The sequence below is a fragment of the Arachis hypogaea genome, chromosome 6 (genome assembly GCF_003086295.3).
Source record: "Arachis hypogaea cultivar Tifrunner chromosome 6, arahy.Tifrunner.gnm2.J5K5, whole genome shotgun sequence".
NCBI classification, from domain to species: Eukaryota; Viridiplantae; Streptophyta; class Magnoliopsida; order Fabales; family Fabaceae; genus Arachis; species Arachis hypogaea.
In genome coordinates this window covers 95,658,577-95,730,665 of record NC_092041.1, presented here as the reverse complement: position 1 = coordinate 95,730,665, position 72,089 = coordinate 95,658,577, and the positions used below count along the sequence as shown (strand labels likewise).

At 36.5% G+C, this 72,089-nt stretch overlaps 2 protein-coding genes and 1 non-coding gene across 3 annotated transcripts; 1 reads left to right on the top strand and 2 right to left on the bottom strand.

Annotated features, from left to right (window-relative positions):
* Positions 1-29,575: 29,575 nt before the first annotated feature.
* On the bottom strand, positions 29,576-29,683 carry LOC112699914 (small nucleolar RNA R71). Its single transcript, XR_003152845.1, has one exon. It is a non-coding gene; the product is annotated as a small nucleolar RNA R71 (small nucleolar RNA).
* A 20,970-nt stretch (positions 29,684-50,653) lies between these two features.
* Positions 50,654-52,834, bottom strand: LOC112805769 (zinc finger BED domain-containing protein RICESLEEPER 2-like). Its single transcript, XM_072198261.1, has 2 exons — positions 50,866-52,834; positions 50,654-50,721 (listed from the first exon to the last, which is right to left on the bottom strand). Exons 1-2 carry the CDS (start codon positions 52,832-52,834, stop codon positions 50,654-50,656), a joined length of 2,037 nt encoding a protein of 678 aa, XP_072054362.1.
* Positions 52,835-58,426: 5,592 nt separating this feature from the next.
* On the top strand, positions 58,427-59,092 carry LOC112805768 (uric acid degradation bifunctional protein TTL-like). The gene is made up of 3 exons (XM_072198259.1): positions 58,427-58,753; positions 58,849-58,956; positions 59,039-59,092. Exons 1-3 carry the CDS (start codon positions 58,427-58,429, stop codon positions 59,090-59,092), a joined length of 489 nt encoding a protein of 162 aa, XP_072054360.1.
* The last annotated feature ends 12,997 nt before the right edge of the window (positions 59,093-72,089 follow it).

The window sequence follows — 72,089 nt, the reverse complement described above, 5'->3', positions numbered from 1 at the left end:
AGAATAGCAAATGAATTGCCTGATGTATTTTTTGATACAAAGAGGATAACCAAGTTGTATATACCAGCGAAAAATACCTCAATTCAAATTGATGTCCCAGTTGGACAAATTGCCACCGAAGCAAATACACGCCAGAAGCGTGGCAGGCCTGTCGGTTCCAAAGACAAAAATCCTCGAAAAAAAAGAGGTAAATACGATTCCTGTTGAAAAAGACATAGTAGAGACACCTGCAGTTGTCCAAAATTATTATATAATTTTAACGCCAGAAGACGTTCAGGTACCTGAAAATTGTGAAAATGACGAGATCTCGATAATTATGTCTTTACAGGAGAGAAATGGGACCGAAATAAGACAATTGTCAATGAGATATTTGCATATAATGTGGCATTAAATATCATGCATGAAAGTAAGGATCTTGAGCCAAGATCAGTCGAAGAATGTCGACAAAGAAATGATTGGCCAAAATGGGAAGCAGCCATAAAGGCTGAATTAGACTCACTTGCAAAACGCGAAGTGTTTGGACTTGTAGTCCATACACCTGAAGATGTAAAACCTGTTGGATACCGATGGGTATTTGTGAGAAAACAAAATGAGAAAAATGAAGTTGTGCACTACAAAGCCCGACTTGTAGCACAAGGTTTTTCACAAAGACCTGGTATAGATTATGAAGAAACGTATTCTCCTGTAGTGGATGCGATAACATTGCGTTATTTAGTCAGTTTATCTGCATATCATAAACTACAAATGCATTTAATGGATGTGGTAACAGCCTATTTATATGGCTCATTAGATCGGGATATCTATATGAAAGTCCCTAAAGGACTAAAAATATCTAAACCATCCAATGAATATTCGCAAGGGTTATACTCAGTCAAATTGCAAAGATCTTTATATGGTCTAAAGCAATATGGATGAATGTGGTATAATCGTCTTACTGAGTATCTGGCCAAAAACGGATTCAAGAATGATGATATATGCCCATGTGTTTTCATAAAGAAATATGTATATGGGTTCATTATAATTGCTATGTACATTGATGATTTAAATATCATTGGGACTCCTGAAGAGATTCCAACAATTATAAAAACTCTAAAGAAGAGTTTGAGATGAAAGATCTTGGAAAGACTAAATTTTGTCTCGGCCTGCAGATCGAGCATACAAAAAATAGGATCTTTATTCATCAAGCGACATATACAGAAAAGATCTTGAAGAGATTTTATATGGATAAGTCACATCCATTAAGTACCCCAATGATCGTAAGATCTTTGGATGTGGAGAATGATCAATTCTGTCCTAAGGAAGAAAATGAAGATATCCTTGGTCCTGAAGTACTATATCTTAGTGCCATTGGAGCGCTAATGTATCTTGCTAATAATACACGACCCGATATATCATTTGCTGTGAACTTACTAGCAAGTTATAGTTCCTCTCCAACCAGAAGACATTGGAGCAGAATCAAGCAAATCTTTCGATATTTTCATAGAACGGTTGATATGGGATTATTTTATCCCTATGGATCCAAGTCACAATTAGTTGGCTATGCAGATATCGGATACTTGTCTGATCCACACAAAGGAAAATCTCAAATAGGATACTTGTTCACATATGGTGGTACAGCTATATCATGGAGGTCCACAAAACAGACGATAGCAGCAACCTCATCTAATCATGCTGAAATACTAGCGATACATGAAGCAAGTCGCGAGTGTTTTTGTCTCAGGAGTTTGATCCAATATATCATGTCATCATGTGGACTGATTGATCATAAGATAACTCTAACTGTCCTGTTTGAAGACAATACAGCATGCATTGCTCAAGTTAAGGGTGGATACATCAAAGGTGATAGGACAAAACATATTTCTCCCAAATTCTTCTTCACTTATAATCTTCAAAATCAAGGGACAATTGATGTCCAACAGATCCGCTCAAGTGACAATCTGGCATATTTATTTACAAAATCACTCCCAAAATCCTCCTTTGAAAGATTGGTACATAAGATTGGGATGCGCCGATTTCAAGACATTAAATGATGTCGACAAGAGGGGGAGACTGTACTCTTTTTTCCTTGGTCAGGTTTTTTTCCCATTGGGTTTTTCTTGACAAGGTTTTTAATGAGGCAGTTCCTATCACAAAGGATTTTGTACTCTTTTTTCTCCACTAAGGTTTTTTTTCCCACTGGATTTTTCTTTAGTAAGGTTTTAATAAGGCATAATCCTAAATGGGTATCCAAGGGAAAGTTTTGTGATAAGAATGGGACGTGGATGCCCATTCCTATGTGGAGCTTACTTTTTCAAGGAAGGATAATCTTAAATGTATGTTAAAATTAGACTCTCCCATACATGTAGGGCTGGTAATGGGTAGGGTAGGGTAGGGTTTGGACCCTACCCTAACCCTACTCGCGGGTTGAAAATTTTATTAAAACTCTACCCTACCCTACCCGCGGGTTGAGAATCTCTCAACCCTAACCCTACCCACACCCTAAAATTCTAAACCCTACCCTACCCTACACTACCCGCAGAAATATCAAATTTTTTCAAAGTAAATATAAAATTCAATTATTTCGAATTTTATACGTATTAATAACATAAAAAATAAAAAACTAATGCTTTAAATTACTTAATTAACTAACTAGTTTTGTGGTTGCTCACTTATTATAAGTCATTACATAAGAGAGGTTGTGGGTTCAACTCTCACTTCCTTCACTATATAAAGAAATTTTTATAAAATATGTGTTATATATGAGGTGCGGATAGGGTAGGGTAGAGTACACCCTAAACCCGTACCCTACCCTACCCGCTGCGGGTAGGGTAGCCTACCCTACCCGAACGGCTTGGACCGGATTGGGTACCCGTGGGTAGGGTATAAATTGCCAACCCTACATACATGTATAAATAGAGGTCTATTGCCTCCGAGAGAAACATAAACAAAAAATAATAATCTTTTTCTTTACGGAGCAATATTTCTCTCACTCTAATATACATATCTCTCTCTTTATAAATATATACATATCTTACAACATATAATATTAATAAATTATTATAGTAAAATAAAAGCATATTTATTATTCTATTTTATATTTATTTCTCTTCCTTATTTATTTATTTCACAATATTTAATATAAAAGTTGTAGAGTTTGAGTTTTTTTTCTAACAATTCTAAGTTTGCTCCATTCTAATCACTATAACTCTTTGTGAGTCTTTTCCTTAAATGATGCCCTTTATTTTAAACTGAAAACTCAAACAAAATTTGTTAGGACACTAGTTAGATATCAAACCAATTATGCTCAAATTAAAAGCAAAATCAATTTAACTTGTTAATTATCAAAATTGAAAGAGAGAATTCAAAACCAACTGAAATTGCATGAAAAGTTAGAAAAATTAATTAAAATTCAAGTGACCGTATATATTTTTTAGTCAATAAATTGAGTTCTATCAACTCCTTTACACTTAAACTATTACATGTCCTCATGTAATAATATCCAAAAGATATGAAAAATTAAGGAGAAAAGTTATACCTAAACCATCCATATCCTTATACAATTTAAAAACTTAGTTTTAGAATTTTGACAATACTCAAAACTTAAATATATATAATTGAGAAATATTTAATACTACATATAATTTAAAACTAATTGAATTGTTATTGGTCAACATGGGAGTTACTGAAAAATTAGTGTATCACTTTCAAATATATAAGTTAAAACTTTCTTCCTATTCATCTATGGAAAATACTTTTCTTAATTGGTCTTTCTCTTAAGATTTACCATATAAAACTCTTTACATGCATATATAGTCATGAAGACTTTTAACAAGGTTGAAACGTGGCCAAGGTGAGGGTGTGGCCAAGGTCATATATACTTTCTCTTATGTGTGTCTAAGTCTAAACTTAACTAACTCACAATCACAATTTATCCTATTCTAAATCATATGGTTTAACAATTGTTTAAATTTTTTTTCCTTCTTTTTTCTTTCTTTAGAAGAATGTTTAAGAGGTTTAAGAGTTTTATGTATATAAAATATTACATAAAATAAAATTTATAAAATTTATTATGTGAATACTTGTTAAGATTAAAATAATGATCATTATTAAATCGATAATAAAAATTTCAGTTACAAAAAAAAAAAAAATGAATGATAACTAAAACTTAGTTATAATTCATCATGGACAATTAAACCGAATTATAATAATTTTAAATAACGGATGAGTTACTTATAATGATTATTTATATTACTACTTTTTTTAAAATAAGCTTGTGCATGCCACCGACTAATAATGATTATTTACTAATTTGATATTTGATAATGTCTCTTTCAAATACATAACCATGTTCAAATTAACCGTTTCAATAATATATTATTAAAAATAAAAAAAATTATATATATGTTATTTTTTATTGGTTATGTAATTATATATATATTCTCATTTTAGTCTCTAAAATTTTTAATATTAATCAAAATAATCTCTAATTTTTGAAAATGACCAAACCATTTTTTGAATTCACAAATCGTAAATCTCCTTCGTCCTTAATTCAAATGTTGTTAACACAATATTGACATAAAGAGTTAAAGCGTGACATACATCTCCAATAGGAAGATAACATGACTATTATTTGAGTATGATTAAATAGGTGTCTCAAATTAATTACTTCGACTCATTTTAGTCTCTCTACCAGTATAAAATCAATTAACCAAAATGAGTTTAAATAATCAATTTAGAACATCTATTTAATTATACTAAAATCTTAGTCACACCATCTTACTGTTACAGATACCATGTTGACAATACAATATTAGCACTGTGTTAACATCAATTGAATTATAGATAGAAGAGATTTACAATTTGTAAATTCAGAGATCAATTTGGTCATTTCCAAAAATTAAGAACTGTTTTGATAAATGCTAAAAATTTCACGGATCAAACTCAGCATTAGCTCGTTTATATTTAAAATTGCAAGTTTAATAATAGCCCACAATGCATGGGATAAAATTAAAATTTATCATTTATCATTTTTTGAATTAAATTAATATATTTAATATATTAATTACATAAATAATAACTTCTTAGCATATCTTCTATAAATATTGGAAAAGTATAGGTAACCAACAATATTTTTGAATAATGTGTGAACAATGTGAATTAATAGGGTTAAAAGAGTAAATAATTTATATAATTTACACGAAACTAATTGATGACTTCACTCCTCTATATTATACACTCCTAATCTATCATAGTCTCTACTTTCTCCTTTTTTTTTTCTTTTCTATGATCCTCTGTTCCTTCAACTAATTAACCTACCTATCTAAAGAATACAAAGGCAAACAAAGCATATATTTTTCTCAACATCTCAATAAAAGACCTAGAACCAAGAAACTCAAACCAACTCATCAAGAAGCTAGGAAAAAACAAATTCAGAGTAATCGATGAAAATGAAGCAACTAGAAGATATGGAGAGTGAACCAATAGCAAATAAGACACGGAGAGCATAAATATTATGATAAGCACGACGAGTAGGTGGATGGTGGAGGAATAAATAGAAGCTATAGTTGGAGGAAGGTGAACAGATATATGAAGAGGACTAATGATAACCGGAGATTATTGGCGAGAATAGAGAAGGAGTTACATTTAGTCTTTGTTGACAACTTGCTAGATAACATTTTGAAGGGCTAATTACAAAAAGAGTTTGGAAAGAGTGGTGGTGTGATGTGGACATATATATCTGGAGGAAGGTAAGAAAAGGAATGATTGGTCCAATTGCATTCATTAGGTTCAACTCTGAGAGGGGAGCCACTGGAGTTAGCCAAAGTTTAGATGGTGTGTTAATTAGAGGTAGAAGAATTCAGATTCCAAGAGCGAGATTTGAAAGGCAGATGAAGACTGAACAGATGAGCAATGGACAAGCCAATGAGCGTGCAGGGAACATAAAAAGATGGAGACTAGTGAGTTTTAATCAAAGTCATTTCAGAAGAAATGAAAGAAAGAACTTCGAATATAGGAAGATATATTAAAGTAAAGGCAGAACCGCATCAGTGAATATAATATTACAGAGGAGGGAAGGTTAGGCTGGATTAATCAGAGACATAGAAAAGATGCAATAGCGAAGAAGGATGATGCAAATAAATAAGAGGTGGTGGCAGAGGTGTCGGAGACCCAAAAAGAGAGACAAGAAAGGAATGTAATACGGAAATGTTTCGAACCAATCAAGTTTGCATTAATGAAGAAAGCCATCAAGGATAGATAGAGAGGACCTAGAACAATTAAGTGTAGGGACCTTGGTTTGTTTAAAGCTTACTAATGCTAGAATCAGTTGAAAATAGGAATGAGTTAAATGATCTGATATTGTTGAGTATTTTTGATGAACTTCGACCTCAATTGGATTTATGTGGAGTCATTTCAAACGGGTGTGGATAGAAATGATGGGGGTTCCAATACATATATGGTGAAGGAGACGTTTAAGAGGATTTGTAAGTCTTGGGGGAAGACAATTATGCTGGATAATATTTACAGAAGGCAGTCGCTCCGTTAGTTCAACAAGGATATAGTGAAAATGGATGAAGCGGTCCATGAATGGGTTATAGTGAAAAGTTTGAGATTTTTGCAAGAAAATTTGGAAGAGATATATACAATGTACAAGCGCGTCCAATGAATGAAGTGAAGATGTAGAGGATATGAGCTTTTACTAAAGGGATCTGCGAAAAAATAAGAAAATGCCAAGAACGGAAAAAATAGCGCCCTTGGAAAAAATGATGTCGTCTCAGGTTAACAGTTCGGAAGAAGCCCTACAAACTGTTATAGAAGTGATAAAGTGTAAAAGAATCGTCACAGGGGATCCGATACTAAATGAATTAATTGCTAAACGGTGGGAATTGAATAAAAGTGTTAGGGAGAGTGCATGGGGTAGTTACGTTAGAGAAGCAGGGCAGTGTTTGAAAATTGAGTTGAAAGATAACGACTTTTCGAATAAAAGGATGTTTTTTTTTTTTGGACATGCGAATAAAAGGATGTTGAATGATAGGGATGAGTGTTATAAGCGAAAGTGGGCTTCCAATTACTTTGGCCCAAAAAAAAGTAGTTCAATGTAGGGAATATATGGAGAAGGAGACTTTGGGCCAAAAGGATAACAATATGTGAAGTAGGGGTGCACAGACCTGGCCCGGCCCGAAGGTCCGGTCCGGTCTCTAATATTTTATGGGCTATTTTGGTGTGATTTCATTGGGTTTAGGGTTGGGTAAGGGTCTCAAAAATAGACCCGGTCATTATTTCAGGTCGGGTTCGGGCCATAACTCGGGTCACCCGAAGTCGGCCCGGTGGCCCGGTCATCATACACAATTAATATTTTGTGTTATTAGTAATGGATCATAACTATTCTTATGTGGAATTTAAGTATTGTAAACCTCAAATGTTTTATGTTTAGAATGTATAAGACTTTAGATTAATGCATAATATTATGGAAAGTAGTACTGGTGATGGAAACATGAATGAGAAAACACAAAAACAAAGGAAGGCAGATGAGGCATTAAACATGATGAAAGTATGCAGAGATGTAGGTATATTTTTAAGAAGAAGAAGAAAAAGAAGACGAAGAGAATCTAATCCTAAAGACTCTAGAGGCTGAAGGCATCTCAATAAGAGAGGAGAGCATAATGCAAAATAAGAAGTCTAAAGGGGGAGGCAACAAGACGGTGAAGAGAAGTGGCGAGCATATTCTTAGATTAGGTGTAAAAATTTACCATTAATGAAATAGTATTTTGGGATGTTATGGGGCTAGATGGGAAGGAAAAGTTGGAAATGGTTAAGAAAATTATTAGATTAGGTTGAATTTTATAGGTTTGTTGAAACTAAGAAAGATAGTGTGGATTGAGGTCTGGTTAGGAAGATATTGGGGTACAATAATCTAAATTGGGCGGGTGTAAAATCATAAAATAATGTTGGTGAGATATTAGATGTTTCAGGGAGTGAATTGTTATAAAATGATTTTTGAAAAAAGTTCGATTGGATTGTTATATAAGGATTTTTGAAAGAAGTCTGATTGAATTATACAATTTGCACTCTCTATGGACCACATAATAGAGATGAGAAGTGGAGATTCTAAAAAGAGGTAACAAAGGGAAAAATAAAGTGCCAAGTTCCAATTTTATAATGGAGATTTCAATGAGGCGTTGCATATTAGCAAGAGAAAGTGGTGCTTGTCTTTTTCCTAGAGCAGTCAAGAATTTAAAGAGTGGGTTCAACAATCAGAGATGTTGGAATTAGATTTAATTGGAAGAAATTTTACTACTTGTGGGAGGACGTTATTGAATACGATTGATAAGGTGTTCTGTGATGTGGAGTGGCAAGAAGTTTTTAGCAATTTGAAATTGAAAGTACTAGATACTAATTTTTAATGATGTTGTTGTTTGTGGACTGGGGATGGCTATGGAGTGTTTCTTGGTGAAATGATGCGAAAATTTAATAGGCTCTTATGTGATAGTTGTTTGTGTTGAGTTTTTTTTTTTATGGTTTTTATGCTGTCTTTTGTTGTTTTTGTTATTTGAATTGTTGTGGGATTGAGCTTTCTTCGCTCACTTCCTTGTTTCTAAGGGCCTTGGTGAGTGTCAAGTATAAAAAAAAGATTAAATTCAACTATTTTTTAGTTCTATGAGGTTTTTCTTTATAAAATTAGCTTTCCATGGATAGTAATTATAAGTACATAATTAAACTAGTAGTCGCTCTAGTGTACTAATCTAAATCCAAAAAGATGTACAAAAATTCTCTCTTGTTGGATAGGTGATGGACATGTATTTTTTTTTTTTTTTTTCAAAACAGAGCAGGGTGTCAGCAATGAGATGAGTTTCGTAGAAGTTCCCATGAACCGAGTCATTACTGTGAACTAGAACCAAATATCTTTCTATTGGGATTTGTAATGAGGACCTTTATATGTTGGGATAAAATAAGAGGTGTCGGTTGTCCTAGGAGTGTTTGTTTGATTCGTTATAGTATTTGATCTACAAAGTATACTAAACAAATAATGGATTAGAAGTGAGGAGAATTTAATGTGCTTGGTGTGAGATTGTTAAACATGGTACCAGTGAAAGAAAAAAAACTTAGGATGCAATTTTTCCACGAAATAAGTACTTGCTAACTTAGAAGCGAAAAAATAATGGGAGAAGGTAATGCTGGAGTAAAGGGTGCTGTACAAAGGGATTGGGTTTGTTCTTCTGATTATTAATAATAGTTGGTTAAATTTCAAAATGGTCCCTGAGATTGGCGTCATGCACTAAAATTGTATATGAGATTCCAATTGTACTAATTACGTTTCTGAGATTGAGAAAAATGCACCATATTATTCTCTGACCCATTTTTTATTAACGACGTGATAACATGGCTTGATGACATTGACAGTAAGTGACACGTGTCACTCCATGATTTGGCCACGTGTAATGAAATGATGATATGGTGACCAGTGACACATGTCATGCTGATGGAGATAGTTGTGCCACGTGTCACAATGTTATTTGGCTACATGTCTGTTTGTGCCACGTGTCACAACAGTATTCGTCCACGTGTCAACCATTATGTCATCGTTGTAGATTTAAGTGACTCATTTTAGTCCCTCACTTTGTATTAAGTGACTCATTTTAGTCCCTGAAATTGAATGTCGTGCACCAAATTAGTCTCTTCACCAATTTTTTCTCATTTTTTTAAATTTAAAATTTTCAATATCTTAGATGCATTAATTTCAATTCTATTTTTTCATATATCTTTTAAATACAAGTGCTTTCATAAAAAATTTTAAGATTTTAGTTTTAATTATATAATTTTTTTTAATAATTTAACATTGGTAAATTTTGTAATAAATAAGTATGTTATTATAAAAAAAATAATTATATGATTGATTGGACACTTTTTTTTCATAAAAAACATGTGCTTTTAACAAGAAATCAATAATTAAAAAATATATATATTTTTATTTTTATGAAATACGCATTTTCATTATGTGTAAATGAGATATATTGAAGGTATTTTAAGCACTCTCACTATCATCTCCGACTTCTGCAGTCTAAACGAAATAGGTCAGAGATGGTAATGAGGGAAGCTTGAAATGCCTTCACGTCAACTCCAAGACGTCGGTTAGGGATATCCACAAGAGAAAAAATATTTTATAAAAGCACTGAAAGAGATCGGAGATAGTAGTGAAGGTGCTTGAAATGCTTTCACGTCAACTCCAAGTCGGCGATTAGGGTATTCGCAAGAGAAAAAATATTTTATAAAAGCACTTTTATTTGAATAACATGTGAAAAAATAGAATTGAAATTAATGCATTCAAAAATATTGAGAATTTTGAATTTATAGAAAAAAATAAGAAAAAATTGGTGAAGGGACTAGTTTGGTGCACGACATTCACTTTCATGGACTAAAATGAGACACTTAATGCAAAGTGAGGGACTAATTTGCTGCATCTACAACGATGATATAATGGATGACACGTGGACGAATACTGTTGCGACACGTGGTACAAACAGACACGTGGCCAAATAACATTGTGACACGTGGCACAACTATCCACATCAGCATGCCATGTGTCACTGGTCACCACATTATCATATCATTACACGTGGCCAAATTATGGAGTGACACGTGTCACTTACTGTCCACATCATCCAGCCATGTCATCACGTCGTTAAGGAAAAATAGGTCAGGGATTAATATGGTGCACTTTTCTCAATCTCAGGGACATAATTGGTGCAATTGAAACCTCAGGGACAATTTTAGTACACGACGTCAATCTCAGGGACCATTTTGGGGTTTAACTCAATTAAGCAAATGCCAAATCACACATACATATTGTGAATATTAGATTTTACTGTTAGAAAATTATTTAATTTCTTAATTTTGTTTTTGGGAAATATATATATTAATTTTATAATCACAAATTATGTTATTTTAAATTAATAGAAAAGCTCTGCATACAAGCGATTAGGACTTGTAAGCATTACAAGTCAATTAACCACTAATCCCCCAAAACGCGCTTCTAGTGTTACGTCCCTTACACGCGCTATATAACAGATTTCGCGTATATATAACTACCAAATTTAAAAGATTTGTTTCCTTCTTCGTTCTCCTTCTTTTCCAAATTTTCTCGTTCTTCTTTTCACGCGTCTTTCCCTCCTTTCTCACTGGTTTGTTCTTCGTCATTGACGTTAGTTCCTCTCTCTATAATTCCAGCTTCGTTTTCTTTTCGATTTTCTGGTTTCTAAAATCAAAGTTTGAACTCGTTTTGAAGATAATGGATGATTCAACCTCAGATTGTCAGCTGAATCAAAGCGAAGTGGATTATGAATTTGAATCTAACGAAGTTCCTGAGGTTTGATTTACGTACGATTACTTTAATTTTGTTGCAGTTATTTGTATAGCATTTTGTAGCTGAATAATTCGTGAACATTTATTGTGAAATTAATGCGTGAACATAAATATGTGGATTGAATCTAATGTATTACTTTTGATTAATTATCTACAATTTATAGCAGACGCTCGGGTGTAGATCAGAATTTTTTGGGTGTATTTTAGGGGAAGTGTGGGTGTATTTACAGTTTATTGCTTTTTTGTTATTTTAGTTGAGTTGTTGTCGTTCGGGTGTATTATATTAGACATGATTGGGTGTATTTTTAGTTTTTGACATGGTGTAATCTGCAGCCTCTCTCTATTGTTGATGACCAGTTTGTTTCCAAGGTTGGAATGACCTTTACCACCCTTGAAGATGCTGAAAAATTTTACAGGAACTACGCCAAGGCTGCAGGGTTTTTTACAAGAGTTCGGAGCACAAATAGGAAGGGAAACTAGATTAAGAATTAATTGATTACATGTAGCAGAGAAGGAAAATGGAAATCCAAAATATCTCCGACCAAAAAGACGAATCCGACAGCTGGTTTAAATTGTCCTGCAAGAATTTATATACACACATTGAAGGATGTTGGTGCTTGGATCATTTCAAAGGTTGTGCTGGATCATTCACACCCTTGCTATCCAAGTAAAGCAGAGATGCTCAAACAGCACAGGGAACTAAGCATGTCTATTCGTCGTACAATAGAGAATAACGAAGAGGCTGGTATTAGACTAAGCAAAACTTATCAATCATTTGTTGCGGCTGCCGGGGGTCACCGCGAGTTAAATTTTATTGAAAAGGATGTGAGAAATTACATTACGAGAGAAGTGCGGAATGTTTCTGAACAAGAAGATGCAAAGGAATTTGGGAAATATTTGTTAAAATGAAAGAGAAGAATCAGAATTTCTTTTTTGAGCTTAAACTCGAGGAGGATCAATCGATTAAGCTGGCTTTTTGGGCCGATGCAAGAAGTAGAGCTGCCTTTGAGTGTTTCAGAGATGTTATTTCATTTGACACCACCTACAATACAAACAGGTAACAAACTGTCCCTGTTTATGATGCTAAATTAATGTATTTTTATGAATCCGCGGCAGAGGTGTATATTGGATGTTTTTGGGTGTATACAAAGCATTTGTTGGGTGTACATAATGATTTTTCATTCTGTACTATGATAATTTGTTTCAGGTATAATTTGGTTTGTGGTTCTTTTGTGGGGGTGAATCACCACGGTCAGTCAACACTTCTTGGATGCTCTTTGATGAAAAACGAAGAAATTGAATCATTTAAATGGTTATTTCAATGTTGGCTTCGTTGCATGGGAGGAAATGCTCCGAAAGGGTTTCTCACCGATTAATGTGCATCAATAAAAAGGGCTTTAGAGGCCTGTATGCCAACAATAATTCACCGTTGGTGTATTTGGCACATCATGAAGAAGATTTCAAGCAAATTAAACGGGTACAAGGGACACGCAGAAATTGAACAAGAAATGAGCCAAGTTGTTTGGAACTCGCATAGTAAAGACTCATTTGATAGGAATTGGAATGATTTTCTGCTGAATTTTGGTCTTGTGGACAACAAGTGGCTTTCAGGTAATGTTTGTTTAAAATCTGCAGTAGAGGTGTAAGTTAAATTTATGTCGGGTGTATTTATAGTCTATTTTTGGGTGTTTTCTGCAGATCTCTATGAAGACCGTCATATATGGGTTCCAATATATCTAGATCACCACTTCTGGGCAGGGATGAGAAGCACACAAAGGAGCGAGAGCATTCATTCATTTTTTAACAAGTTTATTACCTGGAACAGCTCGCTTATTCAATTTGTCAAACAATACGATAATTGCCTCGGAAGCAAGGAGCAAGCAGAGAGAGAATCAGATGCTGCAGATTTTTATACGGTGATACCATGTGCAACCAAATCCTCCATTGAAGCTTAGTTTCAAGATGTGTACACTCATCAAAAGTTTAGGAAAGTCCAAGCACAATTTAGAGGAAAGGCGAATTGCATCACTAGACTAATGAATTCTGCTCTAGGCTATTCAGTTTACGAAGTTGGAGAACAAGTTTTCAGCTCAATATTCAACAAGTTTGTGGTTACTTACGACTTAGTAGCAGCCGAGGTAAAATGTCAATGCTTATTATTCGAGTCAAGAGGGATATTGTGTCGTCACGCACTAAGCATGTTAAGCTTTGAACAAGTAAGCCAATTGTCACTTAGATATATACTGGAACGATAGAGCAAGAAGGTAAAGAGGTGACACACACATATCAAGAGCAGCCACGACGAGCCACTGTTGGAGCTATGAAGCAAGAGGTTTGACGAATTGGTTTTTCGTTTGCAAAGTATTTGCGAATTTGCATCAGAATCAGAGGAGATGACTGCAATTATGCACCGTGCGTACGATACCATCATGGTTGAGATGGAAGAATTGAAAGCCAAAAGGAAGGGGACATCTTCTTTATCTCACGAAGATGCCAACTTAGAATCTGTTAACGAGCTTCAAAGCCCTCCAAGGATTCGAACAAGAGGACATCCAAAAAATAGGCTAGGTTCAAAGTTGGACAAATAGATTACAAATGCCTCAAAGAAGAAGAAAATGAAAGCTTTAAACGAGGTAAAAGTGATTTTTTTAAATATGTGGTAATTGAGTTTAATTTTGTCGTTAATAGTTTAGCTAATATGTGAGTTTGTTATATTCAGTTAAACCTTTTTGATGCTGGATCAGTGGTGCATTCAAATTCTAGCCAATATCAAGGACGTGTTATGAATTATCAGTTCAGGGTACCAGCAGCAGCGGATATCTCTTTGGGTGTATAGTTACAGAATATGAGTGTAAAAGCACGGTTCTTTTGGGTGTATTTTCTAAATTTTCTTGTGTTTCACATTTTACATATATATAAATATATATACTTCACAATCTACTGTTTATGTTATAAAATATTGTTTGTTTTTTTTTTTACTACGGTTTAAGGGTTTTAGGGTTTAGGGTTTATGGTTTAGGGATAAAGCACTAGTGGATAGAAGTTTGGTGTATATTTAACTTTCTTTGGGTGTAAAATGAAATCTTATGGGTGTAAAAATTACTGATTCTGGTGTATAGTAGTTTCGTTGGTTTAGGGTTTAAGGTTTAGGGTTTTAGGGTTTAGGGTTTAGGGTTTAGGGTTTTAGGGTTTTAAGGTTTAGGGATTTAGGGTTTATGGTTTAGGGTTTAGGGATTAGGGTTTTGGTTTTTAGGGTTTAAGGTTTATGGTTTAGGGTTAGGGTTTGGTTTTTAGGGGTTTGGGTTTAGGGTTTTAGGGTTTAGGGTTTTAGTTTTTAAGGTTTAGGGGTTAGGATTTAGGGTTTTAGGGTTTTAGAAGTTTGGGTGTATATTCAACTCCCTTTGGTGTATATTCAACTTTCTTTGGGTGTAAAATTTTATGTTTTGGGTTCATATGTAGTTATATATTTTCCTTCATACTTTACCACCTGTAATACAGAACTTTTGAATAGAACACAGACAGTTTAACAGTACAGACAGTTTTACTATGCAAAATAATTTCATTGAATAGAAGTTGTTTATAAATGCAAATTTTTATAGCATGTGTTCTATTTGCAAGACTATTTAACAGTTTCATTAATCAATCTCAATATCATTAGAATCTATCTGGCAATATGGACTCAATAATAACGACGATGGCTTGGACAGTCTTATTGCATTACTTCCTCGAATGGCTTCATCTTTGTTTTGATTCATTTCATGGAATAGAATCCAAGAAGCATATTCTACTCTAAAGTGGTCCACCTTGTCCTACAGTTAAAAGGAATATTGTGTTTAATGAACCATGTTAATTGAATAAAGTAATACAGAGTTATTTAGTTTTAAACACATTTACCTGGGTCCAATTTTCCCACTCATACTTCAACCTTTTAATGTTTTCGGGATGAAATATCTCAAGCCACTTCATTACGTAAATAGCACAGTCATAGCTGAAAACCAAGAAAATAAATTACAAATTACATATAGGAAAGTTTAATTTTCAGAGTTAAAGATTTTATACCTTGTCTTTTGGCCTGAGATGTTAAGGTATGGCGGTTCAATTTTCCTATCCTTGTCCCTTGTCTTCAAAGGTGGCCCTCCAGCATATACTTTAATTCGTGAAATTACATATCCCTTAAAACACAAAACAAATTAGTAATACATGGATAAATACACCCAAAGGAGCACAAACTTAAACCTTATTTTGAAAAGAAATACACCCAAATATTAAAATACAAAACACAGAACCAACTTACAATGAATGTATTTAGGGTTGTTCTCTTATCGAACGGAGATTTTGTGTGATATGGGTCGACTATATAAAACTTCCGCTTTCTTGTATCAGCCAACCATAACCATCAATGGTTCGAATGGCAAACAGGTATAAAAATCTGAAATATGTTCAGATTGAACACTGTTTTAATTTATTTGGCACATATGTAAAAAATGGTAATAAGAAGTTTTTGAAATGAAAACTTACATAAAATGTGATGCTAATTTTTTAAGGTCCAAGCATGGTATAAACATTGGGTAGTCTTCCACCTTGAATGGCCTATTGGTTTTAGCATTTAAGAATACCCCTTCTGGATGATTTACAATGGCCATGTTCTGCAAAAATAGTGAACACCCAAATGAATACCAAAAATACATCCAAACGAATGCAAAAAAAAACCCAAATGAATACACAACTTACACCAAATTAAACACAAAAAATACACCTAAATGAACACATAAAATACACCCAATGTAAGGAAGAAAATACACCCTAATGAATGCAGAAAATACACCCAAAATTCGTGTAACCAACCCTTACCACAATATCATAGGGGAGACAGTATACTTCTTCTTGAAACCTTTTAATCTTTTGCTGGTTTAGGATGAAGCACATGGCAGAGACAATCTAGAAAAAGATGCCAAAATCAATTTACATCAATCAGCATTGCAGTTAATTTTGGTGATAAAAATATTTATGTTATTGTAATATTACCTCAGCTTCTATATGTGTTTCAGTTGCAAGTGATGCAAGGTGGACTTTTGACAAAATGTATTTATCTTGGGCTTGGAGTGTGCACACGGTGTCAAACTCATTAGTTAGTCCATTTGCGTATTTCTTCACTCGTATGGCCCAGAGGTAGCATTTCTCTTTCATGTCAAAAGTAAGTTCATTCGTCCTCGCAAGAGTTTCAAACTTCTCGAAACTCTCTCTGCCACTCTCCATTGGAATCTGCGGACTTTTTTCTTTTGTTGTCACCCCACCACTTGCAATTTTTTGTACCAGATCCCCTAATTGTTCTAGCAATTTTGGAGTTTCTGGAGTTTTTTCCCTCCTTCCTTCTTGCGTTGACGCCCCTCCTGCGTTGCTGCTTCTTCTTGGCTTAAATCAGTCAACCCAAGGCTGAATGATGGCAACGGATCTGCTTTAGGAACATAAGATGCTGTCCGTGCCATCATCATCAGTGCAGCAGCGTCTTCTGGGCTGGATTACTGCGTGACTGGTGCACGAAATTGCAATCACACTTTTGCAATCCCACACAACTAACCAGCAAGTGCACTGGGTCGTCCAAGTAATACCTTACGTGAGTAAGGGTCGATCCCACGGAGATTGTCGGCTTGAAGCAAGCTATGGTTATCTTGTAACTCTTAGTCAGGATATCAATAATTATCAGGATTGATTGTAAAAAGTAAAAGAATATGAAATAAATACTTGTTTTGCAGTGATGGAGAACAGGTTGAGGTTTTGGAGATGCTCTATCTTCTGAACCTCTGCTTTCCTACTGTCTTCTTCTTCAAGCACGCAAGACTCCTTCCATGGCAAGCTGTATGTAGGGTTTCACCGTTGTCAATGGCTACCTCCCATCCTCTCAGTGAAAATGTTCAACCCGCTCTGTCACAGCACGGCTAATCATCTGTCGGTTTTCAATCAGGTTGAAATAGAATCCAGTGATTCTTTTGCGTCTGTCACTAACGCCCAGCCTTCAGGAGTTTGAAGCTCGTCACAGTCATTCAATCCTTGAATCCTACTCAGAATACCACAGACAAGGTTTAGACCTTCCGGATTCTCTTGAATGCCGCCATCAATTCTAGCTTATACCACGAAGATTCTGATTAAGGAATCCAAGAGATATCTACTCAATCTAAGGTAGAACGGAGGTGGTTGTCAGGCACACGTTCATAGGTGAGAATGATGATGAGTGTCACAGATCATCACATTCATCAGGTTTAGGAACAAGTGATATCTTAGAATAGAAGCAAGCATGATTGAATGAAAAACAGTAGTAATTGCATTAATCCATCAAGACACAGCAGAGCTCCTCACCCCCAACCATGGGGTTTAGAGACTCATGCTGTAGAAGATACAATGAGAAACGTGTAAAGTGTCATGAGGTACAGATACAATGTCAAAAGATCATATTAATAGTGAACTAGTAACCTAGGGTATACAGAAATGAGTAAATGACGTAAAAATCCACTTCCGGGGTCCACTTGGTGTGTGCTTGGGCTGAGCATTGAAGCTTTTATGTGTAGAGACTTTTTCTGGAGTTAAACGCCAGCTTTTATGCCAGTTTGGGCGTTTAACTCCAATTCTTATGCCAGTTCCGGCGTTAAACGCCGGGAATTCTAATGCTGATTTGCAACACCGGTTTGGGCCATCAAATCTCGGGCAAAGTATGAACTATTATACATTGCTGGAAAGCCCAGGATGTCTACTTTCCAACGCCGTTAAGAGCGCGCCAATTGGGCTTCTGTAGCTCCAGAAAATCCACTTCGAGTGCAGGGAGGTTAGAATCCAACAGCATTTGCAGTCCTTTTCAGCCTCTGAATCAGATTTTTGCTCAGGACCCTCAATTTCAGCCAGAAAATACCTGAAATCACAGAAAAACACACAAACTCATATTAAAGTCCAGAAAAGTGAATTTTAACTAAAAACTAATAAAAATATAATAAAAACTAACTAAAATATACTAAAAGCATACTAAAAACAATGCCAAAAAGCGTATAAATTATCCGCTCCACAATACCAAACTTAAATTGTTGCTTGTCCTCAAGCAACTGAAAATCAAAATAGAATAAAAAGAAGAGAATATACTATAGACTCCAAACTATCAAAGAAACTTAGCTCCAATTAGATAAGCGGGACTATTAGCTTTTTGCTTCCGAACAGTTTTAGGATCTCGCTTTATCCTTTGAAGTTCATAATGATTGGCATCCATAGGAACTCAGAACTCAGATAGTGTTATTGATTCTCCTAGTTAAGTATAATGATTCTTGAACATAGCTATTTTATGAGTCTTGGCTGTGGCCCAAAGCACTCTGTCTTCCAGTATTACCACCGGATACATACATGCCACAGACACATACTTGGGTGAACCTTTTCAGATTGTGACTCAGCTTTGCTAGAGTCCCCAATTAGAGGTGTCCAGGGTTCTTAAGCACACTCTTTTTGCCTTGGATCACAACTTTATTTCTTTTCTATTTTTTTTCGTTTTTTTTTTCAGATTTTTGAATCACTGCTTTTTCTTGCTTCAAGAATCAATTTGATGATTTTTCAGATCCTCAATAACAGTTCTCCTTTTCCCTTATTCTTTCAAGAGCCAACAATTTTAACATTCTTAAATCAACAAATTCAAAAGACATATGCACTGTTCAAGCATTCATTCAGAAAACAAAAAGTATTGTCACCACATCAAACTAATTCAACTAGTTTCAAAGATGAATTCGAAATCCTGTACTTCTTGTTCTTTTGTGATTAAAGCACTTTTCATTTAAGAGAGATGATGGATTCATAGGACATTCATAGCTTTAAGACATGAACTTTAAATTTTATTAATCATGAATTAAGAACAAGATTCAAAAATAGATATAAGATGAGACTAGTAGGAATAGAAAACAAAAATTTAAATAGGCTCCTAATAATAGAGGTTATCACAGAGTTAGGACTCAACAACCTTGATTTTGAGAAGTGGATGCCCCCTCAAATTGAGGGGAGAACTTTTGGCGTTTCAACTCTTGAAGTTCACGCCCCTGCTTCTCTTATTCCTTCAGCAATTTGCAGAGCATGCAGTTCTGATTCTGCTGTTCTTCCTTAAGTTGCTCCATAGTTTCTTGCAACTTGGTGATAGATGCTTCTAGGCTGGCCCAGTAGTCAATTTCAGGAAATTCAGGGAGGAACTCCTGCGCCCTCTTTTTGATAGAGTTGTCTTGCATTTGTCCTTCCATTGACTTTTTGGTGATTGGATGTTCAATTGGGATGAATTCATCTACTCCCAGCTTCACCCCAGCCTCTTTGCAGAGCAAGGAGATCAAGCTTGGGTACACCGGTTTGGCTTCAGTGGAATTCTTGTTTGCAATTGTGTAGATCTCACAAGCAATCAGATGATGAACCTCCACTTCTTTTCCCAACATAATGCAATGAATCATCACTGCTCTCTTGATAGTGACCTCAGAATGGTTGCTAGTGGGCAATATGGAACGCCCAATAAAGTCTAGCCAACCTCTTGCAATTGGTTTGAGGTCTCCCCTCTTGAGTTGGTTTGTGACACCTTTTGAATTGGTTATCCACTTAGTTCCAGGGAGGCATATGTCCTTTAGAACTTGATCCAACCTTTTATCTGCTCTCACCATCCTCCTATTAAAGGATTCAGGATCATCTTGCAGTTGAGGCAATTTGAAGACCTCTCTTATTTTGTCCAGATGGAAGTAAATAATTCTCCCTCTGACCATGGTTCTGTAGGTATGAAAAGTAGTTCCAGTCATTTTCTGCTTATCTGTCAGCCACAGATCTGAGTAGAATTCCTGAACCATGTTCCTTTCAACCTTTGTCTCAGGGTTGGTTAGAACTTCCCATCCTCTGTTTCGAATTTGCTCTTGGATCTCCGGATATTCATCTTCTTTCAGATTGAATTTGACTTCTGGGATCACTGACCTCAGACCCATTATTTTGTGGTAATGGTCTGCATGTTCTTTGGTTAAGAACTTCTCTTGACTCCAGACATCTTTTGGATTATTCTCTTTCTTGCCTCTTGAATTGGTTTGTTTTCCTCTAGGAGCCATGATCTTTGGTAAATCTTGGCCTAGTGATCACGGAAAGCACACCAAACTTAGAGATTTGCTTGTCCTCAAGCAAAAGAAGGCAAAGAGGGGAGAGAGGAGGAGAGCAAATTCGAATGGTGTGGGGAAAGAGGGTGGCCGAACGTGTTTAAATAGGAGAGGATGAGAGATTTTTGAATACTTGAGGGAGATATGAGAAGATATGGAAAAAATTTGAGGAGATAATGGAGTTTTTAAAAGAGCCTAGGAAAGGATTTGAAATAGATTTGAAGAAGATTTTAATTTTTGAAATTGGAAGGTGAATGATGAAAGTTTGTAATGTGTGTATGCAGAAAAATATGGATCAAAACAAGAAAGTTTGAAAAAATTTGAAGTGGGAAACAAAATCTCCTCCCCCTGCCTTTCTGGCGTTAAACGCCCATTTGTTGGCCAATTTGGGCGTTTAACGCCCAGCCAGGTACCCTGGCTGGCGTTAAACGCCAGAAATCCCTTTGTCACTGGGCGTTTTACTAAACGCCCAGGATGCTGCACACCTGGCGTTAAACGCCCAGAATGGTGCCCATTCTGGCGTTTAACGTCCAAAATAGCACCTTTACTGGCGTTAAACGCCCAGAATGGTGCCCATTCTGGCGTTTAACGCCCAAAGTACCCCTTACTGGCGTTTTTTCGCTAGAAGCTCTTTTTCTCTGCTTTTTGCACTGAATCCTTCTGTAACTCTGTGAATTCCTTCAAATTTGATAATTGCCCTTTTAGAATATGTATCAACCCTTTATTAAACAGAACAGATACCCTGCTAATCACTGGGTTGCCTCCCAGCAAGCGCTTCTTTATTGTCTTTAGCTGGACCTTCACTGAGAATCACTCAAGTCTCAGTTTTGAGCATTCTTGCTCAAAATTGCTTTCAAGATAATGCTTGATCCTCTGTCCATTAACAATGAACTTCTTGTCAGAATCAGTATCCTGAAGCTCAACATATCCATATGGTGATACTCCTATAATCACATACGGACCCCTCCAGCGGGATTTAAGTTTTCCTGGGAACAATCTGAGCCTAGAGTTGAAGAGCAGGACTTTTTGTCCTGGCTCAAAGACTCTGGATGATAACTTCTTGTCATGCCACTTCTTTGCCTTTTCCTTATAAATTTTTGCATTTTCAAAGGCACTGAGTCTGAACTCCTCTAACTCATTTAGCTGGAGCAATCTTTTTTCACCAGCTAACTTTGCATCCATGTTTAAGAATCTGGTTGCCCAATAGGCTTTATGTTCCAGTTCCACGGGCAGATGACGGCCTTCCCATATACCAGTTGGTATGGAGAGGTTCCTATAGGAGTCTTGAATGCTGTTTTGTATGCCCACAGAGCATCATCCAAGCTCTTTGCCCAATCCTTTCTACGGGCAACAACAGTCCGTTCTAGGATTCTTTTGATCTCTCTGTTAGAGACCTCAGCTTGCCCATTTGTTTGTGGGTGATACGGAGTTGCTACTTTGTGGCTAATTCCATATCTAACCATAGCAGAGTACAGTTGTTTATTGCAGAAATGAGTGCCCCCATCACTGATCAGTATTCTGGGAACACCAAACCTGCTGAAGATGTGTTTCTGGAGGAATTTCAGCATGGTCTTGGTATCATTATTGGGTGTGGCAATTGCTTCCACCCATTTAGATACATAGTCTACTGCCACTAGAATATAAGTGTTTGAGTATGATGGTGGGAAGGGGCCCATGAAGTCAATTCCCCATACACCAAATAATTCAATCTCTAAGATCCCTTGCTGAGGCATGGCGTAACCATGAGGCAAGTTACCAGCTCTTTGGCAACTGTCACAGTTACGCACAAATTCTCGGGCATCTCTATAGAGAGTAGGCCAGTAGAATCCGCATTGGAGGACCTTGGTTGCTGTTCGCTCACCTCCAAAGTGTCCTCCATATTGTGATCCATGGCAATGCCACAGGATTCTTTGTGCTTCCTCTCTGGGTATACATCTGCGGATTATTCCATCTGCACATCTCTTAAAGAGGTATGGCTCATCCCACAGGTAGTACTTGGCATCTGAAATCAATTTCTTTCTTTGCACCCTGCTGTACTCCTGGGGTATGAACCTCACAGATTTGTAATTTCCAATATCTGCAAACCATGGAGCTTCCTGAATGGCGAAAAGTTGCTCATCTGGAAAGGTCTCAGAGATCTCAGTAGGAGGGAGGGACGCCCCAACTACTGGTTCTATTCGGGACAGATGATCAGCTACTTGGTTCTCTGTCCCTTTTCTGTCTCTTATTTCTATGTCAAACTCTTGCAGAAGCAACACCCATCTTATGAGCCTGGGTTTTGAATCCTGCTTTGTGAGTAAGTACTTAAGAGCAGCATGGTCAGTGTACACAATCACCTTTGATCCCACTAGATAGGATCTAAACTTGTCAATGGCATAGACCACTGCAAGTAACTCTTTTTCTGTGGTTGTGTAATTCTTCTGTGCATCATTTAGAACACGGCTGGCATAATAAATGATGTGCATAAGCTTGTTATGCCTCTGTCCCAACACTGCACCAATGGCATGGTCACTGGCATCACACATTAGTTCGAATGGCAATGTCCAGTCTGGTGCAGAGATGACTGGTGCTGTGACCAGCTTGGCTTTCAGGGTCTCAAATGCCTGCAGACATTGTGTGTCAAACACAAATGGTGTGTCAGCAGCTAGCAGGTTGCTTAAAGGTTTTGCAATTTTCGAAAAATCCTTTATAAACCTTCTGTAGAATCCTGCACGCCCCAGAAAGCTTCTGATTGCCTTAACATTGGCAGGTGGTGGCAATTTTTCAATTACCTCTACCTTTGCTTTATCCACCTCTATTCCCTTGCTTGAAATTTTGTGCCCAAGGACAATTCCTTCAGTCACCATAAAGTGACATTTCTCCCAGTTTAAAACCAGGTTAGTCTCTTAGCACCTTTTCAAGACAAGTGCTAGGTGATTAAGACAGGAGCTAAATGAGTCTCCATATACTGAGAAGTCATCCATGAAGACTTCCAGGAATTTCTCCACCATATCAGAGAAGATGGATAACATGCATCTCTGAAAAGTTGCAGGAGCATTACACAGACCAAAAGGCATTCTCCTGTAGGCAAACATGCCAGAAAGGCAAGTGAATGCTGTTTTCTCTTGGTTCTGAGGATCTACTGCAATTTGGTTGTAGCCTGAATAGCCATCCAAAAAGCAGTAATAATCATGACCAGCTAGTCTTTCTAGCATTTGGTCTATGAATGGTAAAGGAAAATGATCCTTTCTGGTGGCTGTATTGAGCCTTCTGTAGTCAATACACATACGCCACCCTGTGACTGTTCTTGTAGGAACCAGTTCATTTTTTTCATTATGAACTACTGTCATGCCTCCCTTCTTGGGGACAACTTGGACAGGGCTCACCCAGGGGCTATCAGAAATAGGATAAATAATTCCAGCCTCTAGTAATTTAGTGACCTCTTTCTGCACCACCTTCTTCATGGCTGGATTTAGCCGCCTTTGTGGTTGGACCACTGGTTTGGCATTATCCTCCAATAGGATCTTATGCATGCATCTTGCTGGGCTAATGCCCTTAAGATCACTTATGGACCACCCAAGAGCTGTCTTGTGTGTCCTTAGCACTTGAATCAGTGCTTCCTCTTCCTGTGGATTTAAAGCAGAGCTTATAATCACTGGAAAAGTGTCACCCTCTCCCAGAAATGCATACTTCAGGGATGGTGGTAGTAGTTTGAGTTCAGGTTTGGGAGGCTTATCCTCCTCCTGAGGAATTTTTAAAAATTCTTTTGTTTCCTCTGGTTCTTCCTGATCAGGCTGAGCATCCTTGAAGATGTCCTCAAGCTCTGATTCTAGACTTTTAGTCATATTGATCTCTTCACCAAAGAGTCAATAATGTCAGCGCCCATGCAGTCATTTGGTGTGTCTGGATGCTGCATAGCTTTTACAGCATTCAACTTGAACTCATCCTCATTGACTCTCAGGGTTACTTCCCCTTTTTGTACATCAATGAGAGTTCGTCCAGTTGCTAGGAAAGGCCTTCCTAGAATGAGAGTTGCACTCTTGTGCTCCTCCATTTCCAGCACTACAAAGTCAGTTGGAAAGGCGAATGACCCAACCTTGACAATCATGTCCTCAATTATGCCTGATGGATATTTAGTGGAGCCATCAGCAAGTTGGAGGCATATCCGGGTTGGTTTGACTTCTTCAGTCAACCCAAGCTTTCTGATAGTTGATGCAGGTATTAGATTGATACTTGCTCCAAGGTCACACAGGGCTGTCTTGGTGCAAGCACCTTCTAATGTGCATGGTATCATAAAGCTTCCTGGATCTTGAAGCTTTTCTGGTAAGCTTTTCAGAATGACTGCACTACATTCTTCAGTGAGAAACACTTTTTCAGTTTCTCTCCAATCCTTCTTATGGCTTAAGATCTCTTTCATGAACTTAGCATAAGAAGGTATTTGCTCAAGTGCCTCTGCAAACAGAATCTTTATTTCAAGAGTCCTTAGATAGTCTGCAAAGCGAGCAAATTGCTTATCCTGTTCCGCTTGGCGGAGTTTCTGAGGATAAGGCATCTTGACTTTATATTCTTCAACCTTAGTTGCTGCATGTTTATTCCTTACACCGGTGGTTGGAGAAGCCTTTTTAGAGGGGTTACTATCAGCACTCTCAGGTGTCTGATCCCTCATTGGCGTTTGAACGCCAGGATTGGGTGAGGAATGGGCGTTTAACGCCAAGTTTTCCCCCTTTTCTGGCGTTTGAACGCCAGAACTGGGCAGGGAATGGGCGTTTAACGCTAGCTTTCTCCCCCTTTCTGGCATTTGAACGCCAAGAGTATTCCTTTCTGGGCTCTTACTGTCCTCAGAAAGATTTTGGACAGTGGTTTGGTTATCCTCTATCAATTGTTCCTTTGTTGGCTTTTTGCTACTTTGAGCAGTGTTATTCAATGTCTTCCCACTCCTCAGTTGAACTGCTTGGCATTTTTCTGTTATCTGTTTAGATAACTGCTGTTTTTCCTGATTCAACTGTGATTCTATGTTCTTGTTAGCAATTTTAGTTTCTTGGAGCATCTCTTTAAATTCTGCTAACTGTTTTGTCATCAGGTGTAATTGTTGATTAAGCTCAACCATCTGTTCTTGAGGATTAGGATCAGTGGCTACTGTCATAACTTCTTCTTTTGTAGAGGACTCATTGCTAGAGTACAGATGTTGATTTCTAGCAATAGTATCTATAAGCTCTTGAGCCTCCTCAATCGTCTTCCTCATATGTATAGATCCACCAGCTGAGTGGTCTAGAGACATCTGAGCTTTTTCTGTAAGCCCAAAGTAGAAGATGTCTAACTGTACTGATGAGCGGATAATTTGTACGCTTTTTGGCATTGATTTTAGTATGTTTTTAGTATGATCTAGTTAGTTTTTAGTATATTTTTATTAGTTTTTAGTTAAAATTCACTTTTCTGGACTTTACTATGAGTTTGTGTGTTTTTCTGTGATTTCAGGTATTTTCTGGCTGAAATCGAGGGACCTGAGCAAAAATCTAATTCAGAGACTAAAAAGGACTGCAGATGCTGTTGGATTCTGACCTCCCTGCACTCGAAGTGGATTTTCTGGAGCTACAGAAGCCCGATTGGCGCGCTCTCAATGGCTTTGGAAAGTAGACATCCTGGGCTTTCCAGCAATATATGATAGTCCATACTTTGCCCAAGATTTGATGGCCCAAACTGGCGTTCAAAGTCACCCTCATAATTTCCAGCGTTAAACGCCGGAACTGGCACAAGGATGGGAGTTAAACGCCCAAACTGGCGTAAAAGCTGGCGTTTAACTCCAAGAAGAGTCTCTACACGAAAATGCTTCAATGCTCAGCCCAAGCACACACCAAGTGGGCCCGGAAGTGGATTTTTATGTAATTTACTCATCTTTGTAAACCCTAGGCTACTAGTTCTCTATAAGTAGGACCTTTTACTATTGTATTTTCATCTTTAGATCTTTGAATCTTTTGATCATGTTTGGAGGCTGGCCTCTCGGCCATGCCTAGACCTTGTTCTTATGTATTTTCAACGGTGGAGTTTCTACACACCATAGATTAAGGTGTGGAGCTCTGCTGTACCTCGAGTATTAATGCAATTACTATTGTTCTTCTATTCAATTCCGCTTGTTCTTGTTCTAAGATATCACTTGTTCTTCAACTTGATGAATGTGATGATCCGTGACACTCATTATCATTCTCACCTATGAACGTGTGCCTGACAACGACCTCCGTTCTACCTTAGATTGGGTGGATATCTCTTGGATTCTTTAACCGGAATCTTCGTGGTATAAGCTAGAACTGATGGCGGCATTCAAGAGAATCCGGAAGGTCTAAACCTTGTCTGTGGTATTCTGAGTAGGATTCAATGATTGAATGACTGTGACGAGCTTCAAACTCGCGATTGTGGGGCGTTAGTGACAGACGCAAAAGAATCACTGGATTCTATTCCGATATGATCAAGAACCGACAGCTGGATAGCCGTGCCGTGACAGGGTGCGTTGAACATTTCCACTGAGAGGATGGGAGGTAGCCACTGACAACGGTGAAACCCTTGCATACAGCTTGCCATGGAAAGGAGTAAGAAGGATTGGATGAAGACAGTAGGAAAGCAGAGAGACGAAAGGGACCAAGCATCTTCATACACTTATCTGAAATTCCCACCAATGAATTACATAAGTATCTCTATCTTTATCTTTATGTTTTATTCATCATCCATAACCATTTGAGTTTGCCTGACTAAGATTTACAAGGTGACCATAGCTTGCTTCATACCAACAATCTCTGTGGGATCGACCCTTACTTGCGTAAGGTTTATTACTTGGACGACCCAGTACACTTGCTGGTTAGTTGTGCGAAGTTGTGTTTATGCCATGGTATTGAACACCAAGTTTTCGGATTCATTACTAAGGATTATTTGAGTTGTGAAAAGTATTGATCACAATTTCGTGCACCAAGTTTTTGGCGCCGTTGCCGGGGATTGTTCGAGTTTTCGGCAAGCTTTTGGTCCGGTAACATCAGTGCCAAATTTTTGATCCAGCAACAGCACCAAGTTTTTGGCGCCGTTGCCGGGATTGTTGAGTTTGGACAACTGACGGTTCATCTTGTTGCTTAGATTAGGTATTTTTTTTTCAGAATTCTTAAGAATGAACTCTAGAGTTTCATGATGATCTGTTGAAGTCTGGCTGGCTGTGAAGCTATGTCTAATTTTATTGGACCGAGGTTTCAACTCATCATCACAAGAGCTTGTTGATTTCTATCAATCTTGCTGTTGAAGCAGTGATCTGCTAAAGGCTTGGCTGGCCATTGGCCATGTCTAGTGTTTTGTTTTCCACTTAATTTTCGAAAAAGCACAAAAAAAATTACAAAATCATAAAATCCAAAAATATTTCTTGTTTGAGTCTAGAGTCTCATATTAAGTTTGGTGTCAATTGCATGTTTCTGTTCTTTTTGCATTCATGCATGTGTCTTCATTAATCTTCAAGTTGTTCTTGATGATTTCATTGCTCTGATCTTTGAATTCTATTGACTTGAGTGTTTATGTGTCTCATATGCATTCTCATTTTGTTAGTGTCAGTAGTATACAAACTGCTAAGTTTGGTGTCTTGCATGCATTGTTATTTGATTTTAGTTGCATTTTGATTATTCCTCATTATTAAAAAATCCAAAAATATTTTTAATTCGTGTCTTTTCAAGTCAATAATACAGGGAATTGAAGATTCAGAACATTCAGCAGAGGAATTACACAGAAAAAGCTGGGCGTTCAAAACGCCCAGTAAGGAAGGCAAACTGGCGTTTAAACGCCAGCCAGGGTGCCTGGCTGGGCGTTTAACGCCCAAAAGGGTAGTAGTGTGGGCGTTAAACGCCAGAATATGCACCATTCTGGGCGTTTAACGCCAGGATGGCACAAGAGGGAAGATTTTGTTTTCAAATCAATTTTTTTTTTAGTTTTCAAAATCTTTTCAAAATCAAATCTTTTTCAAATCAAATCCTTTCAATCAAATCTTTTTCAAAATCAATTTCTTTCCATTTTCAAGGATACTTGCTATCAATTGATGATTTGATTCAACATTTCAAGTATGTTGACTTTTCTGTTGAGAAAGGTTTAATGTTTGAATCATATCTTTTCTTGTTAGCCAAGTTATTAATTTTTAAAATCAAATCTTTTTAAAATATTTTTCAAATCATATCTTCTCAATCACATCTTTTTAAAACCAGTCATATCTTTTTAATCACATCTTTTTCAAAATAGTTTTCAATCAAATCTTTTTAATTTTTAATTTCAAAATCTTTTTCAAAAATCACTTGATTTCTTTTCCACTCTTAATTTTTGAAAATCAATTTGTGTTTTTCAAAATGTTTTTAAAATCTTTTACTTAATTTTCGAAAATTTCTTCCCCTCTTCTCACATCCTTCTATTTATGGACTAACATGATTCCTTAATGAACAATTCGAACTCCATCTTCTTTGATAAGTTCGAATTTTCTACTTCTGCCTTCTATTCTTTTCCTCTGACACCTCAAGGAATCTCTATACTGTGACATAGAGGATTCCATATTTTCTTGTTCTCTTCTCTTTCATATGAGCAGAAGCAAAGACAAAAGCATTCTTGTTGAGGCTGATCCTGAACCTGAAAGGACCTTGAAGCGAAAGCTAAGAGAAGCTAAGGCACAATTCTCTGTAGAGGACCTAACAGAAATCTTCAAAGAAGAAGACCCCATGGCAGCCGAAAACAACAACAATGCCAACAATGCAAGGAAGGTGCTGGGTGACTTTACTGCACCTACTCCCGACTTCTATGGGAGAAGCATCTCTATCCCTGCCATTGGAGCAAACAGCTTTGAGCTTAAGACTCAATTAGTTTCTCTAATGCAACAGAATTGAAAGTTCCATGGACTTCCATTGGAAGATCCTCATCAGTTTTTAGCTGAGTTCTTGCAAATCTGTGACACTGTCAAGACTAATGGGGTTGACCCTGAGGTCTACAGACTTATGCTATTCCCTTTTGCTGTAAGAGACAGAGCTTGAATATGGTTGGACTCACAACCTAAAGAAAGCCTGAACTCTTGGGAAAAGCTAGTCAATGCCTTTTTGGCAAAGTTCTTTCCACCTCAAAAATTGAGTAAGCTTAGAGTGGAAGTCCAAACCTTCAGACAGAAGGAAGGAGAATCCCTCTATGAAGCTTGGGAAAGATACAAACAATTGATCAGAAAGTGTCCTTCTGATATGCTTTCTGAATGGAGCATCATAGGTATTTTCTATGATGGTCTGTTTGAACTGTCCAAGATGTCTTTGGATAGCTCTACTGGAGGATCTCTTCATCTGAAGAAGACGCCTACAGAAGCTCAAGAACTAATTGAAATAGTTGCAAATAACCAATTCATGTACACTTCTGAAAGGAATCCTGTGAACAATGGGACAAATCAGAAGAAAGGAGTTCTTGAGATTGATACTCTGAATGCCATATTGGCTCAGAACAAAATATTGACTCAGCAAGTCAATATGATTTCTCAAAGTCTGTCTGGAATGCAAAATGCACCAGACAGTACTAAAGAAGCTTTATCTGAAGAAGAAGCTTATGATCTTGAGAACCCTTCAATGGAAGAGGTGAATTACATGGGAGAACCCTATGGAAACACCTATAATTCTTCATGGAGAAATCATCCAAATCTCTCATGGAAGGATCAACAGAGACCTCAACAAGGTTTCAACAACAATAATGGTGGAAGAAACAGGTTTAGCAATGGCAAGCCCTTTTCATCATCTTCTCAGCAACAGACAGAGAATTCTAAGCAGAACCACTCTGACTTAGCAACCATGGTCTCTGATCTAATCAAAACCACTCAAAGTTTCATGACTGAAACAAGGTCCTCCATTAGAAATTTGGAGGCACAAGTGGGTCAGCTGAGCAAGAAAATTACTGAACTCCCTCCTAGTACTCTTCCAAGCAATACAAAAGAAAATCCAAAAGGAGAGTGCAAAGCCATCAACATGGCCGAATTTGGAGAGGAGGAAGAGGCAGTGAACGCCACTGAGGAAGACCTCAATGGACGTCCACTGGCCTCCAATGAGTTCCCCAATGAGGAACCATGGGAATCTGAGGCTCACACTGAGACCATAGAGATTCCATTGGATTTACTTCTGCCATTCATGAGCTCTGATGAGTATTCTTCCTCTGAAGAGGATGAGTATGTCACTAAAGAGCAAGTTGCTAAATACCTTGGAGCAATCATGAAGCTAAATGACAAGTTATTTGGCAATGAGACTTGGGAGGATGAACCCCCTTTGCTCACCAAAGAATTAGATGACTTGTCTAGGCAGAAATTACCTCAAAAGAGACAAGATCCTGGGAAGTTCTCAATACCTTGTGCCATAGGCACCATGACCTTCAAGAAGGCCTTGTGTGACCTAGGGTCAAGTGTAAACCTCATGCCTCTCTCTGTAATGGAGAAGCTAGGGATCTTTGAGGTGCAAGCTGCAAAAATCTTACTAGAGATGGCAGACAATTCAAGAAAACAAGCCTATGGACTTGTAGAGGATGTTCTGGTAAAAGTTAAAGACCATTACATCCCTGCTGATTTCATAGTCCTAGAGACTGGGAAGTGCATGGATGAATCCATCATCCTTGGCAGACCCTTCCTAGCCACAGCAAAGGTTGTGATTGATGTTGATAGAGGAGAATTGATCATTCAAGTGAATGAAGAATCCTTTGTGTTTAAGGCTCAAGGATATCCCTCTGTCACCATGGAGAGGAAGCATGAAGAGCTTCTCTCAAAACAGAGCCAAACAGAGCCCCCACAGTCAAACTCTAAGTTTGGTGTTGGGAAGCCACAACCAACTTCCAAGTTTGGTGTTGAACCCCCACATTCAAACTCTAAGTTTGGTGTTGGGAGGTTCCAACATTGCTCTGAGCATCTTTGAGGCTCCATGAGAGCCCACTGTCAAGCTACTGACATTAAAGAAGCGCTTGTTGGGAGGCAACCCAATGTTATATTTTATCTATTTTCCTTTGTTATTTTATGTTTTCTGTAGGTTGATGATCATGAGAAGTCACAAAATCAATTGAAAAAGCAAAAACAGAATGAAAAACAGAAAGAAAAACAGAACACCCTGGAGGAAGAACCTGCTGGTGTTTAAACGCCTGTAAGGCTAGCAGATGGGCGTTTAACGCCCAGTCTGGCACCATTCTGAGCGTTTAACGCCAGAAAGGGGCACCAGACTGGCGTTAAACGCCAGAAAAGGGCAAGAACTTGGCGTTAAATGCCAGAAATGGGCACCAGCCCGGCGTTTAACGCCAGAATTGGCACAAAGAGCAATTTTGCTCGCCACTTGGTGCAGGGATGACTTTTCCTTGACACCTCAGGATCTGTGGACCCCACAGGATCCCCACCTACCCCACCACTCTCTCTTCTTCACCCATTCACCAATCACCTCAACACCTCTTCCCCAAAAACCCTTCACCTATCAAATCCCATCTTTCTCTTCACCATTCACATCCATCCTTCATAATACCCCACCTACTCCACCATTCAAATTCAAACCACTTTCCCTCCCAAATCCACCCTCCCATAACCGAAACCTAACTCTCCTCCCACCCTTATATACACCCATCTTCACTCCTTTATTTTCACACAACCTAAACACTACTTCTCCCCCTTTGGCCGAACCACAAAGCCACTTCTATCTCCTTCATTTCTTCTTTTTCTACTCTCTTCTTTTCTCTTTTGCTCGAGGACGAGCAAACCTTTTAAGTTTGGTGTGGTAAAAGCATTGCTTTTTGTTTTTCCATAACCATTTATGGCATCCAAGGCCGGAGAAACCTCTAGAAAGAGGAAAGGGAAGGCAAAAGCTTCCATCTCCGAGTCATGGGAGATGGAGAGATTCATCTCAAGGGTGCATCAAGACCACTTCTATGAAGTTGTGAGCTTGAAGAAGGTGATCCCCGAGGTCCCTTTTAAACTCAAAAGGAGTGAATATCCGGAGATCCGACATGAGATCCGAAGAAGAGGTTGGGAAGTTCTTACCAACCCCATTCAACAAGTTGGAATCTTAATGGTTCAAGAGTTCTATGCCAATGCATGGATCACCAAGAACCATGATCAAAGTGTGAACCCGGACCCAAAGAATTGGCTTACAATGGTTCGGGGGAAATACTTGGATTTTAGTCCGGAAAATGTAAGGTTGGAATTCAACTTGCCCATGATGCAAGGAGATGAACATCCTTACACTAGAAGGGTCAACTTTGATCAAAGGTTGGACCAAGTCCTCACAGTCATTTGTGAAGAGGGCGCCCAATGGAAGAGAGATTCAAGAGGAAATCCGGTTCAATTGAGAAGGCATGACCTCAAGCCCATGGCTAGGGGATGGTTGGAGTTTATCCAACGCTCAATCATTCCCACTAGCAACCGGTCCGAAGTTACTATAGACCGGGCCATCATGATTCATAGCATCATGATTGGAGAAGAAATAAAAGTTCATGAGGTGATATCCCAAGAACTCTATAAGGTGGCGGACAAGTCCTCTACCTTGGCAAGGTTAGCCTTTCCTCATCTCATTTGTCACCTCTGTTATTCAGTTGGAGTTGACATAGAGGGATACATCCCCATTGATGAGGACAAGCCCATTACTAAGAAGAGGATAGAGCAAACAAGAGACCCCTCTCATCATCAAATCCCTGAGATGCCTCAAGGGATGCACTTTCCTCCACAAAACTATTGGGAGCAACTAAACACCCCCCTAGGAGAATTGAGTTCCAACATGGGACAACTAAGGGTGGAGCACCAAGAACAATCCATTCTCCTCCATGAAATTAGAAAAGATCAAAGAATCATGAGAGAGGAGCAACAAAGGCAAGGAAGAGACATTGAGGAGCTCAAGCACTCCATAGGATCTTCAAGAGGAAGAACAAGCCGCCATCACTAAGGTGGACCCGTTCTTTAATTTCCTTGTTCTTTATTTTTCTGTTTTTTTCGAAAATCATGCTTATGTTTATCTATGTTTGTGTCTTGTGATCATTAGTGTCTTAGTGTTTATGCCTTAAAGTTATGAATGTCCTATGAATCCATCACCTTTCTTGAATGAAAAATGTTCTTAATTGAAAAAGAAAAGAATTGCATGAATTTTAAATTTTATAACAGTTTAATTATTTTGATGTGGTGGCACTACTTTTGTTTTCTGAATGTATGCTTAAACAGTGCATATGTCTTTTGAATTTGTGGTTCATGAATGTTGGCTCTTGAAAGAATGATGAAAAAGGAGACATGTTACTGAGGATTTGAAAAATCATAAATATGATTCTTGAAGCAAGAAAAAGCAGTGAATACAAAAAAAAAGAAGGAGAAAAACGAAAAAAAAAGGAGAAAAGAAACGAAAAAAAAGAGAGAAAGAAAAAGAAAGAAATAAAGTTGTGATCCAAGGCAAAAAGAGTGTGCTTAAGAACCCTGGACACCTCTAGTTAGGGACTCTAGCAAAGCTGAGTCACAATCTGAAAAGGTTCACCCAATTATGTGTCTGTGGCATGTATGTATCCGGTGGTAATACTGGAAGACAGAGTGCTTTGGGCCACGGCCAAGACTCATAAAGTAGCTGTGTTCAAGAATCATCATACTTAACTAGGAGAATCAATAACACTATCTGGATTCTGAGTTCCTAAAGAAGCCAATCATTCTGAATTTCAAAGGATAGAGTGAGATGCCAAAACTATTCAGAGGCAAAAAGCTAAAATCCCCGCTCATCTAATTAATACTGATCTTCATAGATATTTTTGGAATTCATTGCATATTCTCTTCTTTTTATCTTATTTGATTTTTAGTTGCTTGAGGACAAGCAATAATTTAATTTTGGTGTTGTGATGAGCAAATAATTTGTACGCTTTTTGGCATTGATTTTAGTATGTTTTTAGTATGATCTAGTTAGTTTTTAGTATATTTTTATTATTTTTTAGTTAAAATTCACTTTTCTGGACTTTACTATGAGTTTGTGTGTTTTTCTGTGATTTCAGGTATTTTCTGGCTGAAATCGAGGGACCTGAGCAAAAATCTGATTCAGAGACTGAAAAGGACTGCAGATGCTGTTGGATTCTGACCTCCCTGCACTCGAAGTGGATTTTCTGGGGCTACAGAAGCCCAATTGGCGCGCTCTCAACGGCATTGGAAATTAGACATCCTGGGCTTTCCAGCAATATATGATAGTCCATAATTTGCTCAAGATTTGATGGCCCAAACCGGCGTTCAAAGTCACCCTCAGAATTTCCAGCGTTAAACGCCGGAACTGGCACAAGGATGGGAGTTAAACGCCCAAACTAGCATAAAAGCTGGCGTTTAACTCCAAGAAGAGTCTCTACACGAAAATGCTTCAATGCTCAGCCCAAGCACACACCAAGTGGGCCCGGAAGTGGATTTTTATGTCATTTACTCATCTTTGTAAACCTTAGGCTACTAGTTCTCTATAAGTAGGACCTTTTACTATTGTATTTTCATCTTTAGATCTTTGAATCTTTTGATCATGTTTGGAGGCTGGCCTCTCGGCCATGCCTAGACCTTGTTCTTATGTATTTTTAACGGTGGAGTTTCTACACACCATAGATTAAGGTGTGGAGCTCTGCTGTACCTCGAGTATTAATGCAATTACTATTGTTCTTCTATTCAATTCCGCTTGTTCTTGTTCTAAGATATCACTTGTTCTTCAACTTGATGAATGTGATGATCCGTGACACTCATCATCATTCTCACCTATGAACGTGTGCCTGACAACCACCTCCGTTCTACCTTAGATTGGGTGGATATCTCTTGGATTCTTTAACCGGAATCTTCGTGGTATAAGCTAGAACTGATGGCGGCATTCAAGAGAATCCGGAAGGTCTAAACCTTGTCTGTGGTATTCTGAGTAGGATTCAATGATTGAATGACTGTGACGAGCTTCAAACTCGCGATTGTGGGGCGTTAGTGACAGACGCAAAAGAATCACTGGATTCTATTCCGATATGATCGAGAACCGACAGCTGGATAGCCGTGCCGTGACAGGGTGCGTTGAACATTTCCACTGAGAGGATGGGAGGTAGCCACTGACAACGGTGAAACCCTTGCATACAGCTTGCCATGGAAAGGAGTAAGAAGGATTGGATGAAGACAGTAGGAAAGCAGAGAGACGGAAGGGACCAAGCATCTTCATACGCTTATCTGAAATTCCCACCAATGAATTACATAAGTATCTCTATCTTTATCTTTATATTTTATTCATCATCCATAACCATTTGAGTTTGCCTGACTAAGATTTACAAGGTGACCATAGCTTGCTTCATACCAACAATCTCTGTGGGATCGACCCTTACTTGCGTAAGGTTTATTACTTGGACGACCCAGTACACTTGCTGGTTAGTTGTGCGAAGTTGTGTTTATGCCATGGTATTGAACACCAAGTTTTCGGATTCATTACTAAGGATTATTTGAGTTGTGAAAAGTATTGATCACAATTTCGTGAACCATGTACCCACTCTGAAAACATTTCAGAGGGGCATTTTCTTAGCATACCTCTATACCTCTCCCAGGCATTATAAAGGGATTCATTATCCTCTTGTTTAAAGCCTTGGATGTCCAGCCTTAGCTGTGTCATCTTTTTGGAGGGTAAAATTGATTCAGGAATTTGTCTGATAACTGTTTCCATGTCTTTATGCTTGCTGTAGGTTGGTTATTTAACCACCTCTTAGCTTGATCTTTTACAGCAAATGGAAATAGTAATAATCTGTAGACATCCTGATCCACCTCTTTATCACGTACTGTGTCAGTAAGTTGTAAGAATTGTGCTAGAAACTCAGTAGGTTCTTCCTGTGGAAGACCCGAATACTGGCAATTTTGCTGCACCATGATAATGAGTTGAGGGTTTAGCTCAAAGCTGCTTGCTTTGATGGGAGGTATACAAATGCTACTCCCATATTCAGCTGTAATGGGGTTAGCATATGACCCCAGAGTCCTTTTGGACTGTTCATTCCCATTTATGTCCATGATGGAGAAAAGGGAATTGATGTGAATAGTAATCAAGATATATATGTATATATATTTTTTTGAAAAGAGGAAAGATAAGAACAATAAAGAGACACCAAACTTGAAATTTTTTAGAAAATCAAACATGAATTTTCGAAAACCTAAAGAAAAACACAAAGAAGACACCAAACTTAGAATTTTTAAAGATCAAAAAGGGACTAAGAACAAGTAATTTCGAAAATTTAAAAGAAAAACAAAAGCATGCAATTGACACCAAACTTAAAATATGAAATTATACTCAAATAAAAGACTCTAAACCAACAAAATAAAACAGTCCTAATCTAAGCAACAAAATAAACCGTTAGTTGTCCAAACTCGAACAATCCCCGGCAACGGCGCCAAAAACTTGGTGCTGTTGCCGGATCAAAAATTTGGCACTGATATTACCGGACCAAAAGCTTGCCGAAAACTCGAACAATCCCCGGCAACGGCGCCAAAACTTTGGTGCACGAAATTGCAATCACACTTTTGCAATCCCGCACAACTAACCAGCAAGTGCACTGGGTCGTCCAAGTAATACCTTACGTGAGTAAGGGTCGATCCCACGGAGATTGTCGGCTTGAAGCAAGCTATGGTTATCTTGTAACTCTTAGTCAGGATATCAATAATTATCAGGGTTGATTACAAAAAGTAAAAGAACATGAAATAAATACTTGTTTTGCAGTGATGGAGAACAGGTTAAGGTTTTGGAGATGCTCTATCTTCTGAACCTCTGCTTTCCTACTGTCTTCTTCTTCAAGCACGCAAGACTCCTTCCATGGCAAGCTGTATGTAGGGTTTAACCGTTGTCAATGGCTACCTCCCATCCTCTCAGTGAAAATGTTCAACGCTCTCTGTCACAGCACGGCTAATCATCTGTCGGTTCTCAATCAGGTTGGAATAGAATCCAATGATTCTTTTGCGTCTGTCACTAACGCCCAGCCTTCAGGAGTTTGAAGCTCATCACAGTCATTCAATCCTTAAATCCTACTCAGAATACCACAGACAAGGTTTAGACCTTCCGGATTCTCTTGAATGCCGCCATCAATTCTAGCTTATACCACGAAGATTCTGATTAAGGAATCCAAGAGATATCTACTCAATCTAAGGTAGAACGGAGGTGGTTGTCAGGCACACGTTCATAGGTGAGAATCATGATGAGTGTCACAGATCATCACATTCATCAGGTTTAGGAACAAGTGATATCTTAGAATAGAAGCAAGCATGATTGAATGAAAAACAGTAGTAATTGCATTAATCCATCAAGACACAGCAGAGCTCCTCACCCCCAACCATGGGGTTTAGAGACTCATGCTGTAGAAGATACAATGAGAAACGTGTAAAGTGTCATGAGGTACAGATACAATGTCAAAAGATCATATTAATAGTGAACTAGTAACCTAGGGTATACAGAAATGAGTAAATGACGTAAAAATCCACTTCCGGGGTCCACTTGGTGTGTGCTTGGGCTGAGCATTGAAGCTTTTATGTGTAGAGACTTTTTCTGGAGTTAAACGCCAGCTTTTATGCCAGTTTGGGCGTTTAACTCCAATTCTTATGCCAGTTCCGGCGTTAAACGCCGGGAATTCTAATGCTGATTTGCAACGCCGGTTTGGGCCATCAAATCTCGGGCAAAGTATGGACTATTATACATTGCTGGAAAGCCCAGGATGTCTACTTTCCAACGCCGTTGAGAGAGCGCCAATTGGACTTCTGTAGCTCCAGAAAATCTACTTCGAGTGCAGGGAGGTCAGAATCCAACAGCATCTGCAGTCCTTTTCAGCCTCTGAATCAGATTTTTGCTCAGGACCCTCAATTTCAGCCAGAAAATACCTGAAATCACAAAAAAACACACAAACTCATAGTAAAGTCCAGAAAAGTGAATTTTAACTAAAAACTAATAAAAATATAATAAAAACTAACTAAAATATACTAAAAGCATACTAAAAACAATGCCAAAAAGCGTATAAATTATCCGCTCATCAGTGATCATGTATAACGTATTATAAGAATAAGAATATACGGATGATAACCAAACATTGATTTTACTCTGATGAACTTACATTTTAGATGGAGTTGGGGGAAGCGTGGGTGTGCTTTCGTGAAGTTGTTGGGGGGATTCAGGAGTGCTGTACGGTACATAAAATTAATCATGATGTTAAAAAACTAGTCCTGGATCAATCGTGAAAATATACACCCAATCAGGGGCAATATACACCCAAAATATAACCAAATATACACCCAACATTATTTATTACCTTTTTGTAGTTCCTTCAATTTGTAGCAGAGGGGTTGGTTCATTTTCTGTCTCAAGTGTTTGTTCATTTTCTGGCATAGAGGTTGTTTGGGACAGTGGTAGACAAAGTTGAATCGAAACTCTAAATAAGAAGAAAAATAAAAGGTTAAAAATGCCTTTGAAAATAAAAATGTTATAAGGTTGAAATATTTTTGAAAAACTCACATTACAAGCCCTTCAGATTGTGTCTCTTCCCTCACAACCATCATATTCTCTTCAAACAGACTCAACCTAAAATACACCCTAAAAAAGTCAAAAATAGACCCAAACAATTCAAAAGAAAGACAAGCTTTGTTTTTTGAGAACTACTTACTTGCAGTTTTTGCTTTTTTTTCTGCCTTTTTTTTCTCGAATAAAACAATAAAGGGCATTTTTTCTAAAAAAAATATATACAGAATTAGAAGTAGAAGGTAATAAAAGAATAAAAGCAACGGTTATTTGAAAGAGAAATTACATACTCTCTGCCGGTTTGTTTACGCTACTTTGTTCTGTGTGTCCTTGAGAGAAAGGATCATCACTTCCCAAGTTTACGTCCGATATTCTAAACATAATAGAGTACATGTTATTCACAAAAAATACCATACTGTTAAATCATGATAACAAGATTTTATCAAATAAAGCTTCTTACGTTTCAGATGAGACATAGTGACCTTCCGTCGATCGTAGGCCAGCTTCCTTCTCCCTGCGAAACAAGAAGTAAACACCCTAAAATCTGAAATGCACACCCCAACAAGACATACCCCTCTGCAGCAGATTTTTCATTATTTTTCCTTAAGAATTCATCTAAATCTTCAGTTTCAATTTCAGATCTGACAGTACATGCATAAAAGAACATGTTAACAAATATAATTTTGATGATAGACGGTAATATAGCTTACAAAGTACTGTACCCATGATAAGATTGAGCTTGCTCAGGAGATGAATCCTCAGCAACGACCTTTTTCTTTTTTGATTGTGTCCTAGGGGAAAAAAAAAAGTATGAATCAGAAATACAAAATTAATTTGATCACAAAATACTATCCAAAGAAGTGCTTACTTTTTTGGTGTTCTCTGAGTTTTTTTCTTTGCTTTTTGTTTCTCCACTGGTGATGATTCTTCGCTTCTATAAGTTAATAAGAGACACTCTATTAATACATGAAATCTTGATAATAAACCCAAAGGAAAGGAGTAATAATTTCAGAACATTACTCATCAGTTGATTCAGATTCTAAATCAGAATCCTCCTAAATCTTCTTTCTTTTTTTGGACTCCATTCTAGAAGGCAAACAAAAATTATTTAAAAACATAATAAAAGGGATAAAATACACCCAAATCAATGCACAAGATACACCCAAATGAATGAATAAAATACACTCAACTTGATAAACAAAATGCACCCAACTAGATAAACAAAATACACCCAACTGGATAAACAAAATACACCCAAGTATGTTACTTACTTTTTGGCTTTTCGGTTGGGTTGTTTTCTTGTTGAATCCTCTGAGTCTTCTTCAGTCTCAGACTCAGAGGTAGAATGGTCACTTTCAGTAGTTTTAGTCTCAGATGATGATGTTGAACTTGCCTTCCTTTTTTTGTTCTTTTGGTTTCTTCTTTTTTTTCGTTTTTTTATTTCTTTCATTTTTTCCTTTGTGTTGGCCATCTTTAAAATCCCATGAAACATTAGAAATTTTAGTTAGCAGCATTCAGGTAAATAAAATACACCCAAGATATTTTGTTCACTTACCATATGATCCTCTATTTCTGCCCTCATTCTTTCAACCAACTGCTCCTTAGTCCAGTTGGCAATCCAGGGTTCTGGAGGTCTTTTTGCCCTCTTCTTGTCTTTATTTTTTGATAGATGAAAGTAAATTATCATCAGGGCAAAGAGGCAGCCATTAATTGCCTTTTTCTTTTTCACCTTGTAATCTGTTATGCCCTTAATGATAAAACTCAAAACATATCCTCTCCAGTTTCGCTCTGTTAATGTGTCCATCTTGAAAATTGGGGCCAGGTGCACAGGTGAGATTTTGTTTATTGTCGTTGGTAACAGGAACGCCATTTGTATATAGAGGATGAAAATCCTCTTGAACATGAGGCGATCCTGTTCATTATCAACGGCAATAGCCATAATCTCATCTGTCAGATTTTTGAGAGTCTTACCCTGGAATCTTCTAAAAATTTGTTTGTCATCTTCAGAAAGATCCTTATAATTGACTTTCTAAGGAAATATATCTCCTTCAAAAAGAAAAACAACATAGTATGAAAATCAGTTCAAATACACCCAAGCATCAATTGAAATGCAACTGAATATGGCTCATATACACCTATAATTTTTACCGAGTTACCTGACGCGTTGATGCCAAGCGCAGCCCCTATTATTTTTTGTCTTACTTTAAATGAATCGTAGCAAGTTTTCAGTCCGTTTTCTCCTAATTTGAAGGAGTTAGCCAACTCCCTTAATATTTGGTGATGCACCTTTAGTGGCGGGATGTGCATCAAGCCACCAAATCCCAAATCTCTAACAATTATTTTCTTCTCCTTGCTCATGTTTCTGAATTTCTCACTTAACAAATGTGTTGCACACTTAAAGTCTTTGGTTTGCTGTAAACAAAGCAAAATTATAGTCAGATATATTTCTATTATATAAAACTGATTTCATCTAAGACATATTTTGTTCTTACATTTTTTGCAGCTTGGTTTCTGCCTGCCATTCTTTCTGAAATGAAAAATACACCTATAGATATCAGTAAGATACACCCATAGATATCAATAAGATACACCCATAGATATGAGTCAGATACACCCATATATATCAGTTAGATATCACTCAAACATGCATTAATATACAAAGTCAAGCAACATTACAAGGTCAAGCAATATACACCCATTGACAAGCAAATATTAGAACATTTGCAACTGTTGACTATATTACAGTATATCAGTTCAGAAATATACACCCAACAAATTATGCCACATACACCCAACAAATTACTCCATATACACCCACCAAATTACGCAATATACTCTCAAAAATCAGTTACCAGAAGAACTAGAACAATAACAACAGTAACACCTAGAACAACTAAGAAGAATAGTATAACTTAGAACTAAGAATAATAGTAAAACCTAGAACAAGTAGAACATTAAAAACTGTAAAATGAGACTTAGAACAAGAAGAAGAGTAAAACCTAGAAGAACGTAGAAGAACAGTAAAACCTAGTTCTTCGATTTCGAAATGTCAAAAATATACAAGATGAGTAAAATAGTAACGTAACGTACCTTAAGTATTATAACTTCATTTTTTGTGGAGATTGTTGATGGAGAGTTATAATCTTCGCGATGAGTCCTATCTCTGGAGTTTGGAATGTTGCTCGAAAATGGACGGTTTGTGTTTTCTTCGAAGGGTTTGGAGAAGTGGAAGAGTGCGCCATTAAGGAGCGCTATTCGCGAAGAGCAACCGTTGAGTGGGGCACGTGTAATTTACGCTCCATTCAAAGTGAGTGAGTGCGCGTGTGAATGAAGTGTGGGCTGGGAACTTGTAAAACTTGTAGGGCCTTTTTGCTTGTATGTGTAGCAGGCCCGTTAAATTAAACGATTTATATAATGATGATCTCATTTATTGTTATAAATACTAAATTGAATAAGTCATAATTACTTTTGATTTAGAATTAAATGAGAATAAAAACAGATATTATTTTTTGAACTTTAGATATATTATCTTTTGGAATTTAGATACTATTTTTATTTGGATTTTAGGGTTTAATGAGTGTCATGCTCAAATATAAATAGTAACTTAAGGGTTCGGTCCCTAATATACCAAAGCCGTCTTAACAACTCTTTTTTCATAAAAAAAAGTTGCAATTCAGCCACCCTATTAGAAATACAAAAAATTTTGGTTAAAGAAGACTGAGACTACTCTTTCATTTATTTCTGATTTCTAATTTTTAATTTTTATGAATAAAGATAGGCTTTTGCATTATGATATATTTTTAGTGATTTAATATGGATGACTTAGAATAATAAAACAATTTATTTTAACAAATGATATCAAAGTCATCCATAATTTAATCATAAAAAATATTCAATTGCATTATTCTTTTAAAAATATGTTAATATTTGCATAATTTACATTAATATTTTCGCACCGCAAAGTTATGTATATTGTGGATAAACACAATATGCTTTTACGGTCCTATCAATTATTGTTGCACATATATAATATATAATTCTCATTTTGACGTCGTGGATGTCGTTTGGGTTGTAGTGCTTTTATATATGTACTGACATGGCCACATACACACACACACACACACACACACACACACATATATATATATATATATATATATATATATATATATATATATATATATGTTTTAGTTGTAAAAGTGTACTTCAATAGCTCATGGTGTCTTGTTAGAGTTTTGTTTTGTGCTCTGTTAGAATTTTGTTTTGTATCTCGAATGTTTATTCATGGCTAATGCCATCTACATATTCTTCTCATTCACACGTATGTAATTCGTGTTACAATCTATCTATTTTTATGCCCACCTAATTTATGCTCTTTCATCACCAATTTCTTTCTCATTCAACCTTCTCATTTATAACCTAATTTTCTTACTATATTCTATTCAACATTTTCTCTACTTTTCTTTCACAATAAATCTCTCAATCTTCCCTTCTATCACTCCATCTCCTCTTTTCTTGGTGGCTGAACATGATTAACGACAAAAAGGACCACTGTGCTCCCAATCCCAACGGGGACGGCGATGAGGAGGAGGCGATTGTTCTGGAGGAAAATGATATATCTGAAGGGGTTCAGACTTGCACTAGAAGTTTGGCTGGTCGTATCTTCGTTGACAGGTTTTTTTCGATTGACACATTAGAGAATGCCCTATTTACAATATGGTTTAAACCAAAGAGATTTAGGGTGGTGGAGAAAGGCAACAACCGCTTCCAATTCTTTTTCGAAAAGGAAGCTGACGTTATGAGGATTGAAAGGGGGCTCCTTGGCTCTTCAAAAACTATGTGCTTCATGTTCAACGATGGAACCAATCGGGAGAGGTGCGTGACAACGTGATAGCTACGTTTCCAATCTGGGCTTAGTTTTGGGGGCTGCCAGAACAGTTCAAGACACTAGAGGTGGGTAAAAAATAAGGGGGTCGTCTGGGAAATCAACGGTGACAAGAGGCTCTGGGACACTCTAAAAATTGTGGGTCCAAATCGGAAAACAATAGAAGTAGGAATCAGGTATGAATGACTAGGAACTTTCTGCACCTATTGTGCTATGCTGGGACATGATTCCAAGCACTGTCAGGACTTCAGTTGTGACTCTACTGAGAATACCCTAAAGGAGGATAAGGTTGGTGAATGGCTCAGAGCAACTCAGGTTGGTAGAAGACTCGAAAGGAAGGAAAGGCCAGGTAGCTCACAACAGATCAGTGCAAATGTTGGTTCAATTCAGCCAAGGAAAAAGCCTCTTCTTTCATGGTTAATTGAAGGTTTTTATGGAATAAGCATACAAGAGGAGAAACAGAAAGAATCAAAGCAGCAGACTTCCTCCAATTCAGAGGCTAGAGGGGAAGGAGAGGAGAATTTGGAGGATACTGGTCAAACCTTTTCTAGCACTGCTACCCCGCTGGCTCTGGTTGATATTTCGAATGTCTTGACTCCCGATCAACAGATTATTACCACCCCCAAAAGATCTAGTATTGGTATTAAAAAAGTGAGTATGAAACTGCTTGCTAGACAACATAGCTCTCGTAACAAGTCTTTTACGGGGAGTAAATGGAGGAATAGAGGAAAGGAAAACCTAGAACAGCTGAAGAAGATGTGTTTCGATGACCACACTACTATTACTCTGAAGGTGGAGGGTGCCAGCCGTCAATTGGCACCTCAGAACCCATGAAGTTGATAAGTTGAAATTGTCGGAGTTTGGGGAGACCCCTGACATTCCATAATCTTAAAAGGATTTGTAAATCCTACTCCCCAGAGGTTGGTTTCTTTTGCGAAACTAAAAATCAACCTCGTCAAGTTGAGAGGAAGTTAAGGGCATACGACTTTGTGGACTGGGTTTTGGTGGATCCGGAGGGTACTGCAGGTGGGCTTGCTCTAGCATGGAAGGAGGGGGTGGAGATTGAAGTTATTCTGTCCAGTCGGTTCTTCATTGCTGCCATAATTAAAGACCCAGTTAACAATGAAGTTTGGAGAGTTGTAGGGGTGCATTTAAGTACGTCGGACCAGTCACGGGCTTCTCAATTCGGGGAATTATCATTATTTTTCAGCAACTGCAGAACCGTTTTCTTGTCCTCGGAGATTTTAATGCTATCACCAGTCTACAAGAGAAGGATGGCGGGGGATTCAAATCTAATGCTTCCATGGCTGCTTTTTCTGGGTTTATTAACGAAAATGGCTTGGTAGACTTGGGTATGGAGGGGAGACCATTTACTTGGTCCAATAAAAGAAGAGGGCAAGAGTTAATCCAAGAATATTTAGATCGATTTATGGCTGATGATGTGTGGTTCAATTCCTATCCGGCAACAGTAGTTACTAGATTGTCTGAGAATGGATCAGATCATGCCCCATTATTGTTAGACTCAAATCCTCCACTAGAAAAATCTAAAAGAAGGTTCAAGTTCTAGGAATGTTGGTGTGGTTTGGAAGGGGTTCGGAAGCTAATAGCAGAAATTTGGAGTGTTGAAGTTACAGGTTCATCAATATTTAGACTGGTTGAAAAATTGAAGCTCTGTCAGCACCGTTTGGTTCAATGGCAGCAGGAGAATCGTACTAACTCAGTGAAGCACATTCAAGAACTGACTGCTAGTATTGAGGAGTTGCGAGGCTTAGGAGTACAAGGAGGGGATCAACTAGATGAACTTGAACGAATGTTAGAGGCTGCCCACATCCGGGAGGAAAGTTTTTGGAAGGATAAATCATGAATTAAATGGTTACACCTTGGTGATAGGAACACAAAATTCTTTCATCGAAATTTCCAAGCTAGGAACCAAAGAAACAAACTTTGGAGACTAGTTGGAAATGACGGTGCAATTGCCACATCTCATAGAGCCATAGCAGCAGTGGTAGAAAGATATTTTCAGGATTTCTTCACATCAGATAATCCTACTGATCCTAGTCACGCTTTTGAAGAGTTTGAGGCTAAAGTTACACCAGCTATGAACCGTAAACTAATCCGGCCAATTTCAATGGAAGAAGTTAAACGAGCAACTTTTAGCGTGCACCCCCAAAGTGCTCTAGGTGAGGATGGTTTTATTGCAAAATTCTTTCATTTTTATTGGGATATAGTTGGTGGAGATGTTTTTCGTGCGGTGAAGAGTTTCTTTATGGGTGGTCGGATACTGAGGAGTTTTAACCACACCCAAATCTGTCTCATTCCAAAAATTCCAGATGCTAGGGATATGACACAGGTGAAGCCTATCATCTTGTCCTCAGTGTTCTATTAAATTATTTCGAAGGTATTAGTTCATAGATTGCAGGGAATTATGAACTCTCTCATTAGTCCTAACCAAAGTGCCTTCTTGAAGGGTAGGCTCATCTCTGACAACATTTTGGTTGTTCATGAATGCATGCACTATCTAAAGAATAAGAAGAGGGGTTTAGAAAATGAAATGGCAGTTAAGCTGGACATGAGCAAAGCCTATGATAGAGTTGAATGGCAATTTTTGTGATTTATTCTGGAGAAACTTGGGTTTGATTCTCGATGGATTGGATGGATTCGAGAAGTCGTCACAACTGTTTCTTACTCGGTTATTGTGGAAGGACAACCTTTTGGTTTTTTTAAACCAAATAGGGGCATCCGACAGGGTGATCCCCTATCCCCATATCTTTTTTTTTTCTATGCAGAAGGACTTTCCTTCTTGCTACACAAGGTTGAGCAAAACAGTGTTATCCGTAGAATTCAGATTAACAGAAGATCTCCTAGGGTGAACCACCTACTATTTGCAAATGACTCAATTCTCTTTAGTAAAGCTACTACTGACAATTGCCAGCATATTCTTGACTTGCTAGATGATTATGAGGGGTTTAGCAGGCAGAAAGTAAATCTGACTAAATTAGCGGTGTTTTTTAGTAATAATACCTCTTCCCCATTGCAGCAAGCTTTGGCAGCCACACTTCACATTCGCAATATAGGGGCGCAGGATAAATATTTAGGACTACCTTCTATAGTCCAAAGATCTAAAAAGGCCACCTTTGGAATGATTAAAGATAAAGTTAGAAAGAGGGTAGAAGGGTGGAAGCGAAGACTGCTCTCAGCTGGGGGTAGACACGTTCTTATCAAAGCAGTTGGAGAAGCCATCCCAATCTACTGCCTCTCCTGTTTCCTACTACCAGATAGTCTTCTAACCGAAATACATGGAATCTTATCTCAGTTCTGGTAGGGACAGAAAGGAGGGGAGAGAAGAATGTCTTGGGTAAGTTGGGAGAGTATGACGCGACCCAAGAAGGAGGGGGGTCTAGGTTTTAAGGACCTACGAGCCCAAAATTTGGCACTTTTGGGAAAACAGTGTTGGAGAATAGCTACCAGACCAAACTCTATACTCACTAAGATGCTAAAAGGAAAGTACTATAGATACTAGTCTATTATGGAGGCAGGAGTAGGAGTAGTACCTTCGTGGGGTTGGAGAAGCATCCTAGAGGGTCGTAAAGTTCTTGAGAAAGGCTTGCTCTGGAAGGTAGGGTCAGGGGGAAGTATCCGTGTTTATGTAGATCCATGGCTGCCATCTCCTCATCCCCATTGTGCTCTTATGCAGTCTGCAACAACAAGGCAAAGTGTGACCTGGGTAAAAGAACTCCTAACTGAGAACAAGGAATGGAATAATCAATTAATACAGTGTTTGTTTCCTCCAGAAATTGCTCAAAGTATTTTTTCAGTTAATATTAAAGACCGAGAGGACCGAATATCCTGGGTTTTGCACAAGTCTGGTAATTATGAAGTAGCATCAGCATATCGACTGGCTTATCATTTTCACCACCCACCAATTGAGTTCTGTCCACCTATAGCTCAATGTAGTGATATTTGAAAATATTTGTGGAAAATGAGATTACCCCCGAAGATCAAATTCTTCCTCTGGTGTGCCCTCCATGGAAGAATTCTTGTCATGTTGAACCTCCAGCGACGAATCCCATCAATTTCTGCGATTTACCCCCGGTGTCAGATAGGAGAGGAATCGACTATGCACTGCTTATTCACCTGCAATAAGGCAAAAGAAGTATGGCTCAAAAGTCCATTTGCAAGTGTGACGATAGGAGAAGAGGAATAGGAACTCTATCAGTGTTGGAGGAGAAAGAAAGCTTACCTATCAGGAACTGGAGGTGATCAACAAAACTTGCTCTTGGTTGGAATTGTGTGCTGGAATATTTGGAGAGCTCGGAACTGCGTGGTCTTTGAACATGAAGAAATTGCACCGGAAGTGATAGACTGAATTTCTCGAAGAATGTTGATGGAAGCAGTGACTATTTCCCCAATTCCCTTCCAGTAAAACGTTAGGGATTAAAGCCCCTTTTAGATCTTCTGTCCTGTTAATATATCATTTCTAATTCTTCCTTTTATTATGTTTGCTTTATAACTCCGCACGGGAGTTGATTGGGAATTTTCCGTTCTCTCTTTTTTTGTCCTACATGGACCTCTTGTATTCCTTGGATTATGAAATGAATACCACTTGACTTTGGAAAAAAAAGGTATGTTTTAGTTATTTTTTTATATATAAAATGATGCTCATAAATTGATGATTTATATACGGTTTCCACCTTTTGTTAAATCAACAGGATTAGTATACATATGTTGCTTATGCGAATATTAATCTACCCAAAGGAAGATTTATATTTGGTCAAGTTATGTGTACACATTAATAATATTTGAGTAATAAAAAATAATGTTTATTATTTATGCAAACAGTAATCGGCCCAAAGAAGTTTATTTTTTAGCCAAAGCATTACACACTTTTGTTTATTTTCTATTAATTATGCGATAAATAATCGGCCGAAAGAAAAGTTATTATTTGGCCAATTAATAGAAAATATATGCAGTAATAAATAGGTTGCGAAGTTTAAATTTTCATATGCGCATTCAGTCGGTCCAAAAAAAGGCTTAATATGTAACAGGAATTTTGACAATATTTGATTACTACAATGAAAGTATCACTTACAGTTAATTTTTTTATCCAAAAATTAAAAATTAATGTTGTTCTAGATATCTCAATATGAATTTTTTTTCCATTATTTAACGAATGTTTACTGCATTTTTTTTTGTTCTAATCTAAAAACTATGACTTCGCTATCAATGTTTCTGCACAAATTAGCAATATTCCTATGCTGAATGGTTCAAACTTTAAGGTTTGGAATGATACCTTAGAGATTGTTCTCGGTTGTATGGTTCTGGATATAGCTCTTCGAGAGGAGAAAGCCACTTCCACTCTAGAAAATCTCAATGAGGTTAAATTAGAGAAGTGGAAGAGATCCAATCGAATGAGCATTATGATCATAAAACGCTCAATTACTGAAGTTAAAGATGTTGAAAAAATCTTTACTAAGAATGAAAAGGCGGAGGCAAGTAGCCTTTTGAGCAAACTTGTCTCCATGGGGTATAAAGGTAAAGGGAACATAACGGAGTAAATTATGAAAATGTCTCATCTTGCTTCTAAATTGAAAGCACTAAAGTTAGAGTTGTCTGAAGATTTACTCGTGCATTTTATTTTGATCTCCCTTCTTGCACACTTTGGACAATTCAAAGTGAGTTATAACACTCTGAAGGACACTTGGTCCCTAAATGAGCTTATATCTCACTATATGCAAGAAGAAGAGATGTTGCAGCAAGATAAGTGAAAGTGCTCACATGGTTTTATCTTCTCAGTATAAAAGAAAGCGTGATACTACTGCGGATGCACATTCTCAATAGAAAAAGGCTAAGAAACAGGATCAAGCTTCAACCTACTTCTTCTGTAAGAAGGTGGGACACATGAAGAAGGATTGTACCAAATATGCCACTTGACGCGTAAAGAATGGTATGATTCTTACTTTTGTTTGTTGTAATGCTAGTTTAAGTTATGCACCTATTGATACTTGGTGGGTAAATTCTGCTGCTACTACTCATGTAAGTGTTACTATGCAGGTAGGGGTGGGCATGGTTTGGATTTTTAAAAATCCAAACTGGATCCACTTCAGAACCAGTTTTATGGTTCAGAAAACCAAACCAGAACTGGATTGAAGAGCGAAACCGGTTTTAAACCGGTTTGGAAAAACAAAAACCGGTTTTAAACCGATTTTAAAATTTAAAACCGGTTTTATTTATTAACCGGTTTTAAATCCGATTTTATTTTTAAACCGGGTTTAAATCCGGTTTTTTTAAAATCCAAATCTAAAATCCAATTTTTTTTATAAAATCCAATTTTAAAACCAGATTTTTTAACCCAAAATCCAATTTTAAAACCAGTTTTTGAAAATCCAATTTTAAAACCAGTTTCTTCAACCAAAAAATCCAATTTTAAAACTAGTTTTTAAAAATTCAATTTTTAAACCAGATATTTTAACAAAAAATCCACTTTTAAAATCAGTTTTTAGAAATTCAATTTTTAAACCATAATGTTTTTAAAAAGTAAAATTAATACTAAAGTCAATTTAAAGTGTATAGGTTTTTACAACTAGAATTTGGTTCTTTATAAATCTAATGACAATAGCTAATCTATATAACATTTAATCATTCTCAAGACATCAAAAGAATACCACCAAAATATCTCTCTAACAAAATATCAAAAGATGCCAAGTTGCCAACAAAATCATCAAACAACCACAACCTTTGAGAAAAATATATCTGCAAATAACAAAATATACCTTTGTCATTTTTTAAAATAAATCTTTGAATGAAAGTATTAAACCAAATGAGAATATTAAGCATACCTAGTCATCATCAAGATTATGAATTGATGCCGCCATAGAACAAGCACCATCATTAGAGGAAAATATATCTGCAAAGGAAATCAAATTAATTATCAAGTCTATATTCAACAACTTTTAATTAGTAACTAATACCTAAATTCTAAAATAGAAAGATAACAAAAACAAAAATAAAATAAAATAAAATGAGAAAAAATAAGAAACAAATTTTATACCTTGATCAACTTGTTGAAGAACTTCACCATCATCATCTAAAGCAGAGAAAAGATCTTCCTTAAGCCAATCTCCTGTGCAGACTAAGGCTACTACCATTCTAGGTGTTAAAGAACTGCGGTATGGATCAAGGATTCTTCCTCCAGTACTAAATGCTGACTCCGAAGCTACCCTAGAAACAGGTATATCCAATACCTCACGAGCCATATTTCCAAGAATTGGAAATCGGGTTGAGTTGACCTTCCACCAGTTTAGTATATCGAACTTATGGGAGTATGGCTCGCATTCTTCTTGTAAATATCTATCAAGTTCAGATCTTGTATTTGTTCTGCGACCGGTTGCTTGCAGAAAAAAGCCCATGCCATGAAGATCGGTATTAATGTTGTTGGCTTGAACATCTTGCGTATCAGCTTCACTTGCTTCCTCAAAACTTTGGTATTGCTGATAAAGTAACTTTATGCACTTGGACAACTTTGACTTCAATTCGCCTCCTTTTTCTTCTCCAAAGAAGTAATCCAAGAAATAATTGACATACTCAATCTTTTGCATTGGATTAAGTACGATAGCAATCAATAACAACATATTCACTGAATCAGGATTGCCCCAATACTTCTCATACTTAACCCTCATCCTTTCTGCCATTGACATAGTACTAAAATCAACAGAATCACAAGAATGACGAATAAATCGTCCAATTGCAAATACTTCCTTCATATACATATCACTGGTAACATATAAGGTACCAGAAACACGTATAGTGGTATCACTGAACACTCGCAAAAATGGTACAATGGACTCAGCATACTCCCAGTCTGAATCAGAAGGAACACCTTTCCCTTTTCCTCCATTCATCTCTCCTATATAGGCATTATCTTTCAAAGCAAGCAACTCAAATGCTTTGCGATGCTTCAAAGCTACCTCTAACATTTGATAAGTAGAGTTCCACCTAGTCTCAACATCCATGCAAGGCAAGCCTTTATATTGGATTTTTTCTAGTTCAACACACTTTTGAAACCTATTAGCTCTAGATGGAGAAGATCTAACATACTTTACTGCACTACGAATCCTCAAGACTGATTCATCAATCTCTTTCAACCCCTCTTTTACAATTAAGTTTATAATATGTGCACAACACCTCATATGAATAAATTCACCATTCAAAATAATGCTATTCCAAGAATTCAATCGCTGCTTCAGATATTTAATTGCAACATCGTTAGACGAGGCATTATCAACTGTCACACTAAAGACCCGATTCAAATTCCAATTATTTAAACAAGATTCAATTGTTGCTCCTATAACCTCTCCTAAATGACTTGTCACTTGACAAAAATTAAGTATTTTTTTATGTAATTTCCATTCCAAATCAACAAAGTGTGCTGTCAAACTCATATAAGTAAAATTTTGAATTGAAGTCCAAGTGTCAGTGGTTAGACATACTCTACTACAATTTGTCGAAAGAAAATCTTGCAACTTCATCTTCTCTTCAGCATAAAGAGCTCCAATGTCACGTGCTAATGTAGTCCGTGAAGGAACTTTGAATCTTGCTTGTAGAGCATGCACAAATTTTCGGAATTTCGGGCTTTCAACGAAGCGAAATGGTAGCTCTTCCCCAATAAACATTTCCACAAGTGCCCTTCGAGCCTCCTCTTGGTCAAATTTGGAAGCACTGGGTGAATTTAAAACACCACGCTCATCTATAGTCGGTGTGGTCGTCGTTTTTCTTCTTTTGTTCGAATCATTATTAGGATTTTGCTTGCATCTTCTCAAATGACCACCCATTGAGCTAGTTCCATTCCCATATTGTATTAAGATACCACAATATTTGTATTTAGCCTTCTTCTCGATAGCATTCTCTACATCAAAATGATCCCAGACAGCTGACCGATTCTTACGAACACTTGACGGTGGAGAAGATGGTTGAGTGCTAGCGGACATCCCTGCTGCTTCAATATTACTGTTTTCAGTCATCTTGCTCTGCATATAAAGCAAGGTGTACATAACTCAAAATTTGATGCCAAACATGCTAAAATTAACACAAACTAATCCAAAGAAACAACAGCCAATAAAACTTTAACATTAACTTTACCTTATCCCTATAAAAAGTAGTCACTCAAGCATCAGAATATGTTTAGTAAACTAAATTAGACAATTAGTCCCTGATTTCCTACGTTTTATTTTATATCTAGTTTTGCTCATGAATCTCAGCCATCCCCTTTTTTTAACCTATTAATTTTAGAGTGCAATAGCTTCCATCTTCTGTTACACATTCAGAAAAGGGTTTAAAGAAAATAGAAGCTAGCAAGTTAAGTCTTCATTTGCTATCCTATATTTAAGTCTTCATTTGCTATCATATTCCACACCTCAGCTTAAAAGTTCAGAATTGCATTTAGTAAAAAATATCTAAAAGCTAATCCTAAAACTATAAAGTACCTAATAAAATAATGTTGAAAGTCATACATATACACCACTATAACAATTATATCAACATGCTACAAGGTTTCATTATTGATGAACAATGAATAATTCAAGTGGCAAAAACAAATATCTCAAATGTCAACAAGCAGAAATACATACTACTAAAGAGCAAACTGAATTGATAAGTTAACAATTGGTTTACATGTTAAATCTCATATTGATGTTTGATATTCTGTGTAGACATGATAATGCAACCAAGGAAATATTGAATAAAGATAAAGCATTTAATATAACAGATTGGATTCAACTAGAGGAAGCTATATTTGGACTTTCAAATGTTCCAGTTTTTTATAACTCTCCCCAATCCCCATCCCCAAATTAAAACAAATACTACTACTATGCATGCCACCTCCATCTATCTCTATAAAACACTTTAATTTGAGCCTTCTTAATACTTCTTAATACACATGCACCCACCTAGGCTCTAGCTAGGCTTATTATATATATCTGGGTTGTTGCTGTATCGTGTATATATAATCTGGGATGTTGTTGTATCGTGTATATATAATTTCACTCAAGTAGTGCTACTGCTACGTACTCTACTATTTTATATCTATGAATTACAATACTAGCTATTATTGCATGAACTAAATAATTTAGTTAAGTGTTGCGAGTAAAAATATTAGTCAAGCCCAATTACAATTAAGATAGTTTCAATGACTATAAATATAAATAGTAAATTTTATCTTTGGCAAAATTTTATGAAAAACAATTTGCAAATCAAGGTTCAGGTTCATCAGGGACTTCAACAACAAACTGCTCAACAACAACCACTTTTGATTTTCATGTTCAGCCACAGCAACAACAAGAAGACTCAACAGAATCTACAGAGCAAACATAATTTCAAATCTCAGATCTAGAAATCCAATCAAAAGAAAATTATATATATAACCAAGTAGCACAATACATATAGAACACTTACGTATTGGCTTAAATCAGCAAGTAGATTTTTTATGAAATCAAGTTTTAGGGGGGTTCAATTTAAAAATTCATACACCGTATATAAACAACTAGCGCTACATATATACTTTATATATTATGGTACATGCATGAACCAAAAAAATAATAAATGATCATGGCAATCAGTTCATCAAGGATTCAACAAAACAGAACAAATCAGTATACTCATGAAGGAACAAAACAGAACAAATCAACAAAATAGAAAAAACCCAAATAAAACTCAAAACTCAGAACCAAGGGCTAGGAGGAAGCTTACCTCAATTGATGAGCATGAGCTCTGGCGAGCCACCAACAAAAGAAGAAGATAACCGAAAAAGAGGGAAGACAGAGTCGCGAATGGAAGGTTGAGGCAGAGAGACAAAGTCTCGAATCAAAGTGAAGACTATAGACTCGAAGAGGTAGAGGCCGACGAACCACCGGCGAGCTCCGACGAGAGGCAGAGAGGAAGAAATATTTATGGTGGCTAAGAGTGGATTTGGTTTTGTTGAATGGATTTGTCGAAGAGGAGGACTCAATTAGGGTTATTTTAGATCCGGATCTTAATTTGGATTTGGATCTGGATCCATATTTAAAACCATTTAAATGGATTGGATCAAAAACCAAATTATAAAATAAATGTAATTTGGTTTGGATTTTTTTTGGTTTAAAACTGGTTTTTTTTAAATGGTTTGGTTTGGATTTGGTTTAAAATCCAAAATTTGGATTTTTTTTGCCCACCCCTATATGCAGGGTTGACTGTGGAGCCGATCGCCAAGTGGTGCTGAAAGATACATCTACGTGGCAGACGGTAATATAGTTGTAGTTGAACCTATAAGAACTTTTAGATTATGTTTCACGAGTGGATTTTACTTGGATTTATGGGAGGTGTTTTATATATCGTCATTTAGATGGAATTTAGTTTCTGTTTCTCGTTTGGACAAATCAGTTTATTTTTGTTCATTCGAAAATAATAAAGTCAGTCTCTTTTATAATTCAAATAATTTGCTCTGGTCATTTGTTGAATAATCTATATAGGCTTGATTTGAATTCCTATAATAACGAAATACTACAAACAGGTACAAAATAAAAACTAAGTGAGAATTCGGCATTATTATGGCACAAACACCTAGATCACATCTCTAAACAGAGAATTCATAGGCTCGTGTCGGATGGAATTCTTGGACCCCTAAATTTGGTAGACTTTGAAGTCTGCATTGAGTGTATAAAGGGAAAAAGGACAAACAAAAGGAAATTAGGTGCCGAGAGAGCTAAAGATGTCTTAGAACTGATACATACTGATATATGTGGCCCATTCTCTACTGTCTCTTGGAATGGACAACAGTATTTTATTAAGTTCATAGATTATTACTCTCATTACGGGTATCTATATTTAATTCATAAAAAGTCCTAAGTCTTTGATATTTTCAAGACTTTCAAAGTTGAAGTTGAACTTGGGAAGAAAATTAAAGCAGTGTTATTAATTTCCTAATTTTTTTTGTGGACAATATATATATTAATTATAATAACAAATTATGCTATTTCAAATTAAATTATTTATATAATGATGATTTCATTTATTGTTATAAATTCTAAATTAAATAAGTCATAATTACTTTAGATTTGGAATTAAATGAGAATAATACCAGATATTATCTTTTAGACTTTAGATATATTATCTTTTGGACTTTAGATACTATTTTTATTTGGGTTTTAGGGTTTAATGGGTTCCATGCTCAAATTTAAATAGTGACTTATGGGTTTGGTCTCCAATATACTAAAGCCGCCTCACACTACCATAAAAATTGATTTTAGCCACCAAATTTTAACTATGAACGCTGAATCGTGATAAAAATAAATGAGCGTGTTTTATAGTTAGCACAAAATATTGTCACAATGGCTAAAATTTAACATTTTGTCACAAACAATATTCATCGTAGCCTTTTAATTCGAAGTTTGTACTCCTTATTTTAGCAAAATCGTTTCTTCTCTTGTTCTAAAAATAAAAATCAAACTATAACATCTTCCATCACCTCTCTCTGTTTGTTTGATATGGTCGTCCTATCTTAAATAAATGTATTTTTTTAAATAAATTTATTAATCTATAATATTTTTTTAAATATCCTAATATTAACATATATTTATGAAATTAAATCTGAAAATATGAAAAAATGAATTTAGATAAAACAAATAATTATAAAGATAAAAGTTATATCCTAATATTTGAATTAATTATAAAGATAAAATTTATCTAGCTAAAATAACATAGTTTGAATAGGTAATAAAAAAATTGGTAATTTTTAAGTAAAAAAAGGTTTCAATGAATCTTTTACTAAAAATAGATTGTTTATCATTTGTTGAATTTAAAAGAATTGAAGATAAGTAAAAAAAATTAGTCTTTTATTTACATAATTTAGTACTCACTACATGTATTTGTGAGTACTGTACTCTTATTATATGTATAATTATTTTTTAAAAAATTATTTTGTAAAATTATAAATTAAATTTTTTATTTATACTATTATTTAATTAGGATATACCATTAATTATTTATTTTACAATTATTATTTTAGATAAATATTAGTTTTACTATATGTTTTCCTATATTATTATGTAAAGATAAATTAAATTTGTCAAATACAATAGCAAGTAATTAATATTTAGTACTAATTTTTATTATATTATTTTTATTTTAATAAATCACTTCTTTATTCATAATATTCTTTGTTTTATTAGGTCACATTTTGTTTTACATGATTTTTTATTCCATTAGTTAATAATAAATAAATTAACTATTTTTATTCTATTTTAAATTTTTGTTTATAATTTTAATTATTTTTTACTTTATATTATTATAACAAAAATTAAAAATAAAAAATATACAAGCTCAAAATTGAAATTAAAATTCTTAATCAGATTTGATCATTAAATGAGAATAAATGAATATCATTTTAAAATAAAATATTTTAAAATATATTATAAATAAAAGTTAAAAACGTAAAATAGGAGAAAGCTTTAACAAATACCCAAATCGAAGGTATTGAGAGTCCTTCTACCTTTACTTAACTTCGATCCCTTTCTTTGAATCCATTTTCTCAGATCTCTCTTGATGACTCGTTGAGTTTGGATTTCTTCACCGATGCTGAGCTCAGAACATGCATTGGGACATGTGTGTGACCTTCTTGGTGGCTGGGCTTCCAAAAGGCGCTGCCTTTAGCCACGCAATTACCGATGCAAAATTGTTGCACAAATTGGGCAGAGATTTGGGACAAACTCATTTTTTTGTGGCAAGAATTGTATTCGGCTTTCACATTCTCGGATTTCTCGATTCTGATTTCCCATGAACAACACCCGTAACAAAGTTGTGCGCAATGAATATTTCTGGTATGGTTCCTATCATTTTCCCCATTTTTGACTTAAATATTTTCCCTCTATTTTGGTTAAAAAGATTTTAACTGTTTCCTCTAATTAATTTGGTGTAGCACAAAATCATACCGCTAGAGAATTAGGGAATTTTTTTTCAGGTAACACCTAACTATTATCTTTTCTTATCCTCTGTGAGCATCATGTTTATTTATATTTTGTAAATATAATTTCTGAAAGGATTATACTCAATTTTTTTTCTTATACTTCTTCTTGTCATTTTTGTAATTTTTGTTCCTGAGTTATGAAATAGATTTTCCTTCATTTGTTGTTATTAGGTTATTGGGTGTTTGCTCCTATTAGGTTGTTGTTATTTGGTTCTTTGGTGATGCTACATTAATGAAAAGAAGGATATGATATGTTACGATATCCTTTCCTTCATGTTTTTGTGAAAATAGTATTAGTTTATCTATTACTTACATTATTTTCATACAATTATGATAGTCTTTCTGTATTTGTTGAAGATTGTAGTGCATGCTTGCTGGTTGAGGCTAATTTTATTTGAAAATAATGTTAAATTCTAATTAAAGTGATAAAAACTACATAGTATTTAAAACTTGAATAATTACATATAAGAAAAAATAAAGGACAACCTTTAATTTGCAGATTTAATTTTTAATGTTAAACACATAAAAAATGCTAATAATAATTATTGATGCAAAAACTCTCTATACCTACTTTGTTTTTTAATTCATAATGCATTTCTTAATATTCAGGTGATCCAAGATGGCAATTCTATCTAAGCATGGTGATACATCATTGCCCCAAGTCCCACAATCTTGCAGCAAATCTTCAAATTGGATTGCTATGGAAGAAAGTGAGTTTCTTGAATGCTGTGGAAGCATCAATTTCTCTAAGGAGATGGCTTCTTCCTCTTCTTTCTCCTCGTTGCAACACACACTCGATGTTGCCTCCGATGTTTGGTTTAATAAGATCAATATCCATTCCTGGCTGGTAGCTCTCAATGCTCACATGAATATCTCTGAAAAATCACCCTTCTATCGTGTATCCTACAATAGTACTTCATCAACTATTATGGATTCTACTCTTAAGGTTTGCCATGTTTACTATTATTTTTGCGTTTTGTTATTTAATTGAAGATGATCCTTTAAATGTTACCTGGATTATGATTCTTTTGAAACTTGTAGGAGATATATGCATTGAGCATGCAGTATCTGGTAAGGTTTGGTTTTTCATACTTTACAAAAGATTCTGATTGTGATTGGGATACTGATATTATACTAATAGATTTGAAGGCAATTTTCTAAAAGAATTTATTTGGCAAACACTATAAATAACGCTGTTAACTAAATTTGAATCATTACATTTTTTTTGTAGATGAGTATTAAAAACAAGCCGGCATGTGAGTTCCAATGGGCATGTCGAAAGTAATTCAATATCATAGAATGACATATTGCAAAGTTTTTTTTTTAAAAGAGAGGATACGTTCGGTCTACAACTGAATCGCCAATAATCCAAGCAGATGTAAAAGACTTTGATCTGAACAAAAAGCCGTATTCTATAAATGATTTGGATCCTATTGCGCGTGACAAAGTTAGGCGATTTTGTGAAAATATGGTATTCAGGAGAATATTATATTTGATGTACTTTTGTTTTACTTATGTAAAACATAACTACTCTTTTAAATTCCAGTTTTATCTAGGCTTAGTATTTTCGTTTAATGTTATTTTTCATTTTCGACTGAACATGTCTGTCTACTAATAATTGGTTGTTATGACTCCTCTCATTCTAAGAGTTAATACAATTCTTTCAAAAATAGCATCTTCATCCTCTAAACTCTCCATATACTAATGTGCATGTGCCTGTGAGACCAGTTAGCATGATTATTGTTATTTAAACATGCTAATTGAAATAAAATTACTACAATATTAGACAAATAGACACACAATATAAAAGGAAGGAACGAATAAAGAAAAGACTTAAGCTGCATAATCTTATCCGAGCTAAGCACATCACTTGAGTTGTCATCCTCATAAATGAATCTTGAATCAATATATCAAATTAACATTTATTATAAAAGAAATGAAATTCGGAGGCTTAAAAATAATATACACAGTATATTTAAGTTTTATTCCAATTAATAATTGAATATGTATTTAATTAAATCAAGTATCAATATTTAAGAACATTCAAATTGAGTCTTTTAAGATTTTGAATTTAAAATTTGTTATAAAAAAAGATATCGATAACAAAAAGGGATAAAAAGAATGACCAATAGATAAGATAGTTAAGATCATTTATTACTTAGTCATATAGCTAACTCTTTGCTTAACTAATTTCTATAAATATGCATCATATCAACATTATATAAGAACTGATACTTCTTTTCATTCATTTGTATATTCTTAGTATTTGTTCATTCACATTTCAATAGAAAATTTTTTTGGATTTCATTAATATTAGTTTGTTATCTTGCTACTGTGATAAAGAAAAAATAAGAGTGCGACGGAGATTATTGAGACCAAAGACAAAGGTAAATTATTTAACAGTGTCATACATCACTTTATATGATTTAAGTATACTTAATGTATTTTTGGACTCATGGATAGCCTTTTCTCTCTTGTAGGACATTGAAGGTAAAATTATTCAAGACAAATAAAGTGTGGAGCTAATCTTAATCAACTTTTTGGGATTCCAAATAGCCTAAAAGTTATATCTCCTGATATTTGATATTTTGTTTCTTATGCACCATTACTCTCAAATAGGTACAAATACTTATATTTTCGGATATATATTACCGTACTCACAGTAGCACGAGCTTAACTGAAAAATTTTGAAGGGACAAAAAATTTTAAGATAAAAATCATGATAAAAGTTTTTTATTAAAATAAAATTTATAAATAAAACTTATTTTTTATTACTTATATCATAAAAAATAAATATTTACAAATAAAAATTATAAAGTACTATGTAACGGTACTCAGTGTTGAGAATTTTAATAAAGTTTTAGTATGCATAAATACTAATAAATCTTTTTATAAAAAGTTTTGGAGGCTATACCCCTCCATTGTCAAACTAAAACGTATCTCTGTATTCTTATTATAAGTATTTGTTAGATTTTTTCGCAATCTCAAATTCCCTTATACAGTACCATTGTGTAATAAACAAAATTTAATTTACTTCAAAATAAATCATGCTACCACTTTATGTGAATTTTATGGTGTCTATATTGCCTAATTTTTTCTTTCATATATAACATGTACAATATATTTAAAGAAAAAAACATATATATAACATATTATATATAACAATGTTTAAAATGTACTAAAAAATATCTATTTACCCTTTTTTTAAGTAAGTTATGCACCGTGTTAACGAGACCATATCCTTTACCATTACTTATTCTTTTTTGTATAGAGTTTTTTTTGTATACTTTTACTTAAACATTATATAAACTGATTTGTTTTATGATTTTCTACCTTAATAATTTCTAAATTTATTATGCATAATTGATTATTAAAGACAATGTTCATTTTTTGTTGTGATGCAAATTGTGAGATTCTATAATACAATTATACTTACTCTGCAGCTGATTAGTTAGTAATATTAATTTGATGATCTATTTAGGTTGGTTCACTAACACCTCCTTTTACACTTTATGTCACTACATTTCTATAATTTGTTGTGTATATTAATTAGGAACTAATACATGATATGCTTATTTATTGTATCATTCATTGTTATGCCTTTCATACACTTATATTTTGGTACATTATTATTTAAACAAAGTCATTCAATTATGATTGATAAGAGTTGGATTCATAAATCAATTACATCAATAGAGTATAAATGTGGGGTTGAAGGATTTTTGGACTTTGCCGTTGCTAGAGTTGCTATATATGGAAAAATTATATGTCTATGCATCAAATGTGGGTTCAATGATATGGGGACGAGAATTGAAGAATTAACTCATTTACTTCAAAAAGGATTTCTAAAAAAGTATACTTGGTATATGCATGGAGAAACTATAGTCCAGTCGGAAGAAGAACTATTGGGTCACGATCATACAGAGCCTGTTGAAAAACCTCCACTGCATGATATGTTGACTGATGTTTTCGATATAGATGATCTCAACTATGAAGGTGATGATGATGAGTCCTTTGCTTCAAGAACTAATTCCGTTCTAATGCCATCGGAAAATGACACTAATAAGGATTCAAGGAGAATTAGAGAGTTACTAAAGGATGGGAATCGTAAATTATATCCTAGGTGTGCAAAATATAGCAAGTTATCATTTGTTGTTGAGTTGTATCATATCAAGGTGTTGTGCGGTGCTACTGACAAGACATTCTCCATGATAGTCAACCTTCTCAACAATGCTTTTTCCCATGCTAATTTGCCCACTTCATTTTATAAAGCCGAAAAAATGATTAAATTGTTAGGTTTGGGAGAAAAAAATCATGCATATCTAATTGTATGCTCTTTTGGGGAAAAGATAATGAGAAAAAAATAACTGTGTGGTCTGTAATACATCTCGATATAAAATAGAAGAGAACACCAGCAACAATACGGAAGTTGTAGGAACAAGTCAAGATCAAAAGAAAAGGATACCAGCAAAGGTGTTGAGGTACTTTCCTCTTACTCCTAGGTTAAGAAGGTTATACATGTCCTCTAAGACAACAAGACTAATGCGATGGCATTTGGAGTTCCCTAACTCAGATGGAAAGTTAAAGCAACCTAGAGATAGCAAGGCATGGAAAGATTTTGATTTATTACATCCAGAATTTGCTAAAGATCCTCGTAACATAAGGCTCGCTTTAGCAACCGATGGCTTCAATCCGTTCGGGACTCTCAGTTCAAACATTAGCATATGGCCAGTGATGCTCTATATATACAACTATCCTCCATGGTATTGTATGAAGCAACTTCCCTTATAATATCTGTTCATACCCTGGGTCAAGCTGTCCGACCCGGGATGTTTAGCGACAAGCTGACCGACCTCTTCAGGTCAGACTATCCGACCTCTTCTCAAAGAGCTCGGCCAATATTCAACCTCTTCTCAAAGAGCTCGGCCAAATTGCCAAAGGAGCCCAAAGCAGGCCCAAACGAAGGAACACAGCCCAATCTAAAGGCAGCCAAAGCCCAGAAAGATAAAGGCGGTTCCCCTAAAGATAAGATGACCTCACTCAAAGATAAAGATAAGATAAGATAACTAACTTATCTTATCCACAAGGAGGCCACATCTCACCATTATAAATACACTGGAGCACCCAGGTATAACTGATACTCTGATTCTACTCAATACCTGCTTAATACCCTTGCTAACTTAAGCATCGGAGTCCCTTGCAGGTACCCCCTACCCTCCGGGGACGAAGGATCAGCACCACCACCAAGTCCAACAAGTCAGACACGGCGGCTCCAGCCACCATTAACAAGTCAGACACAACAGCTCCGACCAGTACAGAAGATCTCGTCTGAGATCAACCTACAGTTTCAGGTAACCCTCAGAACATTGGCGCCGTTTCCGGGGAACCTGGAAGTCATTCCATCACCATAGCGGACGACCATGACAACGACCACAACTCAGATCTAGAGGATAGAACGCTGCATAAAAACGAAGACGCCACCCCCAAAAGCACACCCGAAAACGGGGGAGATATGTAACCTGCAAACACAGAAATCATGGAAGCACTACAAGCTCAACAAAACCGCCTCCAATAACTCAAAAAGAAGACGAGCATCAACGGGAAGCCAAGAAGGACCTCCGAAGGGAAATTAGGTGACGCCGAGAGTTAAAAGATAAGCTCTTAAAACTCGAAGCTGATCTCAAAACCGAGACGGTTCGATCCAGTCACGAAGATAGCCCCCCACAAAGATCAAGACCCATTCACCAAAGAGATCATGAAAGCTAAAGGTCCCAAAGGACTTCAAAGCTCCAGACATGACCCCGTACGACGGCACATCAAATCCAAGCCATCATCTTAGCAATTTCAGAAGCAGGATGTATTTCACGGAGACCTCAGATGCAATCCGTTATTCTCCATCCAGAAGGACAAAGCCAAACACACACCGAGCCTATTAGGGATCAAGCAAGGAGATCGAGAGAGCCTTCGCAACAACATAGAAATATTCAACAAAACGTGTATGGGCATACAAAGTCTGCCAATAGAAGCAGCTATCAGAGGCCTCATCACTGGTCTATGAAAAGGACCTTTTAGCCACTCAATATCCAGGAAGCACCCAAACATCTCTAAACAAGGTACAAGAATGAGCAGAGAAGTACATCAATATGGAGGAAAACTCTCGACTAGGAGAGATCTCAAAAACCGAACATTCCTACTCCTCTCGGGATAAGGATAAAGAGTCCAAGAAAAAGGAAGATCAACATGGAGATAAGTCTAGAAAATACCACAATTACACCCCTTCGGGTGTCTGTTGTGGATGTCTACCGAGAAATATGCAACACTGAGAAGATCCCATCAACTCGCCCAATCAAAAACAAAAGAGGTCGGACGAGTTAAAGGTCCACCTCACACCAAAGAGGGCGGGCAAAGTTGAAGGTCCACCTCACACCAAAGAGGTCGGACGCGTTGAAGGTCCACTTCACACCAAAGAGGTTGGACAAGTTGACGGTCCACCTCACACCAAAGAGGTCGGATGCATTGAAGGTCCACCTCACACCAAAGAGGTCGGACAAGTTGAAGGTCAACCTCACACCAAAGAGGTTGGACAAGTCGAACGTCTCACACTAAAGAGGTCGAATGAGTTGAACGTCCACCTCACACCCCTGAGAGACATGTTCATGGAAGATTCGCAGGAGGAGGGATCTCTAAATCATCTCGCAAAGGACACCTCAAAGAGGTATATTAAGGAAGGGAGAGAGGTTTGAATAGGACAACGGGGTGCAAACAAGCCTTCCGAGATTTCAAAAGTTCTTGGGGCAACCACCCATTCTTCCCCAACCAAGGGAAAGTGAAAAGCTCATATTATACCTCGTAGTGGGAAGTCGGGCAATAGCCTCATCACTAGTTAAAGAAGACAAAAGTGGGCAACAACCCATCTACTTCATCATTAAGGCTCTACAAAGGGGCCGAACTATACTATCAAAAGATAGAAAAGTTCGCCTACGCCCCCATACTCACCTTTCGATTACTCCACCCATACTTTCAAGCTCACATGATCAGAGTTTGGACCAACCAGCCCATAAAAAGACATCCTACAGAAAACAAACTTAGCTGGAAGAATCCTACAGAGGATAGCTCGGATAATTCGGGGGACCCTGGACAAAACCAGAAAACATCTTGGATAATTCGGGGGACCCTGGACAAAAACAGAAAACAGCTCGGACAAATTGGGGAAAATGAAGTCCGACACATAGAAACATAGAATGCCCGAGCTAATGCACTTTCAAAACCAGCCAGCACCAACAACTCGGACAATTCAGGGATATGAGGTCTGACACATACCTCGGGAGCAGAACGCCTGAGCTGATGCATTTTCAAAACTAGCCAACACCAAACTAGGGGGCAATAACAGAAGCCTCATCCAGGCTACATCACAAGACCACAACAAGTCAATCTCAGGGATGTACTCAGGGTCAGCCACAGTAACACGCATTAAAAAACTATGGAATCCAGCCAATTAGACATGCCGTCCGGGATCTTAGTATACATCTCAAAGACATAGGTCAACTATGGGGTTACTACCAAACAACTCGGGCAACAACTCGAACAATAATAGCAAAATATCATGTGTCAGATACAACAGTAAAAGGAAAACCCCAGGACTCATACGAAGATCCAGGGGCACCCTTTGGAGGCAACAAACGGAGCAAAAACCCAAATACAAAGTCAAAGCTTTACATCAAAAAGCATGCCAACTTCCACATTGCCCCACCAGAGGAGCTCATCAGTGTAACATCACCTTGGCCGTTCGCAAAGCTATTTCCCCAAGGATTGGGACAAGTCAAGTTCCTCATTGTAGGGGTGTTCATAAAATGGATTGAGGCAGAGCCCCTAGCTAGTGCCACTTCTCAAAGAAGTCAGAAATTCTTGTACAGAAACATTATTACAAGCACCAATTCACATCCGTAGAACACCTACAAGCCAATGGACAAGCAGAAGCTGCCAACAAAGTCATACTAGCTAGGTTAAAACGGAGAGCTTGGGCTGAAGAGCTCCCACAAGTCCTATGGGCATATCGGACAACTCCACACTTCACCACGGGGGAATCACCCTTCCGATTGATTTACGGAATGGAGGCAATGATCCCAGTAGAGATCAAAGAAGGATCCCCCAAAATGATCTTCTACAATGAAGAGGTCAACTCCCAAATCCAAACGAAAGAACTCGACCTACTTCCAAGAGTCCGAGAGAGAGCTCCGATCAAGGAAGAGGCGTTAAAACGTCGAATGGCCTCAAGATACGATCAGAAGGTAGTACAGTGAAGCTTTGCCAACAACAACCTCATCCTAATCCGAAATGATATCAGAACAACTCGACCTGGAGAAGGAAAGCTAGCAGCCAATTGGAAAGGACCATACCAAGTTGTTTAGAAGAACTGGGGAAAGGTTGCTACAGACTGTCCGAACTCGAAGGGCAAGAGCTACCAAGGTTATGGCATGCCTGCAATCTAAAAAGGGCGCCAGGCCGAGATCCAAAAAGATTGCCCGACCTAGAAAGGTAAGTACTAACATGTACACACTCTTATCTTTATATTATTGTTTAAAAGATTGCAGATTCCCTAAAAAGTTTTCTACCAAGACGCCCGACTACGGCAGGTCGGCAAGGTGAAACACCAAAATCACCGCCCGATCACGACAAAGTCGGCAAGATGAAAACCAAACTCATCGTCCGATTACAAAGCGACAAGTCGGCAAGGTGAAAACCAACTTCACCGCCCGACCACGATGAAAACTGAATTCATCATTTGATTTCAACAAAGTGAAAACAAAATTCACTGCTATACCAAGACGCATTAATCTGAAACGCAAATTTCACTGCCGGATCACAACAAGGTCGGCGGGATGAAAACCAAATTCACCGCTCGATCATGATAAAAGTCGGGAAAGATGAAACCAGAATTCATCGCCCGATTTCGACAAAATCGGCAAAAAAGTGAAAGCAGAGTTCATTACCCGATTATAAAGCAACAGATCGGCAGAAAGTGAAAAACAATTTCACTGCACGATCACGGTAAAGACAACCGTCCGATAAAGGTGAAAACGCGATTCACCCAAAGGATGATCTAGAGATGACAATCACTTTCTACAAATCGGCAAAGATGAACACAGAATAATGTAAGAAGTTATCGAAAGTGATCTAAAAAAGAACCTGACGAGGTCTTACGGATCGCTAAAATAATAACTTAAGGACTGATCGAACGTTAAGAAGTCGAACCAAGTCAACCCAAGTTATAAGTAAACCCTGGAAAGAGGTCTGGCCAACCCTATTAAAGAGGATTACTTTAACTTAGAAGGGCCTGACATAACAAAGTCAGCCCAAAACAAAAAGTTATACAAGTAGTCCCTGAAAGAGATCTGACAAAGATCCAAGAAAGAGGACTACAAAAAATAACTTAAAGGAGACCGACATAACCAAGTCGGACTCCTACCACTAAAAGGTTATCAAAGTAATCCCTGAAAGAGATCTGACAAAGATCCAAGAAAGAGGATTACAAAAATAACTTAGGAAGAGACCGACATAACGAAGTCGGACTCCTACTACCAAAGAGTTATAAAAGTAATCCCTGAAAGAGACCTGAAAAAGGTCCAAGAAAGAGGATTACGAAATAACTTAGAAGAGATCGACATAAAGAAGTCGGTCTCCTACAACGGACAAGTTATAAAAGTAATCCCTGAAAGAGACCTGACAAAGGTCCAAGAAAGAGGATTACAAAAATAACTTAGAAGGACCCGACATGAAGAAGTCAGCCCAAGCCAATTAAAGCGACAGATTGGATCGACGAGAAGAAGTCGGACCAACGAAAGCTACAGCTTGGACCGACAAGAAGAAGTCGGACCAACGAAAGCTGCTGCTTGGACTGACAAAAAGAAGTCGGACCAACGAAAGCTACAGCTTGGACCGACAAGAAGAAGTCGGACTAACAAAAACGTGCGCTAAAACGGACATAGCTCGGCCCAAAAAGCCACGGCTCCACGACAAGGCTATCAAAATTGTTCAGACTAACTAAAAAGTATTCTACGAGAATACTAAAAAGTCGTCGGACAAGTTAGCCCCAAGGACCACCTCGACCAAACAGAAAGTGGATGAAACCAGAAGTGATCAAGAGAGGTCGGACAACGAAGTACCGACACTCTACAAAGATCCACAAAGGGGACAAAAACATCTCAAAACGGCTAGAGGAAGGCCATAAATGCTTTTCTAAAAAGTACGAAGTCTTGAAAAAAGACACTACTTAAAAGGCAAAAGCACAAATCTCAAACAGGGCTACGAACATCATCCAAGACTAAAAAAGGTTCTATATAAAGAACACTAAAAAGTCATGGGACAAGTCACTAAAAGCTCGGATATCAAGCCGCAAGGATAACTTTGCCAAAGCAGAAGGTTGTCAACACAAACTTAAAGCAAGGCGTGATCCAGAAGGCAAGGGTAGAAAACCCGCACTACAACTCAAAAGAGGTTGGACTATGAAGTACCAAACCTCTAGAAAATCTGCAAAGATTGCGAAGCAATGAAGAAACAAGCCAGACAGATGCTTGAGCACGACTTCCAAAGAGATCGAAGCTCTGAAAAACACGATCTCACAGAAAGATCGAACTCAAGCAGGGGCACTGTTCATACCCTGGGTCAAGCTGTCCGACCCGGGATGTTTAGCGACAAGCTGACCGACCTCTTCAGGTCAGACTATCCGACCTCTTCTCAAAAAGCTCGGCCAATATCCAACCTCTTCTCAAAGAGCTCGGCCAAATCGCCAAAGGAGCCCAAAGCAGGCCCAAAACGAAGGAACACAGCCCAATCTAAAGGCAGCCAAAGCCCAGAAAGATAAAGGCGGTTCCCATAAAGATATGATGACCTCATTCAAAGATAAAGATAAGATAAGATAACTAACTTATCTTATCCACAAGGAGGCCACATCTCACCATTATAAATACACTGGAGCACCCAGGTATAACTGACACTACAACATTTTTGGCCTAAGGTAACCCTTATTCGAAGCAACATTTAACAAAAGTTGCCTTAGATAGGCAAAGACAACATTTTTGATGTGTTACTTTTGAATAAGGCTAAGATAACTAAATTTTTGGCCACGCACAAAAATTGTTGTCTTTGATATCTAACACAACACTTAAAAAATCTTACAATATAAAATATTTAAGACAACATTTTTAAATAAAAATACATCATTTTATAAAAGTTATAAAAAAAATTGAGTAAATAACATTTATAAAAAGTTGCCTAAAATTATTCATAGCTAAAAATTTTAGAGGGAAACGTTTCATCCTATTCCCCCCAATATTTACTTTCCAATCAAATAACTTAGAAAAAAAAAGAAAGACCTTTAGTTTTCCTTAAATCATTTCTAGTGAGTGCTTCAGTAAGTTCATCATCACTATGCCCAGCACCCACCATAAGCCCTAACTTCCCTAATCAACATAAAAGGGGACATAAACGGCAGCAGGAGGTCCCGGCGTTCAACTTCTGGTCTCGTTCGCGGTGCTGTGGGCGACGGGGCGGTGTTCCCTTTCAAAGGCGTCGGCGCGGTGCTCTCCTTCGCGGTGCTCTCCGCCCCTGTCTTAGCCCCAAGTACGCGGTCACCTTTGAGAAACCCTTCTTGTTCTTCCTCTTCTTCCCCTATCTCACCTCCTCCTCTTCGCAGCTTCACTCTCTCCGATCAACGCTTCTATCGTCGTAGCTCACCAAGTAATTAGTTTTCTTCTTGCGCTCTCTGTTTTACCTATTTGATTTTCTCTTCCGTTTAATTCAATCCTTCAATCGATTCCAACTAGTGTCTCTGTAGTGGTGCCCATTGGAAAAAAAACTTATATGAATTAGATCTTTGTACTTGCAAATTAGGAGAAGCGGTATTTGATGATAGATATGATGCAGAAGAATGGTTATTTTAATAATGATTTGGAGAAAATTGCAGAAGCATGGTTCCATGGATTCAAAGGGTTTTGTAGGCAAAATATTATTATTGGTGTTATCTGATGATCACTACTAATTTCATTTGATTATTGCTATCTTTATATGTTGTTAATTCTTGTTTCTTTTTAATTACATGTCACAAAAAAATATCAGTTATTAATTATTAGAGTGAAATTTGGGTTCTAATTTAATTCTTTGTTGTGAACTATTGATGATAATTATTCTTAGAAATTATTCTTTTTTAATTTGTAGCTATGCAGGGTTTGTTTCTTTTGATGTTTATATAGAGACTATATTAATTGGAAGCAATTAAGATGCATGCTAGTTAAGTTCTATTATTCTTGATATGAAAACTCAGATGAATGACAGCGCATAATGGTAACTGATAACATCAGACATTTATTTAGTTGGTTTTAGGTTTGAATTGGTTTTGTTTTGCGTAGTACGTGAGAAATGGATCAGTAACTATTGATGAATGGTGAGTAACAGACATCAACTTTATAGAATAATGATTTAAGTTGAATTGTTTGTCCTTTAATGAAAATGGTTGTACTATAGTTGTGTAGGTTTACTATCACATGAATCTTTCCAAAGATTTGTGACCACTTGATGATAGTGGCAGAGTACATGCACCAGCAAATAGGACAAACATGCCTTCCTATGCAAAAACCAAACAGAACCCATAAGTGCATTACAAGTCTAATCTAATGTCTTGGTGTTGTGTGTGTATGTGTCTTGTATAGATAATATACTTTTTATAATGTTATCCAATTTCAAATCCACTAATTTGATTTACATATATCTTCATGACTTTATGCATTTATTCATGTAATTGCTTTTTCTATCGCTCTTTACCAATTGCTCCACTAATTCTGATTCATGTAATTGCTTTTTCTATGACAAAAACTGAAAAGTGCTAATGACCTATATTATTTTGGTTGATGGGTGCTTCTCTTTTCTATGTTCTAACTATAATAAACCTTTTAATTTGTTTAGATTGTTAAGGAACTACACAGTTAACAACATAATTTTAATTTTACATTTTACCTAAAAGTAATATAATCTGTCACATTGAAAGTAAATTCTAACTATAGAGGAATTTTATTTATTTAATTATTATACTGCTTGGAATCTTGTGATATATACCTTCACCTGAGTTACCATTATACTTCCTGCAGAATTTATCATTTGTTTTGGTTTTAATCATGACATGAATTGGTATTTTGCATTTGTATTTGTGTTTGTATGTGAAGTAATGGAGGCAGCAATTAACTATAGTTTTAGTGTGTTTTAGAACTATCTATAGTGTCTAATTTGAAGCACTTTCTCTGCTTCTCTGTGTCTCATGTCTTAAAAGTGGTTTTAAAAGTGGATTTTTTGATAAAAAACTGGTTTGGTAATTGGATTTTTAAAAAGTAGTTTTAAAACTGGATTTTTAGTTGACAAAATTGGTTTTAAAATTGGATTTTCAAAAACTGGTTTTAATTTGGAATTTTTGTTAAAAAATCAAGTTTTAAAACTGATTTTTCAAAAAAAAAAGAAAAAACAAAAATTAAATACTCATATAGTTTTTTTTTTGTTGAAACACATGGGTACTTCTATTAGTCAATAGAATGACTTATGTCACTCTTTTTTCAGTGGTCAAAGCCCTATAAGTACTTACTTTTGCTTAGAAATTTATGTCTTCACAAAAACATGGTCAGGGATTTAATATCTTTAGAATATACACACCTAAAAAGCATTAGAATTCAGGTGTATAACTTTTAAAGTTAAAGTGATTAATTTATTTTTAATGTAAAGTAAAAAATTATTAATTTTTGTAATTAGCTGAGTTAACAAGTTCATATAGAATTGATTATTATTTTTCAATTGATTGTTCTATTTGCCACTTTGATTGAGTTAAATTGTTTATAAAGAATAATGTAAATTTGATACTTTACTCTTTTATAGAGAAAGATTGCTTCGGAGGAGTTTAAGGAACATTGGTGGACATTCTAGAACTTGAAGATTGCAATTTGTTGAGCCATGACTCTGTAAGTTTTTCTATCTTGCTTATACTTATAGGTTTTCATATGTATATTATGACCTTTGTGCAGTTTTTTTTTTCATGTTGAATGTCTTTTGATATTTAGTCTACCTTTAGATAAGCAATATAATTGTTTCTTAATTTTAATAATAATATTGTTATGTGCCTTTTTATGGTTTTATGTACTTAATATGCATGAATATTATTATTTGCATGCTTGGTTAAATAGTAGTAACAATATATTAATAATTAGGTTTTCGCAAGACTTAGAAAAGGATTGGATGAGTTTACCGAG

What these genes read in the sequence shown, in the direction of transcription:
- LOC112805768 (XM_072198259.1), top strand. Translation starts at nt 58,427, where the DNA reads ATGGCAATTCTATCTAAGCATGGTGATACATCATTGCCCCAAGTCCCA. An exon ending in TTATGGATTCTACTCTTAAG is followed by an intron (nt 58,754 to 58,848) that starts GTTTGCCATGTT and finishes TGAAACTTGTAG; the next exon opens with GAGATATATGCATTGAGCAT. An exon ending in TTATACTAATAGATTTGAAG is followed by an intron (nt 58,957 to 59,038) that starts GCAATTTTCTAA and finishes TTTTTTTTGTAG; the next exon opens with ATGAGTATTAAAAACAAGCC.
- LOC112805769 (XM_072198261.1), bottom strand. Translation starts at nt 52,834, where the DNA reads ATGACTGAAAACAGTAATATTGAAGCAGCAGGGATGTCCGCTAGCACT. An exon ending in TCTTCAACAAGTTGATCAAG is followed by an intron (nt 50,722 to 50,865) that starts GTATAAAATTTG and finishes TTTCCTTTGCAG; the next exon opens with ATATATTTTCCTCTAATGAT.